Source organism: Amyelois transitella, chromosome 23 (genome assembly GCF_032362555.1).
Source record: "Amyelois transitella isolate CPQ chromosome 23, ilAmyTran1.1, whole genome shotgun sequence".
Taxonomy (NCBI): domain Eukaryota; kingdom Metazoa; phylum Arthropoda; class Insecta; order Lepidoptera; family Pyralidae; genus Amyelois; species Amyelois transitella.
Window position 1 is genome coordinate 1,162,660 of NC_083526.1, and position 72,089 is coordinate 1,234,748.

Here is a 72,089-nt window from a genome sequence, read left to right on the forward strand (position 1 = left end):
AAATAGCTGAGCGTGGCCTATCAGTCTTTTCAAGACTGTTGGCTTTGTCTACCCCACAAGGGATATAGACGTGACCATATGTTTGTTTGTTTGTAATATCTTTATTGCATAGAAATTTAAACAGTAACAAGAAAATAATAAAGTTATAAAAGAAACAAATCACATCTAGAATTATTGTTTGTGGGAATTCAAATTGCAAATAAATAGGTATATTTTACAGATAATCGTGACAACATAAATTGCGGGATAGACAGAGCCAACGGTCTTCAAAAGACTGAAAGGCCACGTTCAGCTGTAGGTATGGGTTATTGATGGAACTGGAATTCATATAGTCACACTAGCACATAGCCTTAAATAAGAATGCCAAGTTCATTAGCCTATCCCTTAGTCGCCTTCATGGCAAAAGACGTCCGCCCAGGTTCGTGAACGAGGTATTGAGTTAAAAATTGCAATTGGAAAGCAAATAAAGTAAGTGAAACTGAAAATCAACAACAGAATGTTCCCGAATCGATATCTGTGAAACTAAATTACGTTCCTGTTTGAGTAACGAGTTTTTTTTTCTCTCTCTTATTCTATCAGAAATTCTATTTGACTGTCTTTGCTTTTTAAACGAAGTCTACTGTTGGGAGTCGGTGGTCGAACGGTTAAAGTGACCGAATAAAAAGCGCCGTACACAAAGTCATAAATATTGAGCACAATGCACATTGAGCCTAGCAGCTGAGCGTGGCCTTTCAGTCTTTCAAGACTGCTGGCTCTGCCTACCCCGCAAGGGATATAGACGTGATTATATGTATGTATGTATATAATAAACACAGAGTCCAATCCTACCGCGTCCATTTTACGAGTACATTAGTTTGATTTCTAACCGATGCTCGTATGGTATACGTACATACATATAATCACGTCCATATCCCTTGCGGGGTAGACAGAGCCAACAGTCTTAAAAAGACTGATAGGCCATATGGTGTATGTTTTTATTTTTAATGTCATTCTAGCTTTTAATAGATAAATCTGGTTATATACTCTTAGTCGCCTTTTACGATATCCATGGGAATTCGATGGAGTCCTATTTTGAAATGACCACAGGACACTTGTCACTTCTTAAAGAATTATTTCCAAGCAACTTGTCACTAATTCCGTCATTAATCCATCCAGCTCAATATCGTCATTCAATCTTTCGAGAGCATGGAGTCTGTCTACCCCGTTAGGGATAAAGTTTTGTAAGTCCATGTATTGTGTACAAAGTGAGTATGCGTAGGAGTTGGCCAATATACCCTGAGCACCAAATTGGACACGTTCTGGCAAACAGGTCAGGTCAAGATTACCCGAAACCGACGAGCTTGCATGAAGAGACGCATAAAATGTACCTATGCAGGGATCGTGTCAAGTGGAAAGATGTAGTCTCTGCCTACCCCCTCCGTGAAAGAGACGTGATTTCATATGTATGCATACATACATACCTACATACATACATACATATAATCACGTCTATATCCCTTGCGGGGTAGACAGAACCAACAGTCCTGAGCGGACTGATAGGCCACGTTCAGCTATTTGGCTTTCGAATAGTGACAGGTTGCTAGCCCATCACCTAAAAAAATAATTTCAAGTTTGTAAGCCCTTAGTCGCCTTTTACGACATCCATGGGAAAGAGATGGAGTGGTCTTATTCTTTTTTGTATTAGTGCCGCGAACCACACGGCACTTTTATGTATGTTTTTAAAATAACTACAGTTATTTCGCTCTGAAAATAAAAGAAGCTTAAAATTCCCAGTAACATAAATATAAAACGCCCGAAAATAGTTCTGTATTTTGCTAAGCCGCCGACTTCACAGTATTTCAAGAGGACTGCTATGAAATTTTTAGTCCTTTTTCAAAAATAACTAAGGATTGGAAAAGTTTGTTGAAAAGCGGTTTGTGTATCTGGCCGGGCTTAATATTTCTCGTGAGAGGCGAATGAGGGAATAAGCAGTTGCAATTAGTGCAAACGTTAAATAAAATAATAAATAAATATATACGGGACAAATTACACAGATTGAGTTAGCCTCAAAGTAAGTTCGAGACTTGTGTTACGAGATACTAACTCAACGATACTTCATTTTATAATAAATACTTGTATAGGTAATCGTCCAAGACCCAGGCCAATCAGAAAAAGTTCTTTTCTCATCATACCCTGGCCGGGATTCGAACCCTGGACCTCCGGTGTCACAGACTAGCGTACTACCGCTGCGCCACAGAGGCCGTCATAGATTATATATATATATAATAATAATATACACAAAAGGATAAACTTATAAACTTAGACTGTCAAGCTTTGAAAATTTTTGGTACCTACTTTAGTCGCCTTAAACGCCATTTATAACACAAGATAGAAAGATTTTAGTTACCTAACTGGTGAGCAAATAAAACAGAAAATAAATAGCCACTACCTTATAAAAAAACAAGTTGCCATCGTAAAAAAAGCAATAAAAATCTTCGTATAAAAATGCAAATCCGCAACAACGTATAACGCGAGTAAAAACTAAAAAAAAAAAACTACATTTTAAAATAAATTCAAATAGGAAAGGAATTCTAAAAGCACTGAAAATGTGTAGACATTCTGACGCAAGAATATTGCAAAATATAAGTGACTTCAGTGGGTTAATTTGCATATTTTCCATTAAGTGTAACGGTGTTAGATTTAAAAAGAATAACTAAGAAGACTGGCCACGTCTCGAATGCATAAAATTTAATGTTTTGAACAAACAAGAGTGGATTTAAGGGAATGGGAATAAGACCTTTTTTAAATTTTGATGTTTTTATATATGTATGTATGTTTAGGGTGGATTTTAAATTTTGTAAGCAAATTTGGTTATTGAAACTGATTTATAAATAAATTAAGTACATAATAAATTATAAAAGTCTACCCGATTGACCGAATCTGATGAAATTTCGCGTTAACATATTTAAGTTATTAACAAAATGACCGATACCTGTTTTCCAAAGAAATTGGCAACAAAACGATACATACGTACGATCGCGTTCATATCTGCAGTCATAGTTTTAAAATTCTTACGGGTTAAAATAGCGTGCACTGTGGTTCCACTAGATACACACACACATGCATATTTAAAAAGAATAAATTTTCCATCAAATGAATACGGTCTTTAAAACCAATGATTACTAAGTAAAACAGTTTATTATTCTATGACATATAACATAACAAAACAGAAAGAGACGGTAATCAACGATTGCCGAACTGGGCCCGATAATTGTCGATCGAGATATCGTCGTCTCTCATTATTTGCATAAGATTTGCCTATAGAGGGAAGCCTGCGACTGCCAGACTTATGTCATTTCAATAAGGTTGAAAATTTGTCTGCACACGACCCTAACATAGGTAGTGGTTCCTTTGAAAGTTATTGGGTAGCAATTTTATTACTTCGTGTGAGCAAGTGAGATCTAAGATATATTAGATAATCTCGCTTGCTCACACTCGTTTGTTCTAGTTACTAGCGTTACTTGGATTCCAATTTATTCAAGGATTTTTTTTGTCTATTAAAAAAAAAATAGTGTTACTGACAATTTTTAATGCTTCAAGGTGCCATTTGAACTAAGTAACTGACTGACTAACTAACTAACTGATATCTAAGAATTACAATACCCGTGTTTCAAACACGGAAATCAGCAAGAAATGTTAAACAAGAGGGAGCAAAATAAAACATTCAATAATTAAAATTAGTAAATTTTATTGAACTAGTTTACCTATAGTTTTGTTTACATATTGATGATTAATAAAGCTATACATACAGCATATTGCACTAATTGTAACATCTACTTATCTCCTGTTATTAAGGTTACAGCTTAATTATTCGTTTTCATAAAGAAAAGATATTGAAGCTGTCCTTAAAATACTAGTAGTTTTAATATAAACTGGCAGAACCTTTCACGCACTATATGGACTCGATGCACAGGGCGGTTGTCTTGCACAAATGATATTGTTGACATATCATCAATCGGATAAATACACCGCACAGTTGGTAACATGGTTTCTTCCAGCACGTGCACATAATGAGCAGCTGTAGCGCGTCCTTCTATCCACATCTGTTCCCCAGGTCCAGCAGCACTCATCCAGCCCCACATATTTACAGATATGCGTCCAGACTCCATATTTTTTTCTTCATACCGAGTTGCATTTCTTCGCCATAAATGAAGCCTACCGTGTTGCGATGACGTAAACGAACTTTTCGTCCGTAAATATCGCTTTTTTCCAGTCAAAATCCAAATCCGTCGAGCAAATTCTAAACGTTTTTGCTTATTTATTTCGGATAAATACCTACGGCTTTCTTGCTGGCTGTCTGTGGTGTAGTCCCTCACGGTGCAAACTCGACGAACAGTAACCACTGATATGTCGAACTGTTCCGCAAATATTCTGGTCGGTATGAAGCCATTATTTTCGTACTGTTTCACCATGGATCTCCGCTATGTGGCGTGTCGCTGTGTTGATTAGCGGACGACGGCCGCTGCGCGGTCGACTTTTTACACTACCCTCTTCTTAATGGCGCGTTACCCAACGCTTTACCGCTTGTTGTTTATTGTGTTATTTGTGTGAATGTGTGAGTGATAGCAGCGGTGCAAGCTATAAAGTTTTGTGAACTATGACTGCAATTATGAACGCGACCGTACATATAATCTGCCTATATCCCTTGCGGGGTAGACAGATCCAACAGTTTTGAAAAGAATGTAAAGCCACGGTCAGCTGTTCGGCATGAGGTGGAATTGACATAATACGTATATCGATTTGTGCCGTTTGGTTCTCGACATTTTAGCATCGGACCACTTCATATCTTCCTACGGATGACGTAAAAGCCGATCAAGGGAAAGGCAAATAAACTTAGGATTTTTCTTGAAGGCGATGCGCTAGCAACCTATCACTATTTTAATCTCAATCCCATTATTAAGCCATATAGCAGAACGTGGCCTTTCAGTTTTTTCAGCACTATTGGCTCTGTCTACCTCGCAAGGGTAGGGACGTGACTATATGTATATATGTTCTTTTTTTAAAACTTAAGGAGGAAGACAATAAAAGCGATGGAATGAATTTGCAAACGTTTTATCATTAAAAAAAAATCTGTTTACTTTTATTCATAAACCAACAAAGAGTGAGTGCTGTTACGAAATTTATAGAGCTGATAATACCTCGGGTGGGTAATATATTTTTTATTTTTAATATTCTGGCCATAATAACGGAGATCAGGTAATTTTTGTCCCCGTTGCGACTCATGCGCAAAAGGTCTCTTTCGCAAAATGTCCCCATGTCGTAAAATGTCTGTTTTGCAAAAGGTCCCTCGCAAGATGTCCACGGTCTTAAAATGTAGGTATCTTTGTCCGCGCAAATTTAGCGGCACCTAGAAAAGGATATAGGTTTTTCACAAATTCATACATACAAATGGTCACGTCTATATCCCTTGCGGGGTAGCCAGAGCCAACAGTCTTGAAAAGACTGAATGGCCACGTTCAGCTATTTGGCTTAACGATAGAATTGAGATTCAACTAGTGACAGGTTGCCAGCCCATCGCCTAAAAAAGAATACCAAGTTTGTAAGCCTATCCCTTAGTCGCCTTTTACGACATCCATGAGAAAGAGATGGAGTGGTCCTATTCTTTTTTGTATTGGTGCCGGGAACCACACGGCTTTTCACAAATTCCCCTGGAAATAATAGTTTTAACCGGGATGAAAAGTACCCCACGTCCTTCTCCAGACTCCTATTCTTATATTTCAAGAAGATTGGTTTTATAAATAACGCTTGAAGAGAAAACAAACAAATAAACTTACTTTCGCATTTGATAATGTTAGTCGGGAATTTGGGATTACAGTAAAAATACTTAATAATTTACATTAATTATATTGTTCTTCATTGTTTCAGGTAATTTTTTAAAGAAATATACAGTGGTTGCAGTTTATAAATTACGGTAAATATTTCTTTTTTTTACTTCATAGTACGGTTCATGGACTCAAAATGAATTTTTCTTCTGAAACAAAGTGACGACATTTAAAAAAAAAATAGGAAAGCCATCATAGCGATTCTAGCCTCAGATTCTAAGCAACCCACTTTCCCTCCCATGTATCTTTTATACATACATACATAATACATAAAACCACGCCTCTTTCCCGGAGGGGTAGGCAGAGACTCCTCTTTCCACTTGCCATGATCTCTGCATACTTCCTTCGCTTCATCCACATTCATAACCCTTTACCAGGACGTCTTTAATTTTATGAAGTTAGATTCGTCTCGGTCTTCCCACTCCGACCTTTCCCTCCACACTCTCCTTGTATATCTGCTTAGTCAACCTGCTTTCATTCATCCTCTCCACATGACCAAACCTTTTATACATCAAGTATATTATCTGCTTCCTCTTGGCCTTAATACCGGTTGCAGCCTCACCTCTCTGGAGAGGAGCCCGGGGTATGCATTTGACCATGGATCCTGGATTGGGCGAGTCAGGTTTTGTCACGAAGCGACTCCCATCTGACCTCCGCAACTTTTCCAGGTACACCATAACCTGTATTGAATCTATGGTATACCAAGTATATTATCTACCTTCCGCATATAAATACGATGCCGGTATTTGGTCGATTGAAACGTCCCTTGTTTGCATGAAGAGAGTTATGAATGTGGATGAAGCGAAAGAAGTGTGCAGGGATTGTGGCAAGTGGAAAGATGTGGTCTCTGCCTACCCCTCTGGGATAGAGGCGTGATTTATGTATGTATGAATATATGAATGTATGAATGTATGTATGTATGCATGAATGTATGAATGTTCATGTTCTTGCAGTTTAAAATCATTGGAAAAACAAAATATTTTTTATGGTAAGTATTATCCACTCTATATTGGTACTATTTCAATACTGTTAGTATGAATGCAAAGAGGTATCGACAAAACTTCGGTGGCGTTTTTTCGTTGCAATGGAATAACATATTTTATGGCAAGTTCTTATTTAAAAAAAAACATACTCATATCACGTTCCATTTCTTTAAGATAGAAAGAGACAAAAATCACAAGTTTATACGGATTAAATTATACATTGCTACAGGCTAGCAATGTATAATTTAATAATTATAAGAATAATTTAAATAATATAATATAAAAAATGTGTGTGTTCCCGTGTGGTTCCCGGCACTATTACAAAAAAGAATAGGACCACTCCATCTCTTTCCCATGGATGTCGTAAAAGGCGACTAAGGGATAGGCTTATAAACTTAGGATTCCTCTTTTAGGCGATGGGCTAGCAACCTGTCACTATTTGAATCTCGGTTCTATCATTAAGCCAAATAGCTGAACGTGGCCATTCAGTCTTTTCAAGACTGTTGGCTCTGTCTACCCCGCAAGGGATATAGACGTGATCATATGTATGTATGTATGTATAATATAAAAAAAAAATATATTTATACAAAAATATATATGCCTGAAATATATATGCGTGCCTGGTGGTTCCCGACACTTTAGAATAGACTCACTCCATATATTTCCTATGGATGTCGTAAAAGGCGACTAAGGGATACGCTTATAAACTTGATATTTCCACTTGTAAGCGATGGGCTAGCAACCTGCCACTATTTGAAACTCAATTCCAACATGAAGCCATACAGCTGAACGTGGCATTTCGGTATTTTCGAGACAGTTGGCTCCGTCTACCCCGCAAGGGATATAGACGTGACCATATGTATAGATGTGAAACCACAAGTACAACCAACAGGCGGAAGGTAGCTTAACATAAACCTTATAAATAATGTTAACCTTACATGAGCGACGTTGAATCAAAATGAACTGTCAGTTATAATGTAAAAACGATCCTACACTTGGCATGATTAATGGAGCTACGCCGTAGCGGCTACGGCGTAGCGGCTACGACACAGATGTGGATCTGGCTAGACATGTCACATAATAAACAATGTAATAAAACATGTCACTAAACACTGTTAGGAAATCTTGCAGTCTCTTGCAACTTTTAAACACGAAAATCTATGGATGTAATAAAATATTGTAGGATGATAAAAATACGAATGTTTTCCATCGGTCTCAGATGACGTGTATGTTTGAAGTTAACATAGCAATAAAACCTGACAGAATAGCAATAGAAAATTTTGACGCATGTAAGTGTTAGAAAATGCTAAACCATGTCGCAAGCTTTTTATGAACGAGGGAGGGAATGTGTGACATGAACCGAATTTTGCATTTTCTCATATTCATTTGCGTGAAATCATTCCATCTCTTTCCTATGGATGTCATAGAAGGCGACAACGGGATAGATTAGCTTGGGATTCTTCATTTAGGCGATGGATTTACCAACCTGCCAAACAGATGACCGTGGCCTTTCAGTTTGTCAAAGCTGTTGGCTCTGTCTACCCCGCAAGGAATATAGACGTGACTTTACACTCATGAAACTGTAACAATTAATATTAGTACAGAATAATCTTGTTGCGGTATCTAACTAGGTTTATATCACTGTTACTGGCATAGACGCTACGCCGCGCCTACGTTGCATTTGACGTATCATTTTGTTTATTGAAGTAAAATTATTTAATTACTAGAGGCCGCCCGCGACTTCGTCCGCATGGAAACCCTATCAATCCCTCGGGAACACCGGGAAAAAAACTAGCCTATATGTTATTCTGGGTCATCAGTTACCTACCTACCAAATTTCATCGTAATCGTAATCGATGCCTTCTTGGTATGCCAGAGCAACGGTTGCCATGATTTTTTTTAGTTTGAAAAATGACAGAAATTTTTATTGTCAAATATTCTTAATTTTATATTCAATATTATAGTGATTTTAAACTGATCATTTCTCTCATCTTTTCTCCTTCTACCTTCTCTAGGAATAACTAACTTTGTAACGATACTTCCTACAAGCCTAACAGCTGAACGTGGCCTGCAAGTCTTTCAGGACTGCTTGCTCTGTCTACCTCGCAAGGGATATAGCCGTGATTATATGAATAAATAAATGAATACTTTCTCGAACACGAAACTTAAAATTCAATTTATCAGTTATTTTGTAGTCTAAAATAACTGATAAGTCCTACTTTAAAAGTACTTTATTTCTATACTCGTTAGTAAAATAGCAACTTTATAAAAGTCCGTCAGGCGGTCTCTTGCAACGTGGAAACTTACAGTTTTACCAAAACTTTCTTCTAAGTAGTTTTAAATGCCTCATTCCAAAAGTTAAGTTGATTTTTTTAAGCTCTCAGTGAGTTTTTAATGCATAAAACTAACACCTAATGTTTTTAAGTTTTCTATATTCTTGTTATAATAAATCTGTAACTAAACTTTGTCTGTACATTGAAGATATTTAAGAAAAAAAAACTATAAGGAGTCTTTTAGGGTCAATAGAAGCCAAAACAATATTTTTTAAAATTGTTGTCAGTCTGTCTGTCCGTCTGTCTGTCTGTATGTTTGTATGCACATCATGCAAAATCTACCGAACGGATCTGAACGAAATTCGGCACAGATATAGTTAGTAGCCAGAATTAGAATATAGGCTACTTTTTATCCTGAAATTCTATCCCAACGGGATGAAAAAGGGGAACGCTTCAATAATGCCCAGAATGACTATTCCACGCGGGTGAAGTTGCGGGCACAGCTAGTATTGAAGATATTCTATAAATACCAATCATAAATTGTACGCAGACAAAGTTGCAAGCGCAACTTAGCGACATATAAATCAAGTTACGACGATAACGCATCATTGATTAACTCACAGGACCGTTTACATATTGATGACAAGTCGGTCATATAAAAATAGACGGACAGTCTCCCCAGTGCGTGGAGGGATAAACAATGAACATACAGTACAATGATTTTATATGTATAGATACGAATAACTTGGATTTATTTATACTTGGCAATTGTAGTTGTAAATTTAAGAGCAGAATATAAGGCATAAGACCGCCTAAATCAGTTTTTCTGTTTGGTAGATTGATGGAGAATTAGAATAGAATAGAAGAAAAGAGAGATAGAGTATAGAGAGTTTTAAATAAATAAAGGCGTGACGTATGGTTCCAGGAATTTTAGATTAGGACCATTCCATATTTTGGTCGTACAAGGCGACTAAGGAGAGGCTTAAAAACTTCACTTGTAGGCGATGAGCTATCAACATGTCACTATTTGAATTATATAATTAACTATACAGATAAACGTGACCTTCCAGTCTTTTTAACGTCAGTCTTTTTAACATCGGTTCTGTCTACCCCGCAAGGGATTCATACGTGATTATGTCACTATCAATGCGTCTAACAGCCGCCTAAACATCTTAGACCTTTGAATAAAGACTTGATAAATATGTTAGACATTTAGAGTACTTAACTACTCAACATTCGCCTTAACCGACTATGTGTAACTTGCAAGTTATGCTTTGCACACAACGCGAAGTTATGCCTAGCTTGCTTTAAGGCATACGTAAGCACGAGGTATGGGGATAAACTAATGTACGTCATGTTGGTTTAAAGATATAGTACAGTGACGATACTAACAGTAGGTATTTATGCATCAAATGTGTAGTTTGATCCAAAACTTGCTGTTTTTTTTTAAATAATACTGATGACAAATTAAAAGCATTGCGTAAAAATCATAGTAAAAAAATAAATTGAGTATTTTTTTAGTCCCACGCTAGACAAAATTCATATGTAAGACTTTTACATATCTTTTGGTTTCACAACATTTTGTTGACGTCGAATAGAATAAATAAAACTAAGTTTACACCCGCTTTTTACCGCAGTCTTGAGTTTTAAGGTTTTCTTCAATAACGTCAACTTCACAATTATCTAGTAAATGAAAGAACACAATATTTTATGATTAATTCATTTATAAGAAATTTTCGAAACGGAACCAAGAAACGACATTGCCGTGTGGTTCCCGGCATCAATAAAAAAAGAATAGAACCACTCCATCTCGTTCCCATGGATGTTGTAAAAGGCGACTAAGGGATGGGCTTATAAACTTGGGATTTTCTTTTAGGCGACGGGCCAGCAACCTGTCACTATTTGAATCTCAATTCTAACATTAAGCCAAATAGCTCAATGTGGCCTATCAGTATTTTCAAGACTGTTGGCTCTGTCTACCCCGCAAGGGATATAGACGTGATTATATATGTACCTATGATTGTTCAATTTTACTATTTTTTCTAGTTCATCTGACCTCCACCGAGCACCACTCGGTCACTCAGGTACTGGATTATAATGTGACCAAATCGACACAGAAATTATTACAATGACAAAGTACGCTAGGTATGATATAACAAACGTTATTTATGATGGCCGTTAACGAATGGCGGAAAAATACTTACGCCCTAAAGAAAATCAATTGTCAATAAATTCGTATAAGTAATATTATCGCGGGGTCTTCTGACCCTTGTCCACCCCTCAACTTAGGGGTGATTCTATGTTACATTTTACAACCCCACAACTCACATTCCCTTAGGCTATCCCTTTCATAAATTCCAAAGTACTTAGTAAAAAGCGGAAAAACTGATGCCAACAAATTTTTTTGTCAACCCTACTTTTACATACAAACTATTTTCATCTTTATGTTGGAGTTTTAAGGTTGATATTGGTTTGACGTTTACATGTAAAGGCCACAGGTGTAGAGGTAAACTTTATAAAATGATATTTTCACTCGGAACAATTATGTTGACTTTGAACTAAGTAAAAAGTTAAGCGAAGAAAACTTGTACTGGGTAATTTTTTTTTTGTTTGACATGTTTTCATAGCGGTATTCATGATTCAAAATCCTACTAATATTATAAATGCGAAAGTTTGTGAGTATGTCAGTATGGATGTTTGTTACTCTTTCGCGCAAAAACTACTAAACCGATTACGATGATAAGCTGAAGACCCATAATAACATATAGGCTACTTTTTATCCCGGAGTTCCCGCGGGATTGATTCCACGCGGACGAAGTCGCGGGCGGCCTCTAGTTGATTATAAAAAGATATAGAAGATACATACATATAATCACGTCTATATCCCTTGCGGGGTAGACAGAGCCAACATTCTTGAAAAGACTGATAGGCCACGTTCAGCTGTTTGGCTTTAAGATAGAATTGAGATTCAAATAGTGACAGGTTGCTAGCCCATCGCCTAAAAGAAGAATCCCAAGTTTATAAGCCTACCCCTTAGTCGCCTTTCACGACATCCATGGGAGAGAGATGGAGTGGTCCTATTCTTTTTTCTATTGGTGCCGGGAACCACACGGCAGAAGATATTACACCTAATTCTATGTGACAGACTACATTTTGGGGCTATCAGGTTAACCGAGTTTATTGGAGGAACAGTGCTTAGTAGGTACTGGGTTCAGTTCATTTGGAGTTGGGCCAAGTTGAACACCTGTGGCTTATAGGGTTGGCACTTTTTAATGCAGATTTATTAATACGCCGTGTGGTTCCCGGGTGCCGTGTGGTTCGCAGCCCAGCGCAAATACAAAAAATAAAAGGACCACTCCATCTCTTTCCCATGGATGTCGTAAAAGGCGACTAAGGGATAGGCTTACAAACTTGGGATTCCTTTTTAGGCGTTGGGTTAGCAACCTGTCACTATTTGAATCTCAATTCAAGTGGCCATTCAGTCTCTGTCTACCCCGCAAGGGATATAGACGTGACCATATGTATGTATGTTATTAATATCAATGGTACATAATAATAATAAATAGAGGCAAATATAGGGGACAAATTACACGGATTGAGTTAGCCTCGAAGTAAGTTCGAGACTTGTGTTACGAGATACTAAATCAACGATACTATATCTATACTAATATTACAAAGCTGAAGAGTTTGTTTGTTTGAACGCGCTAATCCCAGGAACTACTGGTTCAGATTGACTTTAGCATCACACTGCAACTATAAGGAGCGAAGAAATAATGGAAAATATGAAAAAAAGGGGGAAATTATTCATACTTGAGGGCTTCAATGATGCCTGAAATAACTATTCCACGCGGACGAAGACGGCACAGCTAGTATATATATATATATGTGTGTGTTAATTTTGCCAACCCTAGTTCTGCGGGATTGTTCTTCGCAATCCGTATAGGTGAAACGGATTTGAATATTAAGCTTTTAGGCTCCACACTACGGCACAGTTCGTTTTGATCCGCGCCGCAATGTTCGGCTTTTGGCTTTTATTTCAGCCAAATTGAAACTTTGATGCTTTTTTTTGTTGGTGACGGATTAACGACCTAAAAGTGCATGAACAGGTAGTTGTTAAACATACATACATACATATAATCACGTCTATATCCCTTGCGGGGTAGACAGAGCCAACGGTCTTGTAAAGACTGATAGGCCACGTTCAGGTATTTGGCTTTAAGATTGAAGTGAAATAGTGACAGGTTGCTAGCCCATCGCCTAAAAATAAAAGAATCACAAGTTTGTACGCCTATCCCTTAGTCGCCTTTTACGACACCCATGGGAAAGAGATGGAGTGGGGCTATTCTTTTTTGTATTGGTGCCGGGAACCACACGGCATATAATAGTTTATGATGTGTGGTAAATAGCGTTACATGGGTACATATATCATTATACCTAATTTAATTGTTTCTGAGTGGCATTTTCAACGCGACGTTTCATTACACGAAACGATTAATTTTGTATCAACATACAATAACATAGTACATATATATATATATATATATAGCGGACACCGGCGCGTGTCCGTGACATCTCCGCGGGAAGTTTAACGAATAAAGTTCGCTCCATGTTAAGAAATTAGTTTCTTCCGCTAACGTACACTTCTGCGGTGGTCCAAGTGTGGAGCGGATGGCGATTTAATAAACGTACATACATATTATCACGTCTATATTATTTGCGGAGTAGACATAGCAGTCTTAAAAAGACTGAAAGGCCGCGTATCACTACATAGTATAAAACAAAGTCGCTATTTTAGTCTGTTTGTCTGTATGCTTAAATCTTTAAAATTACGCAACGGATTTTGATGCGGATTTTTGTAACAGGTAGAGTGATTCAAGAGGAAGGTTTTTATGTATAATTTTTTCCGAATTTTGCACCCGTGCGAAGCCGGGGCGGGTCACTAGTAGCTTTATAATAGTAGAACTGAAATTCAAATAGTGAATAAGTAAAAAAAGTGAGATTCAAATAGTGAATAAGGTCTTTAGCCCATTCCTTAAAGGAAGGATCCCAAGTTTCTTATAGCCTATCCCTTAGTCACCTTTTACTACATCCATGGGAAAGAAATCGCGTATGGCTTTATAATAGAACTGAGATTCAAATAGTGAATAGTCGTTAACCAATCCCTTACAAGAAGGATCCCAAGTTTCTTATAGCCTATCCCTTAGTCACCTTTTACTACATCCATAGGAGTGGTCTTATTATTTAGTGCAAGGAATCACACGGCGCTCTTAAACTAAAAACTTATTTTTATGCGAAATAAAAGTGGATGCATATATATTTTATTGTATCACTAACTTTTAAACGCAGCTTTTCCACGCTAATTTAGCGCCACCTACAAAATAACACAGGTTTTTTTTAAATTCCACGGACTATACTCTACTTTTACGAATTATGCCCAGTAAAAATACCGGGATGAAAAGTACCATATAACCTTTGCCAGACTCTTTAATTAATATACTATATACCCAAATCAAGAACATTGGTTCTTTGGATAATGAGTAAAGAGACAACAAATAAACTAAAATATTTTCGCTTTTTTAATTTTTTTACCAAAAATTTTCGAGATACATATAAACGTCTTCATCGCTTACAGGATAGACATAGCCAACAGTCCCGAAAAAGTCGCGTTCAGCTGTAGGCTTTGTAGGTGACAGGTTGCTAGCCCATCGCCTAAAAGAACAATCCCAAGTTCATCAGCTTTTCCTTTAATTAGCTTTTACAGTCTGCATGAAAAGCAGTTTACATATACCCTACATTTTTCTTTGCTACGAGACATGATTTCTGCAAGTCAAATTTTCAATCATGACCCGCTTCAGCTTATGCCTGACGCCAGCGACTTTTCCGCATTGTCCCCATATTCCATCCCGGTCCAAGTTACGAGAGACTATTCCACAACAAACTTTGACACAGTGGAAGAAAGGCATTGTCCATATTTTCTCCCAAACCTGTGCAGACAAGGTGGATTCAATTATAACAGTTGTTATTGCGAACTTTCGTCATGTTTTCACATATTTTGACCGCAGTTGAAAAAGGAGGTGTTATGGTTTTTGTTTTTGGTTGTGCCGTGTGGTTCTCGGCACCAATACAGTGCCGTGTGGTTCCCGGCACCAATACAAAAAAGAATAGGACCACTACATCTATTCATACATATGGTCACGTCTATATCCCTTGTGGGGTAGACAGAGCCAACAAAAGATTGTTGGCTCTGTCTACCCTAACAGTCTTTTCTCTTGAAAAGACTGATAGGCCACGTTCAGCTGTTAGGCTTAATGATAGAATTGAGATTCAAATAGTGACAGGTTGCTAGCCCATCGCCTAAAAGAACAATCCCAAGTTTATAAGCCTATCCTTAAGACGCCTTTTACGACATCCATGGAAAAGAGACGGAGTGGTCCTATTCTTTTTTATATTGGTGCCGGGAACCACACGGCATTTATAGGGTATGTATGATTTCAATATGAGTATTTCGTCAAATAAATATAGATAAAGTGATAAAATAAGATATGTATAATTCGCGGCGAACAACAATAATAATATTTGAAAAAAAATGGCATTGCAAGAATTACATCATTTTTCTAGTTTATTGTCATAACACTAATGGTAATGTACCATATTTGTAATAACAAATGGTACAATACATATTGTTAATATGATTACATCTGGTTAATGTAGGGTTGGCAAAATAATTTATGGTGTAATTTCTAATATCAATTAGATATTTATTCAAAAGTTTGTTATAAATGGGTTGTAATATTTGTACATTAAATAAATTTTGCCATTATAACCCTATACAATATATAAAAAAAAACAAAATCTTTTATTTAAAAAATTAAAATAAAAAAATCGAATGAAGCTAGGTACCATGTTTGGGAAAAAATTGTTTTTCTCATATTTTCACTAGAATTCGTTATACCAAGTACAATGGTTCTTCTTCCTCCTGGCTTTAGTCCTGGTTGCATCTTCACTTCTCTGGAGACGAGCCCGGGGTATGCCTTTGACCATGGATCCTGGATTGGGTGAGTCAGGTTTTTACAAGAAGCGACTCCCGTCTGACCTCCGCAACCTTTGCAGGTAAATCTAACCCGAATTGGATTGATCATGGTTACACATCCAGTTGCCTGAACGTGCAGGTTTCCTCACGATGTTTTCCCTCACTGTAAGAGCATCGGTTAGTATTCAAACTAATGTAGGTACATAACTTCGAAAATAGTCATTGGTACATGGCCGAGGTTGGATTTGAACCTGTGCCTTTCTGCGCATCACGCATTTTAACCGGACACCTTACCCATTCGACCACCAACGCTCTTATGTAAAGTGGTTGTTAGGCTATAATAATTAAGGCGTCAAAAAGAATAGGACCACTCCATCTCTTTCCCATGGATGTCGTTAAAGGCGACTAAGGGATAGGCTTACAAACTTACGATCCTTTTTTAGGCGATGGGTTAGCAACCTGTCGCTATTTGAATCTCAATTCTATCATTAAGCCAAATAGCTGAACGTGGCCATTCAGTTTTTTTAAGACTGTTGGCTCTGTCTACCCCGCAAGGGATATGGACGTGACCATATTTATGTAAAAAAGACATTAAAAATACAAGCACAGAACAAAGAAGATCGTGTGTAGCAGTTCTGTGCTCTGTTACTCCCGCATTGTTTGATATCAACATAAAAAAGATTATTTTTCTATCTCTACCACTTAGTCCAAAGAGTTGTATGGCGTGTTCCGTATAAAATTAGCTGATTATTCTGCCGACCGTACGCTTCTAACAAAATAGTGTACAATTTAACGACCTCTGTGGCGCAGCGGTAATACGCTTGTCTGTGACACCGGAGGTCCCGGGTTCGAATCCCGGTCAGGGCATGATGAGAAACGAACTTTCTCTGATTGGTCTGGGTCTTGGATGTTTATCTATCTAAGTATTTATTATAAAATATAGTATCGTTGAGTTAGTATCTCGTAACACAAGTTTCGAACTTACTTCGAGGCTAACTCAATCTGTGTAATTTGTCCCGTATATATTTATTTATTTATTTATTTGCAAATCCTACTATAATAATATTATAAACGCGAAAGTTTGTGAGTATGTCAGGATGTCAGTATGGATGTTTGTAACTCTTTCACGCAAAAACAACTGAATCGATTACGATGAAATTTGGAATTTAGGTAGCTGAAGACCCAAACTAACATATAGGCTACTTTTTATCGCAGAGTTCCCGCGGGATTGATAGGGTTTCCATGCGGACGAAGTCCCGGGCGGCCTCTAGTTGTACATAATTATTAACTTTAATTACTATTAGTTTGTAAATGTGTGTGTAAGGCTTAGACGAACGTGCCTAAATCAAATCGGAGACGTTTTTGCAAAAGGTCAGGTAAAGAGTACCCGGAACCGACGAGCTTGGATGAAGAGAGTTCTGAATGTGGATGAAGCGAAGGAAGTATGCAGATATCGTGGCAAGTGGAAAGATGTAGTCTCTGTCTACCCCGCCGTATGTTTTAGGGCCCTAGTAACGTAGCTGGTAGCCTCATAAACGATAGACTAATTTACATATGAATAAATACACACACAGACGGACAATGAAACTGATTGCATTGTGATAGCCGACTGTGTTGTGAATATAGAAGAACGTGACATTTGTATTTTTTACACACATACATATAGTCACGTCTCTATCCCTTGCGGGGTAGACAGAGCCAACAGTCATGAAAAGAGTGATGGGCCACGTTCAGCTGTTTGGCTTAATGATAGAATTTTTAATTAATTTATTTTGTTTCACAACCAAACTAGCGTGGAAACTACTGAACTCAAATGTCTTTGACAAATATTTTATTGCTTACATTTTTACAGCTTAAATTAACATAGATAGACGTACCTACAAGTATCTGTGCCGTGTGGTTCCCAGCACCAATGAAAAAAAGAATAGTAGGTACCATTCCATCTCTTTCCCGTGGATGTCTTGAAAAACGACCACAGGATAGACTTCTGCAACCTATCACTGTTTGAATCTCAATTCTATCATTAAGCCAAACAGCTGAAATTGCCCTATCAGTCTTTTCAAGACTGTTGGCTCTGTCCACCACGAAAGGATTATTGACGTTTTTATCCCATCGCCTAAAGAAGAATCCTAAGTTTGTAAGCCTATGTCGCCTTTTACGACATCCATGGGAAAGAGATGGAGTGATCCTTTTTTTTTCATTGGTGCCGGTAACCATATATATATGTATAATATTATTTAAAACCCTTTCATTGCGGAGAAAGGACTATACTTTAAGGATTTGCCACAGGGAAAACTATCATCAACAAAACACGCCTCTTTTGAGAAAGTGGGTTAGCCCAGTTTATTTTCCTCCACCGGCCGTTTATATCACTTCGCAATATAAGTGACGGCAAATTTCTCAGTGGATTTGTCCAAATGATTAATATAACGTACATAACAACGCTTTCAACCTAATCTGAGGCGTACAAAAGTAAAAGAAAACCCCCCAGCGTACCCATTTTTGATAAAAGCCCTTGCATACAAACACACACATTTGTAAAATAAATCGCTACGTACTCGGCGAATGATTTAGTGACGCGCGTACGATGGAAAATTTGTCGGTGTCGATAAATTTGTACATACATACATATATATGGTCACGTCTATATCCCTTGCGGGGTAGACAGAGCCAACAGTCTTGAAAAGACTGAATGACCACATTCAGCTATTTGGCTTAATGATAGAATTGAGATTCCAATAGTGACAGGTTGCTAGCCCATCGCCTAAAAATGAATCCCAAGTTTGTTAGCCTATCCCTTAGTCGCCTTTTACGACATCCACGGGAAAGAGATGGAGTGGTCCTATTCTTTATTGTATTGGTGCCGGAAACCACACGGCAAAAATTTGTGATTAAATTAATTTATAAAAAACTAATTATGTTAGGTCATACATGGATGTCATGGATGGATAATTTGACGGCCTCTGCGGCGCAGCGGTGGTGAGTTCGTCTGTGACACCGGAGGTCCCGGGTTCGAATCCCGGCCAGGGCATGATGAGAAACGAACCTTTTCTAATTGGCATGGAACTTGTATGTTTATCTGTATAAGTATTTATTATTAAATATAGTATCGTCGAGTTAGTATCTCGTAACACAAGTCTCGGCCTTTTTTGGAGGCTAACTCAATCTGTGTAATTTGTACTGTATATATTTATTTATTTGTATGAAGACTTTTTTAAGTTCGCCTCAAGTGAACGTTGAACAACATAAATATGAACTAGATCATGTTCTACTGCTCCACCCCATGCCTCTATATAAATATATAATAAAATAGTCACGTCTTTATTACTTACGGGTTAGACAGGGCAAACAGTCTTGAAAATATGTAACGGCCGCGTTCAGCTTCATGGCTGAATGATGGAATTGAGATTCTAATAGTGACACTAGGTCAGACAGATATGACATGATAATACCACACATAAAGGTTAAACACGGCGTAGGTATGAAATAAATTATAGATTATTTATATCTAATTATAAAGCTGAAGAGTTTGTTTGTTTGTTTGAACGCGCTAATCTCAGGAACTACTGGTTAGAATTGAAAAAATCATTTTATTGCGTTAAATAGACCATTTATCGAGGAAGGCTTTAGGCTATATAACATCACGCTGCAACTGTAAGGAGCAAAGAAATAATGGAAAATGTGAAAAAAAACGGGTAAAATTATTCATCCTTGAGGGCTTCAATGATGCCCAGAATAACTGTTCCATGCGGACGAAGTCGCGGGCACAGTTAGTCGATAATAAAATACGAACATCACTAAGTTAAACTACACAAAACGACACAGTGTTGTAACATGATACATGAGAGCGATTTTTAACTGGTGTACTGAAAAGACTCTAACAATACATCTAAATAACAATTTTATGGGATAAGCCACATTTTGTTAGGGAGGTTTATCATACTCGTCATGAAAGGCAGAAGAAGATAGATAAATTTATTCATTTGAAGATGTAAAAAGAAATGCACCAATAAAAAAAAGAATACGACCAACCCTTCTCTTTCCCATGGTTGTCGTAAAAGGCTACTGAGGGATAGGCTTATAAATTTGGGATTTTTCTATTTGGCGATGGGATGGCAACCTGTCACAATTTTAATCTCAATTCTATCATCAAGCCAAAAAGCTGAACGATGCCATTCTTTTCAAGACTGTTGGCTCTGTCTACCCCGTAAGGGATATAGACGTAACTTTATGTAAAATAAAATACTGATAAACAACATGTTTTTGTGTAAGTCTTATATACATATGCCGTGTGGTTCTCCGCACTTAAGACTGTAGGGCCACACTAATTCTTTCACATGGATTTCGAACTATTTAGATTTAAGAGATCTACATTTGTTAATTGACGTCCGGTGAAAATGCTGCAATATAGTTTGTTCCGCCGCATCGTCTACACGTGTACTTTGGAAGCGGTAGTAGATACATACATACATGTAATCACGTCTATACCCCTTGCGGGGTAGGCCAGTCGTCTTTGATTCCGGATTATTGAAACATGATTCGAAACGTCTGAGATAAAATAAAGGCACGTTACGTCCGCGTTTAAAAACTGTTATATTTATAAAATGTGGTTGTGGTGTCGTGTGGTTCCCGGCACCATTACAAAAAAGAATAGGACCACTCCATCTCTTTTGCACGGATTTCGTAAAAGGCGACTAAGGGATAGGCTTATAAACTTGGGATTCCTCTTTTAGGCGATGGGCTAGCAACCAGTCACTATTTGAATCTCAATTCTATCTTAAAGCCAAATAGCTGAACGTGGCCTATCAGTCTTTACAAGACTGTTGGCTCTGTCTACTCCGCAAGGGATATAGACGTGATTATATGTATGTATGTATGTATGTATTTATAAAATGTTTTTTCAAAGCGAAAATTTAATATCTGTTGTTTTACATAAATAAAATTACGCGTTTTTCTCGGAGAGGTAGGCAGAGATTGCTGTATGCTATGAACAAAACATATATAGGACAGCCAATAACCACAAGACTGAATTAATATTATACCTACCTAGTATGAATTGGATAATTTCTAGAAATATATCCTTGAATCTTAGATAAACATAATTATCGATGATCCTCATCAATTTTCCTGATTTTCTTACATTATGAAACCCACAATATTTATCCGCTCTTGCGAAATAAGTTTCTAATAATAAATCAAATTACTTTCTAAATATTTGCGGACGTAATACAAGAAAACACGTAAATTAAATTACAGCCGGCCCGCTCGATCCCCTTTGCAGAGCGTAGGCAGAAGAAACGCTCGTCTTTTCAAAAAAAAATTCTATAAATTTTTCATACTATGGATAGATATATAGATATAGATGGTATTTGCGAAGTCTAAGAAGAGTGAAAGTGAAAATAACTCTTCTTTCTCAGATGGGTAGACAGAAACTACATCTTTCCACTTGCCAAGATCCAATGTTTGACTGGAATGTTTGACTGGAATGCTTCTAGCATTAAGTCCGCCAATTGTGCTATACATTTGTATTTTGTGCAATGAAGTTTGAATTAATTAATACTTTTTCGCATCTCCTTCCTCTTGGCGTATAACTTCGTTACAAACTTACTATAAGAGGAGACCGAGGGAGGCCTGGGAAAAGTCAGATTTTTACTTAAAGCGACACCCATCTGACCATTTCAACCTAATGCATTTAGGATCACGATAAAAGCCGCACTTGATGGATGTGTTTATTCCCTTAGTCGCATTTTACCGTCCACTAGATATAAGAATAATTATTTAGTCATTATATTACATTTTATAAATAAATATATTATATTTTGTAAATATATAATACTTTATTTAATTCCTATAGTTTAAACATAATTCCGCTTTGCAATGGGGCAGTCAGATTATGGTAACTGAATAAAGGCGATGTTTAATAAACAGTTATTCCGTTATCCCTTACCTGACGTTGTTAAAGAGGACTATGTTATTGTTCTGTAGATTGTACCTATTTAGCAATCAATACAGACCTTTTGAGTAAAATAAATTGAGGTATGATAATAAAATATATCCAATCACCATATGAATCATAAAGATTTATTAAACACTAGCTGTGCCCGCGACTTTGTCTACGTCAAATAGGGCATCATTGAAGCCCTCAAGGATGAATAATTTTCCCCGTTTTTTTTCACATTTTCCATTCTTTCTTCGCTCTTAATAGTTGCAGCGTGATGTTATATAGCCTTAAGTCTTCCTCGATAAATGGTATATTCAACACACAAATAAATTTTTCAATTCTAACCAGTAGTAGTTCCTGAAATTAGCGCGTTGAAACAAACAAACTCTTCAGCTTTATAATATTACTATAGATTTCTTATTCAATAAAGGGTTCCTGTTATTTAATATTTTCGCTACCGTTTCCTTCACAAACATTATCTTGAACCCGAACTTCAACAATATCCTGAGTAAATTTGAAATTCACATTAAAATATGTTTATAGACATTACTATCGTGATAGTTCCCCCATTTTCAACGGCCCTCGGGCGATAATCGAAAAATAATAAATAATATGGCCGGAGCTTGACGAGTGTTTAATCTGAAAATTGGTTTTAGGTCCGCCTCTTGGAGCTAAAATACTGGATGCGACAAGAATTTTAACATACATACATACATAAATATGGTCACGTCTATATTCCTAGCGTAGTAGACAGGCGACAGCCTTGAAAACACTGATAGGCCACGTTAAGCTATTTGGCTTGATGATAGAATTGAGATTCAAATAGTGATAGGTTGCTAGTCCATCGCCTAAAAAGAATCCAAGTTTGTAAGCCTATCCCTTAGTCGCCTTTTACAACATCCATGGGAAAGAGATGGAGCGGTCCTATTCTTTTTTGTCTTGGTGCCGGGTACCACACGGCACTTTTAACCTTCGCTAACTTTCACTATCTGTCTTGTTCCTCCTGGCTTTAGTCCCGGTTGCATCCTCACCACTCTGGAGAGGTGCCCGGGGTATGCCTTGACCATGGATCCTGGTATGGGTGAGTCAGGTTTTTACACGAAGCGGCCTTTACCGATAAACGTAACCCGTATTGGATTCCCATCAAAGTTGCTCTTTCTACACAAATATCGAGTTTTCTCGATTTTTCTACCAAATTTGTAAGCCTATCCCTTAGTCGCCTTTTACGACATCCATGGGAAAGAGACGGAGTGGTCCTATTCTTTTTTGTATCGGTGCCGGGAACCACACGGCACTTAAACTTAACTACATACATACATATGGTCACGTCTATATCCCTTGCGGGGTAGACAGAGCCAACAGTCTTAAAAAGGCTGAATGGCCACGCCCAGCTATTCGGCTTAATGATAGAATTGAGATTCAAATAGTGACAGGTTGCTAACCCAACGCCTAAAAAAGAATCTCAAGTTTGTAAGCCTATCCCTTAGTCGCCTTTTACGACATCCATGGAAAAGAGCTGGAGTGGTCCTATTCTTTTTTGTGTTGGTGCCGGGAACCACACGGCACTTAACTCTTAAACTTAACACTTCTTAACACTAACTTAAACTTAACTCTTCTTGTAAATATTATTCCGTGTACCGACGGTACTCTTGTGAATACGTGAAATTAATTTTACATTCCCTTATAATGATTTCCATTGAAATTTCACCATTATTATGCCGAAAATTACATCGGACTGGGCCGTCTCTGGCGTTCAGGGTTTTGTGGGATATATACATACATACATACATAAAATCACGCCTCTTTCCCGGAGGGGTAGGCAGAGACTACCTCTTTCCACTTGCCACGATCTCTGCATACTTCCTTCGCTTCATCCACATTCATAACTCTCTTCATGCAAGCTCGGCGGTTTTGGGTACTTTTGACCTGACCCTTTACCAGGACGGTCCTAATTTGATCAAGATACGTTCGTCTAGGTCTTCCCGCTCCGACCTTTCCCTCCACACTCTCCTTGTATATCTGCTTAGTCAACCTGCTTTCATTCATCCTCATGTGGGATATATGTATGAGTGGTATTTAACCAACTTCAACAAATGAAGGTTTTGTATTTGACCGACATGTGTTTGGATGTTAATTCAATTTAATTTAGGCGACAGACTAGCAACCTGTCACTATTTGAATCTCAATTCTATCATTAAGCCAAACAGCTAAACGTGGTATATCAGTCTTTTTAAGACTGTTGGCTCTGTCCACCCCGCAAGGGATATGGTCGTGATTGTATGCATGTATAAACATCCAAGATCTAGATCAATCAAAAAAAGTTCTTTTCTCATCACACCCGGGCCGGGATTCGAACCCATGACCTACTGCGTCATACGCAAGCGTATTTCCGCTGCGCCACAGAGGCCGACAATATACATATATATATATGACTTGAGTGCTATCAAAAATTCTGTACATACAAAAAAAACGTCACAATAACAGCGGTATATCATAAGAAATGTACCAACATATAGGTACACATGTAATGTCATTCCGCTTTTTACAGATTAAAATGAGACGTTGTGTGAATTCTAATGTCTTATGTTTCTTCTTGTTTACTTGCGTTTTGGTGACGTCCCTTTAGGGTAATTCAACCTACTTCAAAAAAGAAGTGTGCTTCTTTTATTTTAGAGCTAAAAGCCGAAGTAATGTTACGGCTAATTTGAACCGTTTACAACTGCGTACATACATACATACATATAATCACGTCTACATCCCTTGCGGGGTAGACAGAGCCAATAGTCTTGAAAAGACTGATAGGCCACGTTCAGCTGTTTGGCTTTAAGATTGAATTGAGATTCAAATAGTGACAGGTTGCTAGCCCATCGCCTAAAAGAAGAATCCCAAGTTTATAAGCCTATCCCTTTATCGCCTTTTACGACATACATGGGATAGAGATGGAGTGGTCCTATTCTACTTTCCATTGGTGCCTCATGGCACACGGCACAGCTTACATATCTACTGCAGCGTATATAAGCAACTTTAAATCGAAGCTAATTTTATTTATAAGCTAATTCAATGCCGTGTGGTTCCCGGCACCAATAAAAAATAATAGGACCACTCCATCTCGTTCCCATGGATGTTGTAAAAGGCGATTAAGGGATAGGCTTATTAACTTTGGACTCTTCTTTTAGGCGACGTGCTAGCAACCTGTCACTATTTGAAACTCAATTCTGTCATTAAGCCAAATAGCTGAACGTGCCTATATGTTGGCTCTGTCTACCCCGCAAGGGATATAGACGTGAGTTTAAGGCTCTGTTCGGAGCAGGTACGTTTTCGAGTAATTATATATTTCGATAGCCAAGACGTTTGCCAAGCTTTGAAAAAAAGAAATAGAAACAATTATTATCAACGTTTTATCATTAAAAAAATATATATTTTGTTTGTTGTAACATAATTTCCCGAAAATTCTTTGTGAATATGTTTGACAAAAACCTTAGTAATTTGTAAATTGAACCGGAAGAATATAATGGTAATACCTACGTCTCATGTGAAGGAAATATTTGTTTTATAAAGATACACAGAAGTGTGAGCGCCAAGTCGAATAGAATTTTGCATAAATCTTCTATACTAATATTGTTGTAACATGATTTGAAACGTGCGAGATAAAATAAAGGCATCTTCCGGGCGTTTTAAGCACCTGAATCTATACTAATATTAAAAAGCTGAAGAGTTTGTTTGTTTGTTTGAACGCGCTAATCTCAGGAACTAGTACTATTTTTGTGTTAAATAGATTTAGATTAGAAATAGACATTTATCGAGGAAGGCTTTAGGCTATGTAACATCACGCTGCAATTATAAGGAGCAAAGAAATAATGGAAAATGTGAAAAAAACGGGGAAAATTATGCATCTTTGAGGGCTTCAATGATATCCAAAATAACAATTCCACGCGGACGAAGTCGCGAGCACAGCTAATTATTTATAAATAGAGTAATCAACGGTTTTACCGGATAAACAAAATACAAAAATTTTAATCATCAATTCGTATATATATATTATCAATTATGATGATAAATTAAAAAAGGTTCTTGATACGATATGACTCTCTCGTCCACATTTCTATTCTAAGTTTTGATAGTTGTGAAGTTCACGTTATTGAAGAAAATGCTGCAGTGCAGTTTGTTACCGCTTCTTCTGCACTGACGCTTTGGAAGCGGCAGTAAACTTTGTTTTAAGTAATTTATTTGTCGTCAAGCAATGTTGTGAAACCAGAAGATATGACAATTATTAAGTGATACGAGTATTGAAGTGTCCCATAATCTATATATCTATACATATAATAAAACAGTAAAAATATTTTGTCTGTACATTTAGTATTTTTGACTGAAATGGATAGAGGGACACTTAGAATGAATAATAGAAAGAAAAATATTTTTTTTTTTAATTTCTTGTCTGTCTGTATGTATGATCATGATTATCTCCGAAAGTACTGAACCGATTTACTTTAAACTTTCACCAATTGCTTTGTTTTAACTCAGAAAAACATTTAAAGTTTGTTTCATCAAAATCGGTTCACTAAAAAAAAAGTTATCGTCATTTGAATGAACTCAAGGCAAGGTTTGCCTGCAAATAAGTTTACGCGGACGAAGTCGCAGGCAACAGCTAGTGATGAATAAAAGATTTGATAGATTGATAAAACTCTTTATTGCACCATAAGAGTAAAACATACAAAACGGACAGAGATGGTACAAAGGCGGACTTATCGCTAATGCAATCTCTTCCAGTCAACCTTTGGGTGGAAGGAAACCAAACAGGATTTGAATATTGAATAACCAAAAATATGTTTGTTTTTAATTCTACGACTTGCAAATACCGTTTTTAGAAAAAGTCTTCGCGCCAAAAAATAATGTAGGCGAAATAAATAAACGTACATTCATATTTCATGTTACTCTTTTTGTATTCACTCGTTCCTTTATACGTTTTCGAGTGTCACCACTTTCAAAGATTACCTTTCAATGGATATACCCTTAAAACGTTTGCGGAGAAACCACTCCATATCATTAACCGTGAAAGATACATATATGTATATGTATAACCATTTCTTTCCCATGGATGTCGTTGAAGGCGACTAAAGGATATGCTTATAAACTTCTACGTACAACTGTCAAATGTAGACGTTAATTGTTTTCGATCGGCGAATAAATAAAACATTAGTAAATATATTCGAGTACATGAGCCGTGTGGTTTCCGTCACGTTAGAACAGAACCACTCCATATCATTCTCATGGATTTCGTAAAAGACTACTAAAGGACAGGCTTATAAACTTGGATTTCCTCATATAGGCGATGGGCTAGCATCCTGGCACTATTTGAATCTCGATTCTATCATTAAGCCGTACAGTTGAACGTGGAATTCTAGTTATTTCAAGACTGTTGGATCTGTCTATCCCGTTAGAGATAAGTACGTGATCATATGAAACTATGTATGTATGTACATGTACAAAAGACATAACATATATAATACATACATACATAAAATCACGCCTCTTTCCCGGAAGGGTAGACAGAGACTACATCTTTCCACTTGCCACGATCTCTGCACACTTCCTTCGCTTCATCCACATTCATTACTCTCTTCATGCAAGCTCGGCGGTTACGGGTACTCTTGACCCTTTGCCAGGACGTCCTTAATAATAATATACGATAATGTGAAAATTAAACATTTAAAATCAGCTTATTAATTTTTTTATAATATTATAACATAATTTAACTCCTTTTATTGACGCGATAAAGTGCGGTTCTTAACAAAATATTAAGTAAGTATATCATTCTTTGCGGGTTTGTCCCTGCCACTTCCAGTAATTCCCTCACATTAGGTCCCCAACACGGACAAAAACCGGGTCAGCGGGATATTACACAGCATTTCCATGCCGTTTTAGTTAAGTGTGAGTCGCTTTTTACATGGTCTCAGAGTAACATGTGGTACAGAGTCCAATCGTCATAATAAGGAATGTTCCCGGCACCAATATAAAAAAGAATATGACCACTCCATCTCTTTTCCTCATGGATATCGTAAAAGGCGACTAAAGGATAGGCTTAAATACTTGGGATTCTTTTTTAGGCGATGCGCTAGCAACCTTTCACTATTTAAATCTCAATTCTATAATTAAGCCAAATAGCTGAACATGGCCGTTCATTCTTTTCAAGGCTGTTGGCTCTGTCTACCCCGCAAGGGATATAGACGTGACCATATCGACGGTTGAAAGGCTAATTGTGGTAAGCGCCATTTTGTGAAAGCTGAGAAAAAGCGGTTCAAAGTTTTAATTTTTGGAAAAAAATTCGCTGTAAAAAAATGGCTTGACCGATTTTGATAAAATTAATACAGTATATTTATAAGGTTAAAAAGTACGTAAAACTATTATTTCTGTTACTATTTAGCAATATTTTAGTAATTTTATGGCGCTTACATCAAAATGACACTTTTCCAGGGAAAGGCAAAATGAGTTATATGCTTGAAATGAACAAATAACTTGACAGCAAAATGAGTCAAATGCTTGAAGTGAACAAATAACTGGACAGCAAAATGGTTCAAGCGCCCATCCCATGTAATACAAAATAATTGAAAATGATTTAAATGCCATGTAATTTTCAACACTAAATCGATATTTCAGTTTAAAAGACAAAATAATACAAAAAGAAAATTGAGCAATTGAAACAAACGGCATGCCAATAGAAAGGTGATCAAGACTTTAGGTTCTTGTCATCAATACAATAATTTTTTAGGAATTAAATAACGGTTATTTTTAAATAAAACAAAAAAGAAATCCTTATATGAGGATTCGAGTGCTTGTGTCAGGATAAACGGAGCGCACACTGAGTGGTTTAAGATTGAGAAAGGCGTTAGGCAAGGATGTGTTGCGTCACCGCGACTGTTCAACCAACCTATTTATGGATAGTTGTTTGACAGATTTGTAAGAGTCTGAAAGTGGATTAAGGATGAATGAGTTACTCGTCAAATGTCTGCTCTATGCCGACGATCAGGTTATACTGGCGTCATCAGCGGAGGAGTTACAGCAGATGGTAAACTGTATGCATGAAGCTTTAAAAGAGAACGGAACGAGAGTGAACGTAAGTAAAACTAAAACACTGGTTTTTGAAATGGAGAAAGAAATGACAGCATGTAATATTGCAAGTGTGATAGTGATATTGAAAGGAGAGTGAACGCGGGGAACATGGTGAATGGAGCTTTGCATGCCTTTATGAGCAGTCAGAAACTATCCAAAAAGGCTCGGGTGGCTGTGCATAGGGGCGTGTTGGTCCCGACATTAATGTATGGGAGTGAAAGTTGGGTATGGCAAAAGAAGCACAAAAGCAGAATAAATGCAGTGGAAATGAGAGCGTTAAGGAGTGTGATGGGTGTGAAATTGAGTGACCGGATAAGGAACAGCGTGATAAGGGAATGTTGTGATGTGCAAGAAGATGTAGGTATTTACAGAAATAGAAAAGGGTATGTTGAGATGGTTCGGTCATGTGGAGAGGATGAATGAAAACAGGTTGACTAAGCAGATATACAAGGAGAGTGTGGAGGGAAAGGTCGGAGTGGGAAGACCTAGACGACGTATCTTGATCAAATTAAGGACGTCCTGGTAAAGGGTCAGGTCAAAAGTACCCGAAACCGCCGAGCATGCATGAAGAGAGTTATGAATGTGGATGAAGCGAAGGAAGTATGCAGAGATCGTGGCAAGTGGAAAGAGGTAGTCTCTGCCTACCCCTCCGGGAAAGAGGCGTGATTTAATGTATGTATGTATGTATGTAGAAAGAAATGACAGCATGTAATATTTTGATTGGAGGAGAAAAAGTTGAGCAAGTGAAAGAGTTTGTATATCTAGGATCAAAGTTTACATCAGATGGTAAGTGTGTTAGTGATATTGAATGGAGAGTGAACGCAGGGAACATGGTGAATGGAGCTTTGCATGCCTTTATGAGCAGTCAGAAACTATCCAAAAAGGCTCGACTGGCTGTGCATAGGGGCGTGTTGGTTTCGACATTAATATATGGGAGTGAAATTTGGGTATGGCAAAAGAAGCACGAAAGCAGAATAAATGCAGTGGAAATGAGAGCGTTAAGGAGTATGATGGGTGTGAAATTGAGTGACCAGATAAGGAACAGCGTGGTAAGGAAATGTTGTGATTTGAAAGAAGATGTAGTTACAGGAATAGAAAATAAAGGAGCATGCATGAAGACAGTTATGAATGTGGATGTAGCGAAGGAAGTATGCAGAGATCGTGGCAAGTGGAAAGAGGTAGTCTCTGCCTACCCCTCCGGGAAAGAGGCGTGATTTTATGTATGTATGTATGTACAACTTCGTTACCCGCCGGTGTTTGACTGTCGCCTTTTGTAGCGCACACAACACGATAACTACCTACATCGTGCAACAAAATGTGTCAAACGACATGCGTGTGTGGGGCGATGGAAAACAAAAACGGCTAAGCGACGTACTTCAATATTATCTTAGAAATCAAAATGGGTCAAGCGACCATATCCTATAGAAAGCGAAAAGGCAAATTGGCGCAATCGCCTCTGATTTTCAAAATAGTATGATGCAATGTAATCCATACGCCTTGACACAAAAATTATGATAAAAATCAAAAAGGTTTAAGTGGCAGATCCACAAATTTACCCAAATCTTTGTCGTTTAGATCAATGACCGCCAAAATTAGACCCATTTTTGCGGTTGTGTCAAGCGCCAAAAAAATGCTCAGAAAAATTTGAGAGTGAGCCCAAACGATGGAGAAAAATTCGCTGATTCCAAATATGTATATAACTCAATATCGCAAAAAATGTCGCTTGACACAATTAGCCTTTCAACCGTCGATATGTATGTATGTAAAAGAAATCTTACTACAGTTGCGAAGCATCAGAACTCAAGAGCCTGGCGTCCGCTTTCCTACTTCATTCTTTCCACTGCGATACTATTATGTTATTTATAATTATTTTTATTACGATTAATAATTTTGGTCATGATAACAGTGTTATTTTTCGTTTGTCGAACCAGACGTTGATTGCTTTCGATCACCGAATAATTATAAGAACAGAACAGAACATCACTTAAATCTAATTATAACTACTTATTACGTTAGTATATACTAGCTGTGCCCGCGACTTGGTCCGCGTGGAATAGGTAGTTATTTTGGGCACCATTGAAGCCCTCAAGGGTGAATAATTTTCCCCGTTTTTTTTTCACATTTTTCATTATTTCTTCGGTCCTAATAGTTGCAGCGTGATGTTATATAGCCTTAAGCCTTCCTCGATAAATGGTCTATTCAACACAAAAAGAATTTTTCAATTCGAACCAGTAAATCCTTAACGCGCTAACGTTCAAACAAACAAACTCTTCAGCTTTATAATATTAGTATAGATTAGAAAAATTAAGAAGATCCCTTAGTCTCTTCCGTTAACCTACTCCCAACCGGAGCCCACACATCACCATATTTGATTATGACAAATCTTGGACCCTTGGGCGCGGGTTAAAAATAATTTAACCTTTGTCAGTTTATAAATAAGACTTCTTTGGGTCGTGTAGCGTTAAATCCAGTGTACTGGAGGTAATGTGGTTTTCCTTAATATGATTAGCTTTTGGAGGTCTATTTCAGAGGAATTTAAAGTGAACGTGGACGGATGGGAGGTTATAGTTTATTTAGAGCTCTCTAGAGCAAATCTATACATACATAAATCACGTACTTAAGTCACGCCTCTTTCCCGGAGAGCAGGGTAGGCAGAGAATTAAATTATGCTTAGAACCCAAGAACTTTGTTTTAATTATCAAAAATAACAAATATTTTAAAAAGTAATGGTTGTTAATTAATTGGTTAATTATTTATTGTTACATTTGCGAATTAATTATGTGATTTCCGGCCAATTGGAATAGTACCACACTACTACTACATCTCTTTCATATGGATGTCGTGAAAGATGACTAAGGGATACGCTTATATACTTGGGATTCCTCTTTTTAGGTTTAAGGTTAACCTGTCACTATTTGGTTATCAATTCTATCATTTAGTCAAACAGTTGAACGTGGCCTTTGAGTCTTTTCAAGACTGTTGGCTCCGTCTACCCCGTAAAAGATAAAGACGTTATCATTTGAAAGTATCTATACATGTACGAAATAAATACGATAATGTGAAAAAAAATATTTTGACATTATTTTGATGACTGTTGGGTATGTCTAGCCCGCAAAGGGATATAGACGTGATTATATGTTACGTAATATTATTTACAAAACCGGACTGGCAGTTTTTTCGTTACAAACAAAGAAACAAACATACAAATCTTCTCTCATGAGCATCGACGTATAACAAACGAAATGCCTACTACCTTTTTTCTGTATAATTTCATAGCGGAACCATTAATATTTTTTTTTTCTTCACAACGTTCCAAATATTCGTTCGTATCTAAATTTGAAAAGTCTGTCTCGATCACTGACACAAAAGACTCGATTGAAAACAAAACAAAAAAAAACAATACAACTCGTGTTTGGAATATCTATGAATGCGTTTTGTTCGATTTCTTTTTTTTTGTATCCAATGTATACATTTTGCATTATTTTTAAATCAGGAACATCGGCAGTCGAACGATTTGAATTTATATACATACGTATTTTGATCAAATTAAGGACGTCCTGGCAAATGGTCAGGTCAAGAGTACCCGAGACCGCCGAGCTTGCATGAAGAGAGTTATGAATGTGGATGAAGCGAAGGAAGTATGCAGAGATCGTGGCAAATGGAAAGATGTAGTCTCCGCCTACCCCTCTGTATGTATGTATACATATTTGTGGATTGCCATAATTGTGTATTTAAATTGTTTAGATATACATTATAAAGTTATTTATTTATGAAGGCATATTTCAATGTAGTACTTATGTACTTATATTTACATACGCCGTGTGGGGAAACATTGAAATACCAAGTTTAGCTGTTAGGCTTAATGATAGAATTGAGATTCTAATAGTGACTGGTTGCTAGCCCAACGCCCAAAAGAAGGATCCCAAATTTACAAGCCCATCCCTTAGTCGCCTTTTACGACATCCATGGGAAACAGATGGAGTGGTCCTATTATGTATTTTTAATTGGTGCCGGGAACCACACGGCACGGTCTGTGTAATTTATCCAATTATTTATATTTATTAATAAGATCTACTAAAACTGTTTTATGCATAATCAGTTAATTAATGTTTGTAAACAGATAATTGTTTATTTACATATTTAATCTTTACAAACAAATGCAAACATCACAACGTATAATATTATATGAACGCGTACGCAATATAATTTAGAGGCAGTCAGTTTTAAGAGTTCATTCAAAAATTTATTATAAAAATATTCTTATATTGTTTTACGTAAGGTAAGATTATTTAATAAAACATAAGTCCATAACTATTGAATAAATTTATAACTGCCCTTAATATAATACCATGATTTGTAACGACTTAAAAAGAGAGGTTCTCAATTAGAATTTTTTTTTTCGCGATTTGTATATTTCTTTTTTTACAACAGATTTTAATTATGTCTTTGTGATTATATTTAGTTTTAAAAGCAGAGAGTCATTTTAAATATTAAATGTTAAGCGATTAAGGCATTATCATCATCAGTCATCACCTGAAGTGCTTAATGATCCAAGTCTGAAATAAAATTTATAGTACATAATAATTAAAATGTGAAAGTGTGTTCGTCTGTCCGTCATTCACGTCGAAACTTTTTTATAGTTAAGTTTAAATTTTATGTGGTGTATGAAGGGGTCTTTACAAGAGGGCGCACCGCGTGCAAAAACTGCATACATACATATAATCACGTCTATATCCCTTCCGAAGTAGACAGAGCCAACAGTCTTCAAAAGACTGTTAGGCCACGTTCAGCTGTTTGGCTTAAGGATAAAATTTAAATTCAAATAGTGACAGTTTGCCTAAACAAAAAGAATCCCAAGTTTATAAGCCTATCCCTTAGTCGCCTTTTACATGACATTATGTTCGACATACATGGTAAAGAGATGGAGTGGTCCTATTCTTTTTTTTATTGGTGCCGAGAACCATACGGTACTAGCGAAAACTAATTAGTGGAAAATAACTAAAAACAAAACTATGAGATTTAAAATCGGTAGATTTTTTTCAAATAGCTTAATGACACTTAATGATGTACTCATCATACATACATATGGTCACGTCTATATCCCTTGCGGGGTAGACAGAGCCAACAGTTATATAAAGACTGAATGGCCACGTTAAGCTATTGATTAGTAATTACACTTAATGACTTAATAATTCAGTTGTTTACACAACATTCCAGTATGTTTCTCGAGAAACTCCTAAAAACTGAACCGGTTTCAACTATGATGAACAACGTTTATTTACAAATACATGTTTAACTGAAGAGTGTGTTCGGATTTTTGTATGACGGGTCAAAAATTGTGTTCTGACTGAGTGAACAGTTTTAAGGTAATACATATGTTAATAACGTTTTTTTCCCGGTGAGGTAGGCAGAGACTAAATCAAAAGGAGAATGTTTTCATTGTTTATTGCTTACTACATCCATTACGTACATTTCATAACTATTTTCTGGTAAGCTTATCGCTTTCGGGAACCCTTTTGCCAGTACGTTTCCGATTTGATCAATATACTATATACATATATACCAATATTTATGTAGTGCCGTGTGGTTCCCGGCACCAAAAGAAAAAATTATAAGACTCCATTTCTTTCCCGTGAACATCCTAAAAGTCGACTAAAGGATAGGCTTATAAATTTGGGATTCTTCTTTTGAGCGATGGGCTAGCAACCTGTCACTATTTTCAAGTCTGGCTCTGTCTACCCCGCAATGGATATATACGTGATTATATTTATGTATGTATGAACCAATATTTTGCTTCTTTTTGATATTTCATAAGTCCGCCTTTGCTCAACATATTCACAACGTATGTATGTTTCTACTACATATGTATTTTTTTATGGGCAATAAAGATAATTTGTATTGTACTCATGATGGCGGAATCATTTTTATATATTCTCACAACTCTCTTCGAATCTTGTCTTGTCTGTCTGTCTGTCTGTCACTTATGTATATCATAATGTTACGCTGACTGCCTTTGCTACGTTTCATGTTTTTACACATCCATCTCAATTTGAACAGTATTATATAGAAAAATAACGAGTTACGAGCGTACGTATGTACGCTTTAACATACAATAAGTGTATATTTATACATAAATTCACGCCTTTTTACCGGTAATTTATTTTTTATGCGATTAACTTACATACAATAAGTGTATATTTATACATAAATTCACGCCTTTTTCCCGGCAATTTTTTTTTAATGCAATTTACTTTTATGATGTAAAGTTTAAAGTAACCCGGTAATTTGATAGTTCAGGTTTGTTAGGCGTTATAATTACAGCCTATAAGTTAGCTTTATAACAGCTATTCCAAGTCAAAATTTCTGTGATTTTTTGTTATAATTATTTTATAATGTATGCAATTTTTCTGTGCGCGCGCTGCCTAAGATATGTGTTCAGATCTTTTACTGCAAATTTTAATTTTTTTTTAAACATGGTCCATTTATTTCAGTGATTTATGAAGATTTCTATTAAAAAATAAACCTTGTAATTTTCGTAACGTAAAGAAACTGATTTACAATACTGTGGTAAAAGTTACACTGAGAAAATCATCAAAAACTATCATGAACTTAATAATATTAATAGTTATGATAACCAAAACTCTAAACGCCAAAACAATAGTATGCGACGGTCTTGTGTTCAACGATGTTTATTTCGACAAAGAGGTTCTATTTGAAAATATAAATAAACCATACAACCTTGTCACACATAAGTTCTCAGGTCTTATTTTCTTTAGTCATACAATAAAAAATAGAACATCCATCGATTTTGGAATTAAAGTTTGTCATATTAAAAACAAAATATGCAATGACGTTGATGGCTTGCCTGGTGGGTATGCTATATCTTACGACGCTAGTAATGACGACATGTATCTAGGAGGTCACGACGGTATATACGTATACAATTTCCTAAAGAAAGAAGCAACTTATTTCGATGAGAAAGGCAAATCAATATGGGCACTGTTTGTTAGAAAAAACTTTTATTACATCCAATATCCGAGTCAAAAACTTTACGTTTATCAAAACGATGCGTACGTCATAGTCGCCGAAGCTAGAAATATAGAAGTTGATAATTTCTTCATAGCAAAAGATGACAGCGTGTACTATGCTAACAAAACTGCTTTGTATAAAGTTGAAAAGAATAGTAGACGTATAATCGTCCTTGATGATGATATAATTGTAAGAGCTATTGCTGAAGATAGTTATGGTGATATATATTTCTGTGGAATCAATGGTATTTATATCGAAGATAAACCGTATCACAGAGTTAAACATATAGCTGATATAGATCAAGCGTATGGTCTAACTTTTGATGAGAATGATCGCGTCATCTATTCTGATGCCACATCTATATACAGACTGCAAACGAGTAAAAGTTCTATAAGGGATGCCTGCTATGAGTCAATTACTGGCAAAAGACCTGGAATATCTGAAATTGTAACTACGCCTCCACTAAGACATTGGAATTTTCGAGACGGTCGACAAAGTGGTATGTATTGACAAGTTAAATTAAATTTTAATATTTTAAGTCATTATAATGGGACATTTTAACATCACTTAATAATTGTCATAATTTTGGTTTCACAATTTTGGTTGACGTCAAAATAAATTATTTAAAATCAAGTTTACTGCCGCTTTCAAAGCGTATGATGCGTAGCGATGTTTTACACATTTAAGAATAGAGAATAAAAATGTGTTATAAGAAGAGAAATTAATGTCCAAGTCTTTAAGACAATAACGTTTTAACTCTAGAACAATTAAATATAAAAAGTATTATAGAACTATTTACCCATGTTATGAATCTAATTGACTTGTCACTGTAGTTTATAAATAACAATGTTTTGTTTATAAATTCTTCAAATGCTGTTTCGCTAATGTTTATTATACTGTAGTAATGTCTTAACAATAACATATTTCTCATTTCGTATTTTGATTTCAGTGATTAAGTATGTGTCTTGAAAATTATGTATCCAATTTTCAGTATTTGAATCTTATTAACTTTATTTTAAGTATTATACTTTATTTCGTGAGTATATTAATATTGTTCGTTAATTTGTGAATGTGTTGATCGGATTCATTGGTATGTAGTGAACAATCATATTGAGAGCTGAATAATTGCCAACTTAGATTAGGATCTTTATCGATTTCCACAGGAGTCTAATAAATAAATAAAAAATAACACACAAAAAGGCAAATAAATATGATAATAATTACATAGCTCATTAAAAATTATTTGAAGCTAGAAATTGGCAGACAGGCATCTATCTGATTACAAAAACTTTGCTAAATAATTTTACAGTATGTTTAGTGTTCGTCCGTTTGTTAGTAGCGTATCTCATGTTTTAATCAAGACAAATGAGAATGGAATCAGATAAACTATTAAGATAAAGAACGAAATTAAATAAATATATACATACCGGACAAATTGGACAGATTGAATTAGTCTCGAAGTAAGTTCGAGACTTGTGTTACGAGATACTTACTCAACGATACTATATTTTGTAATAAATACTTATATAGATAAACATCCAAGACCCAGGCCAATCAGAAAAAGTTATTTTCTCATCATGCCCTGGCCGGGATTCGAACCCTGGACCTCCGGTGTCCACAGACAAGCTTATTACCGCTGCGCTACAGAAACCGTCAAAGAAAAATGAAATTGGTCAAGATTTTTGTGAAAGTAGTTGAACATGATCTTGTGAACAAAATTGGTGGATGCGTTATATATTTATTTATATTTTAAATTATTTACAGCACTTTTTCATCAAAGAAGGGATGAGAAGCTTAGTTCAAAGCGTAAGTATTTTTTGCTATTTTTAATGATAATTTAAAGTCAAGTCAAAAGGTTTGCAGACAATTTAACCTTACTTGCTTTAAGTGGATGTGGTTTTTAAATACAAAAGTACGCAACTTAATTCAAATTTTGTAACACTGCTGTTCAAAGTTCTAATTAGAAATAATAAGAGGTCGAGATAAAATCCTTGGGGAGTGCCAACTTTAATTTGAAAACATTTTCCTACAAAACATCTACGTAGTCATCCTTTTAAGTCTGCAATTGTCAGGTCTAGGCCTTATAGGTTATTATTTTTTACAATACCTGTACACAAAGTGCAACCAGAGGTCATTAATAAATATAGTCACCTCAACATATATTTATTTGTTTAGTTAAGAATAGAATAGAATAGTTTTATTTTCAAAATTCAATACAAGTTATATACAAGGTATCACATATTGACGTTACATAACTTAAATCTAATTATATCTAGCACCGCTTTCAAAGCGCATGTGTAGAAGAAGCGGCGGAACAAACTACACTGCAGCACATGATAATAAAATTTGCATTAAACATAATAAAATGTAATGTTCAATAATACCAAATTCATTATTTACAGTTATTGAAAGGATCAGGAAAACTGCTTATAGACGTAATTATAATCGTCGGATGTATGAAGACCATCAACGCTTCTCAAGAATTTTACAATAGCACATGTGAAAATGTCAAAATCAATGATAATTGGTACAAAAGGGATATTCTTTGGAGTCACGTCAAGCGTCCAATGAATCTAAATGTCCACAGATCTTCCAATACGTTATTTTTCTCTTATTCTGTTAGTGATTCATATGTTGATATAGATGTACAAATAGGTTATATGCAGCTTAATACAGGTGAAACTGGCGGCGTAGAAGGTGTTATAGGTGGATGTGCTATAGCTATAGATCAATATGATGATATTATATATCTAGGAGGAAGTAAAGGTATATACACATACAATATGTTTACAAAAAAAGCCGATGAGTATAGAGAATATATAAATGTATGGGCCTTATTTTATAATAGATTTTTGTTCTACATAAGTTTCCCATATCAAAAGCTTCACGTAGAAGTGAATGGAAAATTCATTACGGTAACAGAATTTGTTAATATCGAAGTTGATCATTATTTCTCAAATGACAGAGAAGTGTTCATTGCTAATAAATCTGGACTGTTTAAATATAATGTCAATGAAATGAAAATTGAAACTATCAATGATGTTATCCTAGTGAGGCATATTACTGAAGATAATTTAGGAAATGTATATGTGTGTTCCAATGTGGGTGTTTTTCTTTTGAAAGATGGAAAATTGCACGTTTTCATAGAGTCAAGGAGTATTTACAGTTTAGCTTTTGATAATAGGAATAATATAATTTATTCAACTAATGATGATATTGTACGATTATCAAGAACTGATAAAGGATGTTTCGATGAGAATTATTAATGGTTAGTTTTTATTTTGTTATTTATAATGTTCTGTTTATTATTTTACTAGCGACCCGCCCCGGCTTCGCACGGATGCAAAATTATAAATGTTATTATACATAAAAACCTTCCTCTTGAATCACTCTACCTGTTACAAAAAACCGCATCAAAATCCGTTGCGTAATTTTAAAGATTTAAGCATACAGACAAACAGACTAAAATAGCGACTTTGTTTTATACTATGTAGTGATTCTTATTATGTGTGTTATTTTTTATTCTTATCATGTGTGTTATTATGTTTTTAAAAGGAAATAAAGATTTTTTCAGTTGTATTGATTTATTGTTAACTAGCTTATGACCGCAGCTTCGTCTGCTAACGCCACCTACAAAAGGTTTTCTAGCAAATCCTATGTGATTTATAGCTTTCACTGGGATTAAAGGTTCCAATTTCCATGTCCTTCTCTAGACTCTTAATTAAATACACGAAATTTCAAGATTATCGGTTCAGTAGATAACGAGTGAAGAGGTAACAAACAAACTTACATATTTTTAATATTAGTTGGGATTGGAACTAGATTAAACTAGAGGTTTTACCCGCGTTTATTGAATAATATCGACAATTACTCTCTGTATCCGGTAAGTCGTAGGAGGAAGAAGAAACTTACATATCAAATTCCAATTACTTATCTAGACTTAACCGCTAGGGCTCTGGGTTTATACATACACATACATACATTTAGGCACGTCAATATCCCTTGCGAGGTAGACAAAGCCAACAGTCTTGAAAAGACTGATAGGCCACATTCAGCTGCTCGGCTCAATGATAGAATTGAGATTCAAATAGTAACAGTTTGCTAGCCCATCACCCAAAAAAAGAATCCCAAGTTTATGAGCCTCTCCCTTAGTCGCCTTTTACGACATCTATGAGAAACAAATGAACTGGTCCTATTCTAGGCCGAGAACGACACGGCACCAATACAAAAAGAGTATTTACAAAAACAAATAGAAATCTGGGTTTATATGCTCTCTGCCAATCAGTCATAGTCCTTTTTTATTTAATTAGATTTATATTAATCTTCTTTTCCTCACCATCCAATTCTGACACCAGCCCTTTCTGTCAGTATATATATACCATTTAATTACAAAGCAAACCTTTGTTCCCGACCGAACTATTTCGCAAGGCAGTTTCCTGAACCGAGGCCCAAATTGGCGAGACATTTCGTTTAATTACAATGAATAAAATTAACATTAATAGTAATAAAAATAAAGAATAGTAACAGATTCAAATAGTAACAGGTTGCTATCCAATTGCCTAAAAGGGGAATCCCAAGTTTTATAAGCCTACCCCTTAGTCGCCTTTTGCGACATCCATGGGAAAGAGATGGAGTGGTCCTATTCTTTTTTTGTATTGGTGCCGGGAACCACACGGCGCTGTTTCCCATGGATATCGTAAAAGGTGACTAAGGGATAGGCTCACAAACTTGGGATTCTTTTTTTGGGCAACGGACTAGCGACCTGTCACTATTTGAATATCAATTCTATCATTGGGCCAAACAGCTGAACGTGGCCATTCAGCGGTCGTGGTCATTTAATTACAATGAATAAAATTAACATTACCCTACCGCATTCCGGCTCGTTATCATGTTGACCGATTGTCCAAATAATGTGACTGGTTATCGGCGAGCTGTCGTGTTCCGAATTCGCGGTGGAGGAATCAATTAAAAAAAAAAACTGAAATTTTTATTCATTATCATAGGATACTTACTATATATCGCTTAATATTTGTCAAAACGTATGGTTTAACAACATTGGTTGACGTCAAATAAATTACTTAAAACTTAGTTTACTGCCGCTTCCAGGGCGTCAGTGAAGAAGAAGCGGTAACAAACTGCACTGCAGCATTTTCTTCTTCTTCGTCGTTCAATTTGGTTTGATTTTAGTTAAAGTTATTTATTGTAGGAATTTATGTGCCGTGTGATTCCCGACACTAATATAAAAAATAATAAGCCCACTCCATGTCTCTCACATGGATGTCGTAAAAGGCGACTAAGGAGTAGGGTTATAAACTTGGGATTCTTCTTTAAGGCGATGGGCTAGCAATCTGTCACTATTTGAATCTCAATTCTATCTCAAAGCCAAATAGCTGAACGGGGCCTATCAGTCTTTACAAGACTGTTGGCTCTGTCTACCCCGCAAGGGATATAGACGTGATTATATGTATGTATAGGACCACTCCATTTCTTTCCCAGGGATGTCGTAAAAAGAGACTAAGGGATAGACTTATTGAGTTATGATTCTTCTTTCAGGCGATGGGCTAGCAATCTGTCACATTTCAATTCCATCAATAAGCCTTACAGGCCAGCTAAATGTGGCCTTTCAATGTTCCTAAGGCTGTCGGCTCTGTCTACCCCGCGAGGGTTATAGGCGTGACCTTATGTATGTATGTAACCCGATGTCCATACATACATACATATGGTCACGTCTATATCCCTTGCGGGGTAGACATAGCCAACAGTCTTCAAAAGACTGAATGGCCACGTTCAGCTATTTGGCTTAATTGAGATTCAAATAGTGACAGGTTGCTAGCCCATCGCCTAAAAAAGAATCCCAAGTTAATAAGCCTATCCCTTAGTCGCCTTTTACGACATCCATGGGAAAGAGATGGATTTGTCCTATTCTTTTTTGTATTGGTGCCGGGAACCACACGGCAATCCTAAACCCTGTGTCCATTATTAACAAAAAAAAAACTATACAAGTCCGTATGTACGTCATGTCGTACAAATTTAAATCACGTGTTATTGAATTTTCCAATTTTATAGTGGCTGGCGGCTATGATAAATAACATACTAAAAGTTTCCATGAATGTTGAATATAAATGAAATAACATTTCGTTCGTAATTGAAAAACACGTTTCGAACTGAAAATAATGACATGGTTTTAAAAAAAAAAACCGGAAAAGTGGGAGTGTGATTCGCGCACGAAGAATTCCGTGCCTATAAAATTCTTAAAATAAAAAATTGTGGAAAATTGTTTATACATACAAACATTATTATCACTTCTATTTCCCTTGCGGGGTAGACAAAGCCAACAGTCTTGCAAAGACTGACGACGATTGAATGCCTCTGTGGCGCAGCGGTAGTACGCTTGTCAGTAACACCGGAGGTCCCGGGTTCGAATCCCGGCCAGGGCATGATGAGAAATGAACTTTTTCTAATTGGCCTGGGTCTTGGATGTTTATCTATATAAGTATTTATTATAAAATTAGTATTGTTGAGTTAGTATCTCGTAACACAAGTCTCGATCTTACTTCGAGGCTAACTCAATCTGTGTAATTTGTCCCGTATATATTTATCATGATCAAATTAAGGACGTCCTGGTAAAGGATCAGGTCAAAAGTACCCGAAACCGCCGAGCTTGTATGAAGAGAGTTATGAATGTGGATGAAGCGAAGGAAATATGCAGAGATCGTGGCAAGTGGAAAGAGGTAGTCTCTGCCTACCCCTCCGGGAAAGAGGCGTGATTTTATGTAGGTATGTATGTATGTATATTTATATATATATAAAAAAAAGACTGAAAGGCCACGTTCAGCTTTACGGCTTCATAACGGAATTGAGATCCAACTAGTTGTTGCTAGCCCATCGCCTACAAGAGGAGTTCCAAGTTTACAAGCCTATACCTTAGTCGCCTTTTACAACAGCCATGGGAAAGAGATGGAGTGGTCCTATACTTTTTTGTATTGGTGCCGGGAACCACACTGGAAAGATATGGATTGGTTCTAATCTAAAAATGGCGGAAATCACACGGTTGATTTGTTTACTAACTCTATAAATAACTTAAAATAACTTTCTTATTATCACTAATGCATTGTTCTAATTTCGTTCACTAAATAGTTTATAGTTGAAACAGCAAAGTTTTAAGCTTAACAATTTGTAGGAAACATTGGAACTAGAACTATAAGAGTTTTGATAACAGTGCATAGTTTGGGGATTAGAGATAAACATACCTCGTGACTATAATACATACATACATACATATGGTCGGTCACGTCTATATCCCTTGTGGGGTAAACAGAGCCAACAGTCTTGAAAAGTCTGATAGGCCACGCTCAGCTATTTGGCTTAATGATACAATTGAGATTCAAACAATGACAGGTTGCTAGCCCATCGCCTAAAAGAAGAATCCCAAGTTTATAAGGCGACTGAGTCGCCTTTTACGACATCCATGGAAGAGAGAGATGGAGTGGTCCTATTCTTTTTTCTATTGGTGCCGGGAACCACACTACACAAATTCTGCAATATTGCTTATAAATTCATCATTTATAAGCTAAATTGGTTCGGCCCGGTCTGATGACAATGATTCATCGACGCTGGATTAGCTTGTATCGTCGTGACGTGATTTAGCTCACAAAGCCGTTATAATAGCTTGGCTTTTAGCTATAGTTTGTATAGCTTATAAAGCTGTGGAGTAACAGTAGAGTTTTTTTTTAATTCTATTGTGTATGCGTATGCAAAGATACATACATACATACATAAAATCACGCCTCTTTCCCGGAGGGGTAGGCAGAGACTACCTCTTTACACTTGCCACGATCTCTGCATATTTCCTTTGCTTCATGCAAAGATTTAAACATAAAATCACTCTTACAGCTAATCGACGCTCTTACGGTTAGGGAGAACATCGTGAGGAAATGGTTAATGGTAACAAACTGCACTTCAGCGTTTTCTTCAAAAACGTGAACTTTACATACAAAAATACATACATATAATCACGTCTATATCCCTTGCGGGGTAAACAGAGCCAACTGTCTTGAATAGACCGATAGGCCACGTTCAGCTGTTTGGCTTAATGCTAGAATTGATATTCAATTAGTCAACTTTACAATTAACCAAAACAATTAACAAACATTTTTAATTCTTAAAAATGTCATCGCAACTTCCTTGAAGCTGGAATTTTCTTCGGATCAAAACTTCATCGAATTTCATTTTATTTTTGCTATAACACACACATATTTCGTGTTTATTGTCGCAAGACTCATGTGCAACGCTTTTGCAATATTTAAACTTTCACTCTTTAATCTATGATTACGGAAATGCTACCATTCCTTATATGCATACCATTCAAATTATGTTCCCAAATTACTCGTGACTTATATTATATATATATATATATACATATATTAGTATGTTTATGTAGTTTATTACTGTCATTTATTTAATTGTTCCATGTTTAATTACGTAAGTATTAGCATGTATCTTCAGTTAAATGTTATTTATGCACACGCCAAACCGCTCCAAAATTCATATCTCCTCTCATGGGTCTACTGGAAGAGATTTCTTTTGAAATAAGTAGCACCTTTGTACTATAATAACTGTTTTGAATGCTCCTGTTTAAAATTTCGTGTACATAAATAAATAAATAAATACTCGTCTTTGCTAGCGGACTGCATAGGCGAGATACCTAAACCAATTTAGAATGAATACTTTAAGCGCAAACAGTGAATAAGCAGCGATTACAGTTATAAGCGAAGCGATTTTTGGAACAATATCTTAAAAAAAAAGGATGTTACAAAGAATGTTATAGGTACATTACAAAGATTATTTATTAGGATAATAAATTTGAAAATGATTGGTATCATTTTCAAATTTATATATTATATATCGTCACCATATATATAAATTGACGATGAAAACTTGTCATCGTCGTGTACCGTGTAATTATATCAATAGTTAATATTTTCACTCAGTAGAAATTAACTGAAAATGCAGATTTTTTCCTACGTTATTTAAATGCGTATTTAGACAAATGTGAATTTTAAAGACTTTCTTTATAGTTGAAAGTTTTATACAATTGGTCACAAATTGCTGCAGTGTAGTTTGTTCCGCCGCTTCTTCTACACATGAGCTTTGGAAGCGGTAGTAGTTATAATAAGATTTATGTGATGTGACGTCAATAAGTGATACCTTGAAAATAAATCTATTCTATTCTATTTGACGCCAACATTTTCTAAAACTATTGCCGCTTTTAAAGCACCTATTTATGTGAATTCTCCGGGCGAAAGATATGATAACAGTTACACGGTGTGTTTTCAGAATTTATATTATACTATTCTTACTTATACATAAAGTCACGTCTAAATCCCTTGCGGGGTAGGCACAGCCAACATTCTTGAAAATACTGAAAGGCCACATTAAGCTTTATGGGTTTATGATGGAATTGGGATTAAAATTGTGACAGGTTAGCTGCTAACCCTAAAAGAAGAATTCCAAGTTTGTTAGCCTTTTCCTTGATTGATTTTACAATAATATTTTATCTTAAAAATTAAGTAGAAACTCTTATCTCATCACCAAAACCACAGCTTAACCTAACGAACGCAAGCTTAAAAGTGGTCTATGCAAAAACGTTGTTTGCTAAATATGAATTCCCATTAACGTTGCTTTTAGTACACTGTGTTTTATTCGGGTTTTAATTATAAGATCCAGTGGTGAATCTCGTCATCGCAACGGTAGTACGCTTGTCTGTGACACAGTAGGTCCTGAGTTCAAATCCCGGGAAGGCATGATGTGTTTTCAACGAACTTTTTCAAGTTGATCTGGTTTGTGAAAAAGGATGTGTGGATTGTCTTTCACGCAAAATCTACTAAAAGAGCAATGTTATTTCTTACTCGGGTATACATATTTACATACATACATACCATCACGCCTTTCTCCCACTGGGGTAGGCAGAGACTATGGATTTCCACTTGTTACGATGTATATAACCTGGAACAACGGAGTTTTCCAACGGAGTGACGCCCCGTGGCGAATCTAAAATAACTATCAGTTAAAATAAAAAACCACGCACCAATAAACATAAAAGAAAAAAAAAATGTCGGCTTTTAAAAGGTTATTTTTCATCGAAACGTAAATTTGCATTCTCCCGTTTCAATTCCAGCAATAAAAATAACAAAAAAGAATATTAAGCCCGTGCATGCTATATCCTAGGTCGAAATCTATTTGTGGTGAAAAAAACCGTGTTGTGGCTATGATGACACGAAAAGCCAACGCAGTGTTAAAAAAAAAAGTAAAAAAAAAAGACAAAAAAAATGTTCGCGCCAAAAATGCACGCGTACAGGTTTTGTGTTCCGCAATTGTCAAATTTAATTCTGACGTTCGCGCCTAAATTTGCATGCGTGTGTGTTAAACTCTTTCAGCCTAAATTAACAGCTGCGTGCCCGACTGGGACAGTACATAAATTGGAGATAGTTTCCACGTTTTAGTGATCGGCAAATGAAGTTAGCGTGTGCGAAATGTATTTTGCGGAAATTATGCAGACTGTAAGTATATAATTTTTTTTTATTTGATTAATAGAATTTTAGGCATTTAGGTTTAGAAATTAAACTAATGTAGGTACATACTTTGACGGCCTCTGTGGCGCAGCGGTAGTACGCTTGTCTGTGACACCGGAGGTCCCGGGTTCGAATCCCGGCCAGGGCATGATGAGAAAAGAACTTTTTCTGATTGGCCTGGGTCTTGGATGTTTATCTATATAAGTATTTGTTATAAAATATAGTATTGTTCATATTTTATAACAAATACAGCTCAACGTGGCCTTTCAGTCTTTTCAAGACTGTTGGCTCTGTCTACCCCGCAAGAGATAAAGACGTGATTATATGTATGTATGTACACTCTGAAAGAGTCGTTAGTAAGAATAATTTGAACGCTTTTTTATTCAAGTAAGAGTGGTCGACTGTGTTATTTCCACTACTTCAAATACACAACTTCGTCTCTTTCCCATGGTTGTCGAATAGGCGACTAAGGGAATAGCCACATTGTTAATTTACCTGACCATGTTTTCCCTCACCGTTAGAGCATCGGTTAGTATTCAAACTAATGCACAAAACTTCGAAAATAGTCACTGGTACATGGCCGAGGTGGGATTCGAACCTGCTCCTTTCTGCGCATCACGCATTTTAACCTTTACGATTCGAGCACCACAGACACTCTTACTGCAAACGTCATACAAGAAATATAAACTAACGTATTACAAAATACAAGGAATCATTTCTAATAATAAATTGGTAAATACAGTTAAATATATACAGGACAAATTACACATACCTACCTATTGAGTTAGCCTCGAAGTAAGTTCGAGACTTGTGTTACGAGCTACTAACTCAACGTTACTATATTTTATAATAAATACTTATATAGATAAAAATCCAAGACCAAGGCCAATCAGAAAAAGTTCTTTTCTCATCATGCCCTGGCCGGGATTCGAACCCGGGACCTCCGGTGTCACAGACGAGCGCACTACCGCTGCGCCACAGAGGCCGTCAACGTCTAAGAAGCAACAATTTTACATTTTCATTCACAGTGTCTTAAGAACCCTTCCCTTGCAAACATTATGCTAAGCACCCATTTTTTGGAACATTAACCTGCTGTTAATACCATATTTTAGCCGCTAGAGGGCGCCGAGCCGTATCCAAATGTAGGTTGTAATACCTTTGAGGGTGAATATGGACTCTTTGGAGCAAAATAATAGGAATTCCATGTTGAAAGAGCACATTTAAATACTTACATCAAGTCTTTAACCTTTACGGGATAGATGAGGTCAAATATCACAAGACTCTGGGCGTTTATGGCAGTTAGAGACATAAATAGTGACAGTTGACCCGTCGCCAAAAAGAAGAATTTGTTACCGTGAATATCAGCTTAGTGCCGCGTGGTTCCCGGCACCAGTACAAAAAATAATCGGACCACGCCATCTCTTTCCTATGGATTTCGTAAATGGTGACTAAGGGATAGGCTTACAAACTTAAGATTCTTTTTTTAGGCGATGGGCTAGCAACCTGTCACTATTTGAATCTCAATGCCAAATAGCTGAGCGTGGCCTATCAGTCTTTTCAAGACTGTTGGCTCTGTCTGCCTCACAAGGGATATAGACGTGACCATATGTATGTATGTATATAATATCAGCTTAGTTATTCTGGTTATAATGGTAGTAATTAATATACATTAAAAAGTTAGTCATAATACCTACCACAGATAATAAAATTTTATTAATTCTAAATGTCACAACTGTCCATTATAATTAAATTAAAACGATACCTTAATTTCCTTAAACAATAATACTGTCTCTAACGTGTTTAAATTACAAAATTATCTTGCATAATTCTCTTTTGTCCATGGAAAATCGATTTAATCAAATCAAATTCGCTTATTTAAACGTTCAATATTTAATCGGCACCAATAAAAAAAAAATAGGACCACTCCATCTCTTTCCCATGGATGTCGTAAAAGGCGAGGGATGGGCTTATAAACTTGGGATTGTTATTCTAGCTGTCACTTTATATTAATCTTAATTCTATCAGTGCAGCTGAACGTGGCATATCAGTATTTTCAAGACTGTTGGCTCTGGCTACCCCGCAAGGGATATAGATGTGATTATACGTATGTATGTATTAAGTACGAGTATTTGCAAGAATTCTCGTTGGAATGTAAACAAATAACGATTAATGTGACTTCTGACTAGTAAACTTGGGATTGTTCTTTTAGGCGATGGGCTAGCAACCTGTCACTATTTGAATCTCAATTCCATCATTGAACGTGGCCTTTCAGTAATTGCGAGTCAGTTGGCTCTGTCTACAACGCAAGGAATGTAAACGTGTTTATAATAAAAGTATGTAACTTTGAATGTTTCTAAACATTTTAAGGTATTAATAAATTCTATACTACACATTGTCTGTTTGATTTTTTTTTAAAGCCGTAAGGTATTCGTATGAGAAGCGTCGATATCGCTTTCCGTTGCAAATTCAATTTGTGTCCATCACTAGTAATGGCCAATGCTGCTCGTAAGTTTACATCGATGTTACGTTACTCGAGGGTAAATAAAGTATCGATATATTTTTCGATGAACTATGGTTGTTTGACGTCGACTTATAATTGTTGAGCGGTGTTTGAAATGTTAAGGTTGCCTTATACTATTATAATGCACAGCGATGCTCAGGTTCAAATGATATTTTGATGAAATGAGTTCTGAGTTTTACATTACTTTGGTTACTAACTGATTACGGTGAGCGAAAACATAGTGATGAAACCTTACATTTAAGCAAATGAATGCCAGTCATGAGCCATGAGTAGATCAAGTAAAACCTTAGGTACGTATCAAATTTATTCTGATAAATAAAAATCTCAATGGCGATTAGCTAGCAACCTGTCACTATTTGAATCTCAATTCTATCATTAAGCCATACAGCTGAACGTGGCCTTTCAGTCTTTGAAAGACTGTTGGCTCGGTCTACCCAGTAAGAGATAAAGCGTATCTATGTTCTTATGTAAATACATACATATAATCACGTCTATATCCCTTGCGGGGTAGACAGAGCCGACAGTCTTGAAAATACTAATAGGCTACGTTCAGCTGTTTGGCTTAATGGTACAAATGTAACTTATGTAAATATTTCTGATTAACTATTAAAACTATCGATATATGAAACAATCGACACTTGCCATCACTACTCTTCACGTTTTGGTGAGCAATTTTAATGGACTGACGACAGAACGGGTGTTAAAGGCCCACCCTATGTCGTGTGGTCGGAGATGCATTTAGAAAAATGTTTGTTTATACACACACACAAATCCATTATATAATCACGTCTATTCTATATCCCTTGGGTAGACAGAGCAAACAGCCTTTAAAGAGTGAAAAACGTTTAGCTGTTTGATTTAATGATAGAATTGAAATTCAAATAGTGACAGATTGCGAGCACGTCATCTACAAGAGGAATTACAATTTACAGCCTATCCTTACTAGCCATTTACGACATCCATGGAAATCTATCTCACAAATCCATAAACATATAAATTACGTCACTATAAGTATAAATTATGGGGAACTCTGAGTCAAAGCTATATTTTTTTGCGTAGATATTTAGGGTTCGTTACCAAAAATGTAAAAAATGGAACCCTATTACAGAGCCTCCCCTGTCTGTCTGTCCGTCCGTCTGTCACGAGGCTGTATCACATAAACCGTGATAGCTAGAAAGCTTTTAACAAATTATGAATTTCCGTTGCCGATAAAACAACAAACTAAAAATAAAAAGTTTTAAATTAGATTTTTTATATTCCATAAAAGGTGTACCTATTCTCTTAGTCGCCTTCTTCGACAGCCATAGGAAGGAGATGGAGTAGTCGACTGTCATACTTAACTGGTCCTATCTTAAATTGTCGCGAACCACAGGCCAAAAATGTGATAAGTATGTTTTTATTTTTATTTTTTTGTTTTTTTGGACAAATTACACTGATTGAGTTAGCCTCGAAGTAAGTTATATTTTATTTTATAAATACTTATAGATATAGATAAACATCCAAGGCCCAGGCCAATCAGAGAAAGTTCGTTTCTCATCATGCCCTGGCCGGGATTCGAACCCGGGACCCCCGGTGTCACAGACAAGCGTACTACTGCTGCGCCACACAGGCCGCCAAATGTATGTAAGTTAACGTTGTAAAAATTTTTAAACAGCGTCTGAAATTTTAAACTACATGCCAAGTTTTACACAGAAAATTATACCTAGTTTAAATAACAGTCGTTAGAAGTAACATAAAAGAGCATTTTAAATTATAGTCCCGAGGTAGCGAGTCAGTTATTACACATCTCATTATAACCTTGCTTTTGTAAAAGTACTTTAGTACCTACTATTTAAGCTTCATGAGAGCGGCCATTTAAATTTTTCAACGTTTCAAACTTTTATTTTTGTCTTTTTTCTTTTCAAGGCTCTACCTACCCCGTAAGTGACTTAACGATGGAATTAGGATTCAAATAGTAAGAGATTACTAGCCCATAGCCTACAAGAAGAATCTGAACTTTATAAGCTTTTCCCTTAGTCGTCTTTTACGATAACCACGGGAAAGATAAGGAGTGGTCTTATTCTACATTTCCGGGAACCACACGGCATACATAAAACAAACTTAAGTACATACATACATACTTACATATAATCACGTCTATATCCCTTGCGGGGTAGACAGAGCCAACAGTCTTGAAAATACTGTTAGGCCACGTTCAGCTGTTTGGCTTTATGACAGGTTGCTAGCCCATCGCCTAAAAGAACAATCCCAAGTTTATAAGCCTATCCCTTAGTCGCCTTTTACGACATCCATGGGATGATGATGACGAGATGGAGTGGTCCTATTCTTTTTTTTTTATTTGTGCCGGGAACCACACGGCACAAACTTAACTACAAAGTTTATATTTGCGAAATACATAACTATCCCTTGGGCGGTCGGGTACAGAGTGCAGTAACGCTGTGTGTCTGTATGTGTCATCCAATTCCAACGTCAATAAACAAACGTAAAGGGAAAATAGTTCATGAATCATACGTCAATATCAGATATTGCTTTCGTGAGGATACCATTAATCTTAATAATACGATTTAAATAATATAATGCTTTTGCCGTCTGATTCATGGATTCCGTATCTATTAGTAGATTTAATATATGTACTTGTACTATAGATTCCGCAAATTGTACATTTGACAGCCTCTGTGGCGCAGCGGTAGTACGCTTGTCTGTGACACCGGAGGTCCCGGGTTCGAATCCCGGCCAGAGCATGATGAGAAAACAACTTTTTCTGATTGGCTTGGTTCTTGGATGTTTATCTATATAAGTATTTGTTATAAAATATAGTATTGTTGAGTTAGTATCTCGCAACACAACTCTCGAACTTACATCGAGGCTAACTCAATCTGTGTAATTTGTCCCGTATAATTTTATCGCAATTTGTATCAAATATCTAATTTCATATTGCTTGAGGCGATGTCTTCAGCAGGTAACGGCTCGGTATCAAAATAAATTGAAACAAAAAACAAATTAGCTTCTGTCAATCCCAACGGCGAAAGTATTTCGGGAATGTAATAATGCGGTTAAAAAAAAAATATATAACATGATTTATTATTTTTACATCGTCAGTAAAAATCGAGTAAACGTTAAATATAATTGACTTACTTATCCATTCTACATATATACATATCATCGCGTCTATATCCCTTACGGGGTAGACAGAGCCAACAGTCTTGAAAAGACTGAAAGGCCACGTTCAGCTGTTTGGTTTTTGATAGAATTGAGATTCAAATAGTGAACGTGGCCTATCAGTCTTTTCAAGACTATTGGCTCTGTCTACCCCGCAAGGGATATGTATGTGTTAATTCAGATTACGATAGTGACAAGTTTCTAGCAATGAGGACAAACATACATAACATATAATCACATCTTCATCCCTTACTCAGTTACTAAATTCATTTTGCTAAAAAAATATATGCTATGTCAGACATTTTTCTAACAATGGCCATGCTAATAATGTCCAAGGGAACCTCATATATAGTTTACCTGTCTCGTTCTAATCCCCCGTGTAATTCACCTGTCCCTGTCTCACCCAATCGGTGTCCAGTGCTATTGAAAATATCTTTCTTTTCAATAAAATTTATATGCAATACGACCAAGTTGGAAGATGTGAGCGGATCTTTCGATAGCATATACATGTCACGTCATTATCTCTTGCTGATTGTACAGAGCCAATGATCACAATGCTCGAAGCCTACGCTAGACCTAATGATAGATTTTAAATTCAGAGGTGGCACAAAAAGAATTTCTTATTTATAATCTTTTGAGTTCATATAGCTGACCATTCGATCTTTTCAAGACTGTTGGCTCTGTCTACCCTGCAAGGGATATAGACGTGACCATATGTATGTATGAGTTCATTAACGTTTAACAGAACAATTCAGTGTAATATTATAATTATTTATGCCGATTTTTTTTATTGTTGCCGGTTGACTGGAAGGGATTTCTTCATGGGATAAGTCCGCCATTGCAAGTGATTTCTTTCTTTTTTTAACTATGCACAATTTCTTGTAACTGTGTAAATTTCTTCTGTGCAATAAAGATACTACAAACAAACAAACAAACTTATTAAGTACCTATATCATACTTCAAACAAGGCCACAAAGGCAAGGTAGGAAGAGAAGAATAGAAAAACATCTGTCCATAAAAAAATTGGAATGAAAAAAAAAAATATTTTTTTTCATTCCAATTTCTTTTTTTTTACAAACCCGCTAACCGCTTGTACCTCATACCACAGAATAACTCTTATTTGGGAACCTCTTTTCAAAGAATTTAATCTTGAACCCATTGTCCGTTTTGAATGGCCCTTTTGAAATATTAGTCAAGATAAGTATGAAAAGGCCTTGGTCCTCGGTCACCGATCAGACCTAGGTTTTAGGACTTAGTGTCAAGTGGAGACTCTTTTTCAGTCTATACATACATATTATCTTGTCTCTATCCTTTGCGGGGTAGACAGAGCCAACAGTCTTGAAAAGACTGGTAGGCCACGTTCAGCTGTTTGGCTTAATGATATAATTGAGATTCAAATAACAAACAGGTAGCTAGCCCATCGCCTAAAAGAAGAATCCCAAGTTTATAAACCTATTCCTTAATTTTTTAAATCTTCCCCTATTTTTAAATACCCGCCGTGTCCACGCCAAAAATATACCTAATTTTACTTAGAAAGTAAGTTAGTAAACGTTACTCAAAAACAATGGAGTGCCGTGACGAAACTTAAATTAACTTGGCCAAGTAACACACAACAGATGTAGGCTGAACTTTTAATCTTGAAGAATTCTCAAGTTTGTTGTGAAAACATTAATTGAATTGAAGAGTGTACTTAAAATAATATACATACACATACATATGGTCACGTCTATATCCCTTGCGGGGTAAACAGAGCCAACAGTCTTGAAAAGACTGAGTGGTCACGTTCAGCTATTTGGCTTAATGATAGAATTGAGATTCAAATAGTGACAGGTTGCTAGCCCACCGCCTTAAAAAGAATACCAAGTTTGTAAGCCTATCCCTTAGTCGCCTTTTACGACATCCATGGGCAAGAGATGGAGTGGTAGGACCACTCCATCTTCTTTTTTATATTGGTGCCAGGATCCACACGGCACAAAATAAATATTTTTGTTATTATGTGTCTTCTTCCTCCTGGCTTTAGTCCCGGTTGCATCCTCACCACTCTGGGGAGGAGCCTTCGACCATGGATCCTGGATTGGCTGAGTCTGGTTTTTACACGAAGCGACTCCCGTCTGACCTCCGCAACCTTTGCAGGAGAACCTAACCCGTATTGGACCGAACATGCTTACACATCGAGTTGCTTGAATGTGCAGGTTTCCTCACGATGTTTTCCCTCACCGTAAAATCATCGGTTAGTTATCAAACTAATGTAGGTACATAATTTCGAAAATAGACATTGGTACATGGCCGAGGTGGGATTTGAACCTGTGCCTTTCTGCGCATCACGCATTCTAACCGGACACTTTACGGCTTCGACCATCGACGCTCTTCATCCAAAGACTTATACTTGTATTTCTTAAATTGACGAAGAAGAATCTGTAGTCTGCTTCTAACCACGATTCTGGATTGGATAAGTCAAGTTTTTTCATGAAACGACTCCCGTCTGGCCTCTGCAACCTTTTCAGAAGAACTAAACCCAAAATAATAAGCTCATGAAGAAGTTTATCGTTACCCTGCGCATTTAGTCAACTGGATGTGGTATCGTATTGGATCGTGGTTACCACATCCAGTTGACTGAATGCGCAGGGTAACGATAAACTTCTTCATGAGCTTATTATTTTGGGTTTTGATCAGCCCTCGTTATTGAAGATTCATCTTGTAATGGCCGGATAATATGAGTAGATGTGAATGCTTTACTTTGCCTGTCTCGGGACTTTTAGAGACCAAACTTAAAAAACACTAAATTCATTATTGTAAACCTTTCAAACACTCATACTTATTTGTGAATACTTAAAAATTAAAAACACCCAAACACATATTTATCATTGAAAGTCGATAAAACATACATTTTAGAAAAAAATATTACAGCACAAACAACTTGTTTGGATTCCCGCCAAAAAGCCAATGAAAAAGTCGCAGGCTTTCTTTTTAAACAAAATTGCGTCAATAAAAACTCTTTTCTTTTTAAAAAAAGAATACGCACAGATTATATATTCAAATCATCATCCCTTTCAGGCAATGGTATTCTTTCGGCAAACGGTCCAAACCCAGTTTTAATGTTATAATGACTCTTTATTAACAATTTAATCAGTCTGAGAACACGAAACGGAAATTAAACCTTCTGTATTTCGAAATAAAGTTGGAAACAACATGGCGCCGACTCGGAAAGAGTGCCACTGTATTTTTGTGGGTCATCGACTCAATGAATGTCATTTAGTTAGTCGTATTCCTCGTTTCTTAGTCTTTAATTACATTTGAGAAATGTAATTAAAGATTTTCGAAAGCTATTTGCGAAAATCTGATTGTGATTGTGCTACAATGGTTTCGACTTGTAAAATCGTTCACTTTTGGTCCATTATAATCTTAGATCTTATCTTGCTGCAGTCTTTGCGTTCAAAATTTGTTTAATTTTGAAATCCATGTTTCTTTTTCCCAGACCAGCCTTTTCTTCAAAAACGTCAACTTCGCAATTGTCCAAACTTAGAAAATGTGAACGAAAGAATACGTTATTATGATGAAGACCTTAATATAAAATTAATACTTAATATTAAAAGATTTTGTAGTAATTTATCTCCTTGTCTCCAGGTGTCAGACGACATTGGCTACGTGGTCTACTCAGCTCTGGGCAGCTTCTACATACCTTCCTGCATCATGGTGTTCGTGTACATTAGGATATACTTCGCTGCTAAAGCCAGGGCGAGGAGGGGAATCAGAAAGAATCCAAGGCCCAGGCCTGTGAGTATAATATTACTGCACACAAACATATGGTCACGTCTATATCCCTTGCGGGGTAGACAGGGTCAACAATCTTGAAAAGACTGAATGGCCACGTTCAGCTATTTAGCTTAATGATAGAATTGAGACTCAAATAGTGACAGGTTGCTAACCCACCGCCTAAAAGAGAATCCCAAGTTTGTAAGCCTATCCCTCAGTCGCCTTTTACGACATCCATGGGAAAGAGACGGAGCGGTCCTATTCTCTTTTGTATTGGTGCCGGGAACCACACGGCACATATTACTACATATCAATTAAATTAATCCTGTAGTACCTAGGTGACCTAGCGGTGCTGGCTGGAAAGCAACAACAAAACTAGCCATTGCTGAGGATCGAACCTGGGTACTCTGACGTGAAAAACAATGGCTCTGATCTAATAACCACCATATATGAAAAAATCAATCTCGAATTAATATATGGGAAAAGCACTTTTCCAGACAGGGGGTTGCTAGACTACGACAATTTATATTGACCACTTAAGAAAATCACATACATACTTACATATATTCACGTCTATATCCCTTGCGGAGTAGACAAAGCCAACAGTCTTGAACACACTGACAGGCCACGTTCAGCCGTTCGGCTTTATAGATAGAATTGAGATTCAAGTAGTGACAGGTTGCTAGCCCATCGCCTAAAAGAAGAATCTCAAGTTTACAAGCTTATCACGACATCCATGAGAAAGAGACGGAGTGGTCCTATTCTTTCTTCTTTAATGTAAAACCTCTCCTCTGTTCTAGAATGAACAACAAACGAGTTTCAGTAATCCGAAAGGGACTCGACCTATGCCGGTCACCCATCCCATGCCGGCAGGTCACCTCACTAATAATAACGGGTAAGTCAGTCAAAAAAACCTTTCCTTATCAGTCCGCATAATTTGACCATACATACACATACATAAAATCACGCCTCTTTCCCTTTCTTTTTGTTCTTTTCTCTTTCTTTCTTCTTTAATTTGACCACGTGTTCGTAATTTTTTTTTTTTCGTAATCGGTGCCGGGAACCACACGGCTGAGATGTTTGTAATTTTTTTTTAACAAACATAGGTTTGCTTTTTTTTCGAAATTATCACTCATAGAGCTGTTAACACATAAGACTACAAGCATGCATACAATTTGCAAACATACATACATACATTTAATCACGTCTCGTCCCTTGTGGGGTAAACAGAGCCAACAGTCTTGAAAAGACTGATAGGCCACGACCAGCTGTTTGGCTTAATGATAGAATTGAGATTCAAATAATTAATAGATTGCTAAAAGAAGAATTTCAAGTTTATAGCCCCTCCCTTAGTCACATTTAACGACGTCCATGGGAAAGAGATGGAGTGGACCTATTCTTTTTTCTATTGGTACCGGGAACCACACGGCACTACAATTTGCTTGCAAGCAAAATCACGGGATGAAACTGGTAAATATATTAATGAATTCTACGTAGAAGGTCATATTTTTATCAGTCTCAGTAATGTCCTTGCAATTTCGAGGTCAAAATGAAATTGGCATTTCCTTTGTTATATTCTGGCAGCTGTCCTAATTGTTACTCTTTTCTGAGTTACGTACATTAGTTTAATGCTTAACCGATGGTATAACGGTGAGGGAAAACATTGTGAGGTAACCTTCATATTCCGATCAACTGAATGAGTAACATATTTACTATATAGTATATACGATTATAATGACGTCTTATTATCTTACGGGTTTGACAGAGCCAATTGACTGAAAAGCCACGATCAGCTGAATCAGTAAATGATGTGTTACCATGATCCAATATGGGTTAGGTTCCCGCTAAGTTTGCGGAGGTCAGACGGGAGTCGCTTCGTGTTAAAACCTGACTTATCCAATCCGGGATCGTGGTCAAAATGGCGCTCTCCAGGCTCCTCTCCAGAGAGGCGAGGATACAATTGGGATTCAGAGGAACACTTCCTCAATCCTTCAATTTACCTGAGGACGTCCTGGCAAAGGGTCAGGTCAAGCGTGCCCGAAACCGTCGAGCTTGCATGAAGAGAGTTATGAACGTGGATGAAGCGAAGGAAGTATGCAGAGATCGTGGCAAGTGGAAAGATGTAGTATCTGCCTACCACTCCGGGAAAAAGGCGCGATCTTATGTATGTATGTATGTATGTCCCTGAGGACAGCAAATACTCTCCCGATTTCTTTTCTTTATCGGGGGATATAGATATTATATATTGGGGGAGGGGGGTGAACATTTTGCCATTTATAATATACCTTGTTTTACTTCCAGGGAAAGCCAAATATCGACCATAGAAGCGCCTCAAGTCCAGATTCCCACGGTGACCTGTGACCTCGCTTCGGACATCTCGACGAGCGAAGCAGGGGACACTATACCTCCCCCACCTGACGAAGGGAAGCACACTTTAAAGGTAAGATAAGTACACAATAACATACATATAAACATATAATCACGTCTATATCCCTTGCGGGGTAGTCAGAGCCGTGTGGCTCCCGGCACCAATACAAAAAAGAATAGGACCACTCCTTCTCTTTCTCATGGATGTCGTAAAAGGCGACTTAGGGATAGGCTTACAAACTTAGGATTTTTTTTTAGGCGATGGGCTAGCAACCTGTCACTATTTGAATCTCAATTCTATCATTAAGCCAAATAGCTGAATGTGGCCATTCAGTCTTTTCAAGATTGTTGGCTCTGTCTACCCCGCAAGGGATATAGACGTGACGATATGTATGTATGTACGTATGTACACTAGTTGCTAGCCCATCGCCTAAAAGAAGTTCTAATTTCTTTTTGAAGTCCTATTATTTTTTTATATATACCCGGAACCACACGGCACACATACAATAACATGACAATATACACCGAATCCTCCTCCTGGTTTTAGCCTTGGTTGCATTTCATCTTCACCACGAAAGAAGCGGCGGAACAAACTACACTGCAGCATTGTCATCGGACGTCAATTTACAAATATAGATCTCTTAAATCTAAATCGTGTACGAATGCACATTGTCTACATAAAAAAATGATGAATGAATTTAGTAAAACTAAAGATTTCAATACGAATATTTCGTCGAATAAATATAGTTAAATAAGATATGTGCACACTGTACAAATTATGTCAACACTATGTCAAAAATACACATGTATTTAACAGGCCATTATGTTTATTCAACGAGGCTATCAAGTATATGCGTATAGTGCCGTGTGGTTCCCGGCAGTGCGACGAACCAATAGATAAAAGAATAGGACCACTCCAACTATTTTATATGGATGTCGTAAAAGGCTACTAAGGGATAGGCTTATAAACTTGGGATTTTTTTAAGCGACGGGCAAGCAACCTGTCACTTTATATAAATCTGAATTATATTAGTAAGCCCAACAGCTGAACGTGTCTTGTCTATGACACCGGAGGTCCCGGGTTCGAATCCCGGCCAGGGCATTATGAGAAACGAACTTTTTCTTATGTGCCTGGGTCTTGGATGTTTATCTCTATATAAGTATAGTATCGTTGAGTTTGTATCTCGTAACACAAGTCTCGAACTTACTTCGAGGCTAACTCAATCTGTGTGATTTGTCCTGTTATTTACATACATACATACATAAAATCACGCCTCTTTCCCGGAGGGGTAGGCAGAGACTACCTCTTTCCACTTGCCACGATCTCTGCATATTTCCTTCGCTTCATCCACATTCATAACTCTCTTCATGCAAGCTCGGCGGTTTCGGGTACTTTTGACCTGACCTTTTACCAGGACGTCCTTAATTTGATCAAGATACGTTCGTCTAGGTCTTCCCACTCCGACCTTTCCCTCCACACCCTCCATGTATATCTGCTTAGTCAACCTGTCCTGTTATTTATTTATTTATATATCACAAAACTTACAAATTCTTCAACCATATTCCGAGTAAGCGTCGCTATCACCTCCGCCCCTTCCCGACGTCGTCTGTCAGTAATCCTTTCGTAATTAGTTTAGGAGCCTTGATGGCAAATCCTGAGATTAAAGGTCCGATAGAGGGCTAGTGGGCAGCGATGCTGAATTGCTAATACCCAATCTATACATCCATATACATACATACATACATTAAATCACGCCTCTTTCCCGGAGGGGTAGGCAGAGACTACCTCTTTCCACTTGCCACGATCTCTGCATATTTCCTTAGCTTCATCAACATTCATAACTCTCTTCATGCAAGCTCGGCGGTTTCGGGTACTCTTGACCTGACCCTTTACCAGGACGTCCTTAATTTGATCAAGATACGTTCGTCTAGGTCTTCCCACTCCGACCTTTCCCTCCACACTCTCCTTGTATATCTGCTTAGTGAACCTGTTTTCATTCATACTCTCCACATGACCGAACCATATCTGTATAATACCTATATGTAGTAGTTTGTTACCGCTTCTTCTGCACTGACGCTTTGGAAGCGGCAGTAAATTTAGTTTTAACTAGGTAATTAATTTGACGTCAACCAATGTTGTGAAACCAAAAGATATGGCAATTATTAAGTGATATGAAGTGTCCCATAATAATGATTATTTTATTTTAAAATAAATCTATGGGCTTATAAACCTGGGATTCTTCTTTTAGGCGATGGGCTAGCAAAATGTCGCAATTATTCAAATTGCTCAATATCATTAAGCTGAACGGAGCCTATAAGTATTTTCAAGACTATTACGTTCTGTCTACACCGCAAGGGCAATAGACACGATTTTATGTATTTAAGGTAAAAGCTCCTAATACGGCGGTAGTCAAAATCGCTTCCAATTACGGTGGTATTTATATTTCTTAGTTTTATTCCTGTTCTATTTAGTGTAAGTACATCATAACGCAAATGTGTTATTCTAAATTTAATACGTCACGACTTAACTGACATTTGCAACTACAACACATTGGCAACACGACAAAATCAATCAGTTTGTGTCACGGCATCGACGGGACAGGTGTTTTCATACAAACGCGGAACAACAAAATTAAGTACACTAACATTTACAAAGGCAATTTTTCGTATTAATAAGCCGTTCAAGTTTGTTTATGAATAACTTATAGCATTTCCCTACTTTTAAATTTTTAAATTAAATAGCTTGTTTCACGTTTGTAACTCAGTTTTTACCCAAAAAATAAGAAATAAAATACCGCCGTAATAGGATACGAATTTTATAGACTAATCCTAACTCGGTGGTATAACTCCGTAATAGGAAAAATACTGATAAAATTTAATTGTTTATAACTTTCAAATTATTAAGTTTTTGAATCAGTTACAAGTTCAATTGAAATAATTATTAATCTCATAAATTAATAACCATATTCTGAGGTATGTGTTCTCAATTAGAAATCTAGTTAAATAATAAAACTGTTGAGTACAAAATGTTAGTTTCTTAGGAGGGGTAAAAATTGAGAGGTGTGTTTTAATTTATCACAAATAATATCCTGTGTATAACTGTTACTTCAGTTTTACACATCTTAGCCACAAAATAGTTGTCGTTTGATTAAAAATTTACACTCTTTTGTTAATCGGAATTTTGATGGGTCAGAATTAGGATTATTAAAAACACGAGTAGTTTTCCTAATACGGTGGTAGTTATTTCCAGGTAACTCTGTATTAGGTAATATGGTTTCCTATTATGGCTTTATTAATTAAACAGAAAATCACAAGATTTTAGGGTTTCGTAAATAAATAAAAAAATCGTCTTTTTTCTGATTCTTATTTTTTATAAATGTTTTTTTTTTTGTAAAATCAAAAACATTGAAAAAATTAAATATTTTAATATCAATTAATGCAATCTACGTAATTGTTCTTTTCATTTTTTCATAGCTCAATTCAGGCAGCAGTGGCAGCGGGCAGCATTGACGCAAGTTTTAAAAGAGTTTTAAACTTTATTTTCATTATTTTATAGACCAGTAATCGCTCGAAAAAATAAAACTGTTGGTGACTGATGCGGCGTCGGTTGCTGACGACAGCCAGCAGTTTTGAAGCGAAGCTAGTCTAGTAGCGAACGTTTAAAATTCTTCCGAAGCTGTAAATGCTCTTCGGGCTGCTGTCGACCACTGTAACTGCAGCCTGAATTCACCCTAAACTTTACTTTACCTTAGGTATCTTATATTAAGTTCACTTACCATTACTAAAGTGATTATTTTTAATATGTAAAACTTTTAGTTACAGTTTACTATCCTCTGCGGAGTGTTAGTTTTTGAAAGATTGATGTTATAAATATTTCATTATTGTTACTTTTTGTTCCTCTACGAAGTGTTGATTTTTGAAAGATTTTAGATGATTGTTATTGTTCGTCATTATTTCTTAGCCAAAGTAACTAATTGTAATAAAAAATAAAACTTAATTCCTAAATGAACCTGCATTTTTAATATTGTTAAATCCGTGAAAGCTGTACACACGCGTGTAGAAAACACTAAATAATAATATATACATATATATACTTTAAATAAATAATATACTTTAAATTCAAAGTCGTCTTTAATTTCATTAAAGTGAAATAATGTAATTAAATAGTCAATGAACGAAAAACTTACAATAAAGGTACTTACACATTTCTATTATTGTTATACATATTATTTGTACGGAACCTAAATTAATGTACTTTCTGACCCTCCGTATTAGGAGCCGTCTACCGCAGTAATAGGCTCTGACCAAAATCATACCTCCGTATTAGGGAAAATCGACCTGCCTTTTTAAATATTTTTTTTAAATAAGAAATCGCATGAAAGGATACTTAGACTCAACAGCAATACAAAATTTAAATTCCATTTTAGATAATAATTTTGTTTGGAACCTTTAAAAATACTTACTTATGCTTATTTTTGCTTCTTACTTTCAAATGTTGCGAAATACCTCCGTAATAGGTGCTTTTACCTTATATGTAATAAAAATATTGTGTGAACAAACTAAAGACATTTAAAAAAAATACAAATAATTCCAGTCTTTCCGAGATTGCGGGCTCTGTCTACCCCGTAAGACCGACGTAATTTCTTGGCATGTCAGTAATCCCTCCAACGAAAGTCAAATTTTTTTTTTCAATTCTTTTTAAGTATTCAGAATATTATACTCACATTAAAATGAATGAAGCGTAATTAAAATATAGGTATGTAAAAGTACTAAAATATAGCATTAAATTAAGGTATTTATAAATGGATAGTTTTCATTCATCTTAATTACATTCATTGACATGGAAATAATGTACAAGTGTCATAATGTACTCGTGCTAGAAACTATAGGAATGATGTGTCATCGTCTGGCTTCAACAGAATACGACAAATACTATGTGTTCTATCAAACAACAAACTTTATAAGAAGACGGCTTTTTCTAATCTATACTAATATTATAAAGCTGAAGAGTTTGTTTGGTTGTTTGAACGCGCTAATCTCAGGAACTACTCGGTCCGAATTGAAATATTCTTTTTGAGTTGAATAGACCATTTATCGAGGAAGGCTTCAGGCTATATAACATCACGCTGCAACTATAAGGAGCAAAGAAATAATGGAATATGTAAAAAAAACCGGGGAAAATTATTCACCCTTGAATGGGTTTTTGATTGAACCCTGGGTTTCAATGATGCCCAAAATAACTATTCCACGCGGACGAAGTTGCGGACACAGCTAGTGAATAATATTACGTAAATGAAATGATGAGAGAAGAATATAAAGCCCTTTTGGTGAGTAGGCGTCCAATACTGGAGGAGTTTCTTTGCTGGTGCATCTTCTAATACCAGTGGTCTATTTGTTTGGACGAAGAACCCTTCTGGAAAGTAAAAAGAAGTCACAAGTAAAATCTGTATTTTACCTGTGATCGACAAAATAACAAGGCCGATATAAAATTTAATATATTACACAAAGAAGCTAATGTGTGCATTGTAAACAAAGGCTCAGGTCATAAATTAAAGACAGATACAGATGAATATTTTAAGAGCGTCAGTTTTAAAACCGTTTTGGTGCCGGATTGAAAAATGGTAATGAATAGGTTCAAATTCTATCTCGACCAATGACTTTTTTGCAAACATAAAATACAGCTGAAAGTGGTTTTAGTATTTGCGAGACTGGTATCTTTGTCTACCCCGTAAGGTAGAAGGATTATATCGGGTTTGCAGTACCAGATAGTTATGTGTGGCGCCGGCGCATGCCACCACTGTAAGTGGTTCCACACACGAACTTATCTCTTGCACACTAAATCTCATTATCGAATGAGATAACATAACATAACATAAAATCACGCCTCTTTCCCGGAGGGGTAGGCAGAGACTAACTCTTTCCACTTGCCACGATTTCTGCATACTTCCTTCGCTTCATCCACATTCATAACTCTCTTCAAGCAAGCTCGGCGGTTTCGGGTACTTTTGACCTGACCCTTTACCAGGACGTCCTTTATTTGATCAAGAAACGTTACGAATGAGATAGATATAAGAAAGTAAATAAATCAATAAATAAAAAAATGTACATATGTATGTACTTTGCATTTTAAAAAGTAAACACACATTACATAAAAAAATAATTAAAAACACTCACCAAACACATGTGAGTCAGACTTTCTGTGATTTCGTCATTTTGTGCTCATATGCAACATACAATAGATAGCTTGAATCTGCGGAATTATTCTCTAAAACGTGGAGGCTGCACTGCGCCATGGAGATACGAAGGTAGGAGGCTCACGAATGAATAAGTCACGTGAATTTGAGCAAACATTCGTGAGTAATTTCGTTGGAAGAGTGTTTACAAGAAAGATATTAGCTTATTAATATAAAACGAAGTTTAACAAAGCATTCAATACTTAATAAGAACAGAGTTGATTTTGCTACTTGGCATGATCATTGCACACTTCTTTCGCTTCATACACATTCATAACTCTCTTCATGCAACGCCATTGGTTTTGGGTACTCTTGACCTATCGTTTTGCCAAAATGTCTCCGATTAAATCAGTCCGAATTATTAAGAATCTACAATTGTCTAAGGTATGCTCGTAAGATTGATTTCTTAATTATATCACAGTTGCTAATCTTCTCGTGTACATTGTCAATGTCAAGGGAAAAGTCTGGAATAGAACTTGAGATGAGCTAGCAACCTGTCACTATCCCTGATCTCAGTTCCATGTTTAAGATATTCAGCTTAATGTAGATAGACAGATAGATAAAACTCTTTATTGCACCATAAGAGTAAAACATACAAAACAACACAAAGCAGATATAGATGGTACAAAGGCGGACTGTACTGTGTACTGCGGATGGTACAATGTAATTCGTGATAAATCTCGTATGTTATGTCAGTATTGTATGTATACTTAACGGTAGTACATAAACTCAATTATCTTTTTATTTACTGAATAAAAATTCCCTAATGACTCACAAGATTTTCCTAGACACTCACGCGCCATTTTCTCATCTTCCGCAGGTAGTTACATCAGCACAAGTTACGAAAAACCCGCTGGCTTCGTGCCCTCACAGAAGTTCCACGTTGTCCGTAAACGGTGAGCTCCAACTTCAACAAACAAGGGGGCGAGCACCAAGCGTCGCCATCGACGCTGACATGGTCTCTGAACTAGAACCTTCTTCTTCAGATTCCGGCGTCGTAAGCCGCTGCGGGGGCGTCAAACCTCTCAAACTGCGGATCTTCAAGAAGTCGGACAGAAGACAGGAAAAATCCCAACCGAGCAAGTCCGAGTTGGAACCAGCTCTCCCTAAGCCGCACAAGCCGAGAGACCCTGAGAGGGAGAAGAAGAGATTAGCGAGAAAAAAAGAGAAGAGAGCTACGTTAATTCTAGGTTTAATCATGGGCAGTTTCATAGCTTGTTGGCTGCCATTTTTCTTCTTATACATATTGAAAGCAGCTTGCAGACAATGCGTGATACCACCAAATGCGTTCGCGATAGCGTTCTGGTTAGGTTATATGAACTCTGTGTTGAATCCTGTTATTTATACGATATTTAATAAGGACTTTCGCAGGGCCTTCAGGAGGATCCTGTTCAAGTGATGTTTAGCTTACCTGTGCTGCTATAGGTGCGTCGCTAACCGTATTATGTTAGCTCAGCAGAGGGCAGCACCAGGTCTTTACAATGTACGTTAATCATAATCATTAACAGCCTCATGTGATATGTGGACTTGGAGGTTTTTGGCTGAAGTTGCGTGTAAATACTAAAATCTGATTACACTTAATTCATATTGTATAAAAAGATATTTAAATTAAAAAAAGGTTTCTCGAAGGAAAGGACGCCAAAAGGATTGTAAAAATAATAATCTAAATACTACTGCTTTTTTATAGAAAAAGAATAGCTGTAGTAATCCATAAAATGTTTTAATTTGATACAATAACAATTTTAATCGAATAAACTATGGCATCTGCCATATTTTTAAAATTACGGAATTAAATGTTATGTTTTCAATTCAATAAAATTATATTAAATAAGCAAACCAATCACAGAATTAACTAGACATACATTAGACACGATAAAACAAGAATAAAGCTAAATCACTTATCAGAAAAATATTTGTCAAACATGGTATTCCGCAGGGTAATGTTTTTGGCCCACTTATTTTTATTATCCATACAAATAGTTAATTACAGATTATCTTATGAAATCACTCACTGATTCGCACTAATACAATTTAATTTAATAAATAAGCTTAATTAATTTGAAAATCAGCCTAAATGGCTCAGTCATAATATGTGTCTCACTGTGACCGAGATAAAAATAGGTACGTTACGTGCGTGTTTAATACCTGTATTATTTATAAATAATAAATGCAACGCGATAGTTTCAAATCAGAAATATAAAAATATTTTAAAGAAAACGTACATACATGCAAACGTACGTAAGTACATCATTATAGAGCTGTAATAGTAAATTGTTATTTTGACACAATAAATTTTAAAAAGCATATACCTTTCAAAACATTTGGTAGAACGTCTAAATAGTTTATTTTCCTTTTTCACTGTTAAAATATAATGACAATATGCTGTAAAAAAATCTTTTTTTTTTTACATATATTTAGTATCAATAAAAAATCACAAACTTTAATAAAATATAGGACAACATAAAACATAGGTGCATAAAACCAAATAATACCTAAATATTACTCATGACTTCAGCCAAAAATCATCGGAAGATATTCTATTGAAATAATAACATATAGTCTTAACCTACATAGTAGAAAAAATATCCATTGTGACGTCTTAGGCCTGCTTATTACTATGTTTAGAATTAATGAATTTTTGTAAAAGTCATGTATTGAATCAGTTTTAAATGAATATCTCTGTAAATACTGGTTCCAATAAACAGTATATGAATTTTTTTTAACCATATCTTTATACATATTACCACGCCTATATCCCTTGCGGGATAGTCAGAGCCAGCAGTCTTGAAAAGACCGAAAGGCCACGTTCAGCTGTATGGCTTAATGATGAAATTGAGATTCAATTGGTGGCAGTTGACTAACCCATTGCCTAAAACAAGAATTCCAAGTTTAGCAGCTTATCCCTTAATCGCCTTTTACGATATCCATGGGAAATAAATGGAGCAGTCCTATTCTAAAGTGTTGGGAACTGCATGGCACCAATATTTTGAAAGTGAATTAAATCTAAAAAATATAATAAAGTTTTTAAAAATACTAGAAATTAACAAAAAAAATATCTACTCTGCAGTTTTTTTCAATAGAAAAAGAAATATTTTACCTGCTACTCTTAATTATAATATTCAATAAATAAGTTTTAAAAGTTGAAAATCTGATTCAAACATGACGTAATCTAAATATTTATTTATAATTTATATATTTTGCTATAAAAATGGAATTGTAAAGAAATAAAACTGATTTGTTTAAAGTAGATCTTTTTTGTATCTATAAGTAGCAAAATTATAGTTTATTATAGAATTAACATACTAAACTGCAACACTGATGGATTTGAAACATTATACATACTTATAGTTAATAAAATTCCTTTAAACCCTGTATGATATAATGACTAAAGGAATTACATAGCTTTAAATATTAAAAAAACATTGAGAAAACATAGCTTATTGAATATATATTTAGATTCTCTTTAACAAGCTAGTAATTATAATGCAATATAAAATTATACATTTTTAATATGCATTTTATCCTGTTATTTTTAAGTTTTAATTAATTATTATTCAATTAATTTCAACCGTACAGAAAATATCTTAATACATTTATTAAATGCTTAATAATAAGGTTTAACTAAATCTATCATACAAACATAACTATTGTTAAAGTTTATTTGAAAATAAAATTACTGACAAAATTATTATACACTTTTATTCTTAGTTTTTTTTTAACTAAGAAACTATTTGCTAATATTTATTAATAATTATATTATATTATTATTGAAATAAATGAATAATACAGAAATTTACAAGAAGAAAGGTTGGAAATAAAAAATGTATAATTTTATATTTGTGCAACTCCCTTGCAGATACCCATACGCTTAAGATACGTACAAAGTATTATAGTTTTTCGTCTAATGGTTTGCTAAATGTTTCCTAAGATTCCTAAGGTACGAAATAACACATAAATAAATCTGTTTAAAGTACTGTCTTTTCATAAATAAATAGATAAATAATTTTAGCCATACTCAGGCGAAACAACAATAGTTATTAAAAAAAAATTACAAAATTATAAATCAAACAACTGTCACATAATATATTAGTTTTAATCACGTTTTACAACGCTTACCTTAACATAAATATCAAATAGATAATCAATAAAAAATATTATTAAAAATTTCAGTTTTTAATGTTAAAACCTTTATGAAAAGACAATTACTTACTGAGCACTTTGTAAATCAGAATCACATAATCATCACACATTTTCATCAAATGATAACTGATTAAAATTTCATTGTAAAGATGAGGTGTAGCCGATTGGATGTATTGAGAACATTATAATACTTAAAAAAAAATTAAACCCTACGTCTTACCGCAGAACAGTTAAAACTATTTAATAAATTGACATATTTCTGGTTCAAAAACCAATTTGATCATATTTTTTTTTCGTATAATTTTTATTTTTTTCTATTATTATATATGTCATCAATATATCCAGTCAACAGTAGGATAATTGATATAAATAAAAATGACTGTGCCTCTGTGCCTATCGACGAAGCACTACACAACAATAAAATGCACTTAATTATTATATAATTACGTATCTACTTAATATATGTTGTCGTATGTATTTTATTATTCAATAATAAACACTTTTAAATTTTTTTTATTCCCAAAATAAATTTATTTCTAAAGCGCTGGTCGCATTTCTCGTCCTATATAAAATTATTTTAATTTATATTAGATGTAAATATTGTACTTATTTAATATAAGTTGTAATTATATAGAATAAGTTAATAATTAAACCAAATGAACACCAAATATTTCGTGTAAACTTTTCTATATCTTATGAATAACTAACTATTCAAGAATAATCCATGTATGTACCTATATGTATACGTCATTTAGTAAACTTTGGAGTTCCTTCCAACTTGTAGATGTTGTTTTCTTTCTTTAATTAAATTTTAATGAATTAATAAGCGATTAGATTTTTATTGAATAAAAGCAAACTTATGATTAGATTTTAATGCTAACATTTCTTTTTAAATATCAACTGTACTTACGACTGATAATAGTAAATAATTATCTTTTTCATCATAATTATAATTGTAAAAATTAATAAATAATTCCAATTGCAAAATATTATTAATTATTATGTATTTATATGTATGTATATTTAAAAAATGAACAACAACGACAATTTAATTCTAAATCGGTGTAATCTACTCGTAGTATCTGCGTTAGACATTTTGAATATACCTACTTAATTTAAATTATACATAAGTATAGATGAATATTAAAATTTTAAGTAATTAATAACTTTGCAACACCATTGCCGTTCTAGAAGTAAAATAGAGTTTTAGTATATAAACTTACTTACGTACTGAAACTTAGAGCAATAGTAAGATGAGCAAATTTATCTGTTTTTGTTTTTTGTTTTTCTCTTATTAAACGTTTTCATAGTCTTCCAGAGTGTGTGTGATCTTATTAAAAATAATACTAGTTAAATTTATACATTATTTTCTGTTTTCCAAAAAAATGTGACACCAATTTTGTAGGGTTGGTTTTTTTTTTGCCAAAAATTACTGAGTTCTGTCTGTGTTTTTTTTTAATAATTATAATTAATAAAGTAATTTTAATCATAGTTATTTATATTTAGTTAATAAATAATGCGGAATACGTTTATTTAATTGTATCTAGAACCCCACCATTACGCACAGAGCCCTTGCTTTTGGTGCAGGTTCTATATAAAATACAAATGGTCTGTCACCAAATGTATTTAAAAAAAGGTTTTCACAATACTATGCCTCCTAGCAAGTATTGTTGAAAACTTGTAAAATAATTATATTCAATGCAATAATTTTAATTGTTCTTGTGAACGAATCGTGAAAAAATAATTAAATAAATTTATTAAAAAAAATTAAAATATATACAGGTTTTTGTACAGTCTCGAATATTTTGTGTATAATTAAATGCCAGAGTTTCTTATTAAGTAAAATAAAGGTTCAGAATGATTCTTAAATTAAAAACATATATATATAATCAATTACGTTATATAATATAGAATATTCTGTACTAAGTATCTACTAATAGCTACTTGTTCAATAAACATTGTTCTAAATTAAAAAAAAAATACTATTTATACTACTTAAATTGTAATCTATTTAGATTTGTTAAATATTTTAATTTTAAAATTCGGAATATTATGTTATGTTTGTAATGTTCTTTATAAATTTATTATTACAATAATCGTCTAAGATTATATGATAACTATTGTAATTCTTATCGACTCAAATGTAAATGAAAAAATATACGAAGTACCAAATATACAAATTTTAATCTTTATACTTAGTTTCAATTACCAGGTAACCTTTTTTATCTAAGCTTGAATGATGAGAAACCAACTGACACTGATTGGCCTGGGATTTGGATGTTTATCTATATAATTATTTATTATAAAATATAGTATCGTTGGGTTAGTATCTCGCAACACAAGTCTCGGACTTACTTCGAGGCTAAATCAATCATCATCTCTCTCTCTCTCTCTCATTACCTACGACGTTTTTCTGAAACACCACAATTATTCCAATTTTCATGAGTATAAGAGTATATACCTAGTTATCTATGCCCTCAGCAACTTATGGAATATTCACACGTTCCCTAAGGACCTACTAACTTGCCTACAGCGACTGTCGAGTTGGCCACTTGCTGACTTCAAACATCGACAGCACAGAGCACTGAACCGCCCTGAGCGTACAATCAACAGCACATCAACCTACCCAAATTCGCTACAAATTCGCCTTTTTTGTCACGTCATAGGACAAAAGAGCGGTAAAAATACGTGATGCGCATAAAGGCACAGGTTCAACTCTCATCTCGGCTATGTAATAATGACTATATTCGAAGTTATGTACATTAGTTTGAATACTAACCGATACTCTTACGGCGAGGGAAAACATCGTGAGGAAACCTGCGCATTCAAGCAACTGGATGTGTAACCATCTATCCAATACGGGTTAGGTTTTACCTGCAAAGGTAACGGAGGTCAGTTAGCGCTTCGTGTAAAACCTGACTCACCCAATTCAGGAGCCATGGTCAAGGGCATACCCCGGGTTCCTCTCCAGAGTGGTGAGGATGCAACCGGGACAGCCAGGAGGTAGAAGGAGAGTTCCATGTGGGATAACTCGATATTCTGTTGACTGTACCATGTGCTTTGCTCTGTGACCACAGAAGTTCCAACCAAGTTTGCTGTTACACTTACTCAAACTTTTAAA

At 35.7% G+C, this 72,089-nt stretch overlaps 3 protein-coding genes across 3 annotated transcripts; all 3 read left to right on the forward strand.

The window, feature by feature from the left end:
- Positions 1 to 34,896: 34,896 nt before the first annotated feature.
- On the forward strand, positions 34,897 to 36,734 carry LOC132903231 (ommochrome-binding protein-like; the record flags this gene model as incomplete). Its single annotated transcript, XM_060950879.1, has 2 exons — positions 34,897 to 34,912; positions 35,842 to 36,734. Coding segments are annotated over 2 exons (909 nt in total), but the record flags the coding sequence as incomplete, so codon positions are not given.
- A 1,946-nt stretch (positions 36,735 to 38,680) lies between these two features.
- Positions 38,681 to 39,490, forward strand: LOC106139927 (ommochrome-binding protein-like). Its single transcript, XM_013341441.2, has one exon. The coding sequence runs from the start codon at positions 38,681 to 38,683 to the stop codon at positions 39,488 to 39,490; it is 810 nt and encodes a 269-aa protein (XP_013196895.2).
- Positions 39,491 to 55,664: 16,174 nt separating this feature from the next.
- LOC106139918 (alpha-2B adrenergic receptor) lies at positions 55,665 to 66,346 on the forward strand. Its single transcript, XM_060950880.1, has 5 exons — positions 55,665 to 55,700; positions 56,100 to 56,249; positions 57,029 to 57,123; positions 58,530 to 58,668; positions 65,649 to 66,346. Exons 1-5 carry the CDS (start codon positions 55,665 to 55,667, stop codon positions 66,225 to 66,227), a joined length of 999 nt encoding a protein of 332 aa, XP_060806863.1. The 3' UTR covers positions 66,228 to 66,346.
- Positions 66,347 to 72,089: the final 5,743 nt, after the last annotated feature.

What these genes read in the sequence shown, in the direction of transcription:
- LOC106139927 (XM_013341441.2), top strand. Translation starts at nt 38,681, where the DNA reads ATGAAGACCATCAACGCTTCTCAAGAATTTTACAATAGCACATGTGAA.
- LOC106139918 (XM_060950880.1), top strand. Translation starts at nt 55,665, where the DNA reads ATGGCGCCGACTCGGAAAGAGTGCCACTGTATTTTT. An exon ending in AAGAGTGCCACTGTATTTTT is followed by an intron (nt 55,701 to 56,099) that starts GTGGGTCATCGA and finishes CCTTGTCTCCAG; the next exon opens with GTGTCAGACGACATTGGCTA. An exon ending in CACCTCACTAATAATAACGG is followed by an intron (nt 57,124 to 58,529) that starts GTAAGTCAGTCA and finishes TTTTACTTCCAG; the next exon opens with GGAAAGCCAAATATCGACCA.